A 72,089-nucleotide genomic window follows, 5' to 3' on the forward strand; every position below is an offset into this window, starting at 1 on the left:
GAAAAAGAAAAAGGTAGGAGGACTCAAACTTCTGAATTTCAAAATAAACTACAAAACTACAGTAATCAAAACAGTGTGGTAGTAGCATAAAAAATAAGGATAGAATATTAAATCAGTGGAATAGAACTGAGAATCCAAAAATTAGCCCATTCATTTATTTATGGCCAATTTGTTTTTGACAAGGGTGCAAAGTACATTCAATTGAGAAAGTATAGTCTTTTCAATAAATGCTACTGGGACAATTGGATCTCCACATGTATAAGTATGAAGTTGGACCTATACTTTACACCATATGTGAAAATTGATTCAAAATAGATCAAAGACATAAATGTAAGCATGAAAATTATAAAACTCTAAGAAAAATACATAGAAGTAAGTCTTGTGACATGCTTTAGACAATGATTTCTTAGTTAAACTACCAAAAACACAAGCAACAAAAGAAAAAATAAATTGGGTTGTATCAAAATTCAAAACTTTTGTGGCTCAAAGGATGCTATTCTAAAGTGAAAAGCAACCCACAGAATGCAACATAACATTTTCAAATTATATATCTGATAAAGGTTAATATCTACAATATATAAAGAACTCCTACAACCACAATAATAATAATAAAAAAAAAAGTGTAACCCAATTTTTAAAAGGGAGAAAAGATTTGAATGACATTTCACTAAAGAACATACACAATGGCCAATAAACACATGAAAGGTCCACAACATCCTTAATTATCAGGTAAATGCAAATCAAAATCATGAGATACCGCTTCATACCCACTGTTGTTATTGTTAGGTACCGATGAGTTGAATTCAACTCAGAGTGACCCCATGTGACAGAGTAGAACTGCCCTATAGGGTTTTCTAGGCTGTTTTTTTTTTTAATCTTTACCAGAGCAAATTGTCAGGTCTTTCACCCATGGAGCCGCTGGTTGAGTTCGAACCGCCAACCTTTTGGCTAGCAGCCGAGCATTTAACTGTTGCACCACCAGGACTCCCATTCATACCTACTAAAAAAAACTAAGATGGCTATAATAGAAAGGATAGACAACAACAAGTGTTGGCAAGGATGTGGGGAAATGGAACTATCATATATTCGTGGTTGGAAGGCAAAATGTGCAGCCACTTTGGAAAAATGTCAATTTCTCAAAAAGCTAGATGTAGAGTTACCATATGACCCAGCCATTTCACTCCTAGGCATATACCCAAGATAAATGAAAACATATGTCCTCACAATAACTTGTACATGAACGTTCATAGCAGCACAATTTATAATGGACAAAAATGGAAACGACCCAAAAGTGCATCAACTGGTGAACGATAAACAAAATGTGGTCTATTCATACAATGGAATATTATTGCTGTTATTGTTTTTGTGTGCTGTGGATTCCATTCCAACACATAGTGACCCTATAAGACAGAGTAGAACTGCCCCATAGAGTTTCCTAAGCTGTACTCTTTATGGAATTAGATCTCCCATGAAGCAGCTGGTGGGTTCTAACTGCAGACTTTTTGGTTAGCAGCCTAAAGCTTTAACCACTGCACCACCAGGGCTCTTGGAATATTAGGCCATAAAAATTAATGATGTACTGATATATGCTACAACATGAATGAGCCTTAAAAATACTGTGCTAAGTGAAAGAAGCCAGACACAAAAGGCCACATATTGCATGATTCCATTCATATGAAATGCCCAGAGTAGGTTAACTTGTAGAGATAGAAAGTAGATTAGTGGTTACCAGGGGATGGGGGAGTGGAGCACGGAGAGTGACTGTAAATGCGTACATGATTTGTTTATTCTGTTTGATGAAAATGTTCTGGAATTTGATAGTTGTGCTGGTTATACAACCTTTAGAATATGCTAAAACCCATTAAATTATAAATGGTGTGTGTGTATAATATACACAATATTATATAATTTCCAAGGAAATTCTAATAAAAAATAATGTGTAAAGAATAATAAATACTAAAAAATAAATAAATAAATACTAGTAGATGTAAAATGTATTATAAAACTGCAGTAATTATGAAAGCTTGATATGCAATAGTCAGATCTATAAGGTAAAATAGAGTTCAAACATATTCCTAAACACACACACACACACACACACACACACACACACAGAGTTCTTTTATTTTTATATTTTCTAACATGGAGGCTGTATCAAATCATTGCATTTTATTGGATTTTATTTTAATTAAAGAATAAAAAAGCATTCTATTCTTTAAATGATATATAGACAAAAAGCCATTTTCCCATCAGAGAAGAGATATTAAGATTGTATCTTGACTTCATTCCTTATGCCAAAATATATTTGAGATGAAGTGAAAATTTCAACATAAAACAATAAAGCTATAATTGTTCTAAGAAAGGGGAAAGAGAGAGATCAAGAGAATTTTTCCTGTAATTCAAGTAAGGACTACCTTTGTAAACAGAGTAAGATATACCTGAGCAACAAATGAAGAAGGAAATTGACTATGTAAATTTCTTTAATGACCATGTCAGAATAGTAGTTTATTACTTTTCAGATATATATTAGTTTTAATAAATAAAGAGCTTTTACAGACCGATAAGAAAATAGCCGTGTCCGTATGGGCAAGGGACATGAACATGTAGTTCAAAGAAAAATGAAAAAAGCTTTTAAAAACATATAGTAAGTTGCCTGGACTATATAAATAATTAAAGGAATGTAAGTGTAAACAACAATGTAATATCATTTCTACCTATCAATTTAGTAAAAACAAAAATGTCAATATTTGATATTGATAAGGTTGTGGGGAAACAAGTATTCTACTATTGTTGTTATGGGTGCAAATTGTTACAATCTCTTTATAGTGATTTGGCATTAACCATCCAGAAGGAAAAAAAAAAATATCCTTTGACTCAGGAATACTGTCTATAGAAAGACTTACACATGGAATCAATCTGACTGTCCACCAGGAGGTCTGAAGCCCATAGATGCTGACATGGAAACATTTCCTGGGTAAATTTTGAAGCAAATGAAGAAACATGCAGAACAATATGTATAGTATGATGTATTTGTATTAAAAGTATACGAACATACATATACATTTTTTAGGTGTATTGTGTCTTCATGTTAGAACTGAGTCAGTGTTGTGCCTATAAAAAGTCTCTCATGCTCTTAAATTCAGGACTGATATTTTGAGTTGGAGAGAAAGGTGTGGAGTTATTTATAGTCGTAGTGTGGAGAATTGCTGACAACTCTGGGTGTGCCAGTGGGAGTGTTCCGCATGTGGAAAAGTCACATCTTCACAAGTCAGCAAACATGAGGTCCCAGGTGATCTAAAGGACGTAGGAGTCATCGTAGACTATTTTCTGAAAACAGCTTGATTTGCTTCCGTGATCTTAAAGCCAATAAAATTCTGGGCATGATCAGGAAAGAAAACAGAAAATATAAACTCTCCTTTATCAAACAATGGTGTTTTTGCCCTTAAAATACCAAGTGAGGTTCCGGTTATCAAATCTCCAGAAAGACAAGGTCTTAGAAAGGAATTGTGAGGCTAAAAGTTATGAGCATTTCAGTGACTCTTGGTTATATGTCTGTCTATCAGTCTCTCTGTCTGTAGTCCCTGGGTGGTGCAAACTGTGAAACAGTCAACTATTAGCTGAAAGGTTGGTGGTTCGAATCCACCCAGAGGTGTCTCCAAAGACAGGCCTTTTGATCTGCTTCTGAAAGGTCACAACCTTGAAAACCCTATGGAGCACACATGGGGTGTCCATGAATTGGAATCCACTAGACAGCAACTAACAACAACTGTATTTATCTATCTGAAAGTAGTTTTTTGGGGAAGGGGACAATCTGCATTGTTTTCAGCATTGTATAAGCAGTATCAGTTACACTATTATCTGAGGCATATGATATTGTCACTTTAAAAATAAGCTAATTTACTAGGCATAGAATTATATTTGGGGGCTAATTTCCTTTGGTTATTGTTAAATTTAGATACTTTCCCATGTTTTGGTCCATGTGTTTTATTTATATTTCTCTGTGTGTAGATTGTAAGTTTATATTCTGCCAATGACCATTTGTTAGGGCCTTGGATGTTTTTCTTACAAATTAAAATAATCTCTTTATTACTTAAATTTCAATAATCCTGGAAATTTACAAAGTGAATTGTGGAAGCTACTTTGAGCCACTTATCTCTCTGACTCCATAATGCCATACTTTTAAATTAATACCTATTACATGCTATCTGCTGTGGCTGCTAACCAAAAGGTCAGCAGTTCGGATCTACCAGTTACTCGTTGGAAACTGTATGGGGCAGTTCTACTCTGTCCTATAGGGTTGCTATGAGTCGGCATTGACTCGACGGCAGTGAGTTAACGGGTTGTATTTGGTGTGCGTGAATGGAAAAAAGGGTAGATATTTCTTAATTATTTCTTAATTCCACCCACTAGTGTAGATGAGGAAACTCTGGTGACGTAGTAATTGCTGCGGCTGCTAATCAAAAGGTCAGCAGTTGGAATCCACCAGGCACTCCTTGGAAACTCTGTGGGGCAATTCTACTCTGTCCTATCGGGTCGAGGAATCGACTTGACAGCAATGGGGATTCGGTCTCAGTGTAGATGATTATAAAAATTTCCGCCAGAATCTGGGGTACGCTCAATTGTTAGCACTCGCTATGACTATCACTGAGAAATAGTCTTTTCAGAAAAATTTATGAATATTTAATGGGATTTAGGAGGAAAGTCTGTTTCTCTATGCTGATTTTTTCTGAAATGTGCTCTTTTTTTAGGGCAGGTGCTGGTTTTACCTGCTTAATATTTGTTGTAGTTACTGATTTCTAAACCTAATTCTCTGCTAACTTGGTGAACCTTTGACAAGTCACTTTAACCTCTCGGTTTCCTCAGCCGCAGGATGAAGCATTAGTCCAAGGTGTCTCTAAGCCCCTTGCTAGCTACACCTTTCTAATTCATTTGTATACTGTCTCCTTGCCTCCAGCTACAGTTTTGTCCTATTCAAGTGCATTGGTGATTGGCAATGGTCTACCATGAGCTGGCTTCCCATCCTGCCTCATTCTTTTCCAGCACAAGATAAACAGTACCAAGGATTTAAAAATTGGGGACCCAAAGAACAGAATATGTTTCTAAATTATACTCATTCACTAAAAATATGGACAAAGTTAAAGCTAAATGTCAAAGAACATATTTTTTAATCTTCTGGTCTTTTTGCCTCAATTTCATTCTCCTGTCAGTCCTTAACAAATACAAATGTCACTTATACTAGCGAGAGATCTGTTGCAAGCTCCACATTACAAGAGTTGCAAAAAGTAAGTGTACAAGAGTCACATATGTATTTGGAATTTCTTGCTACTTTCTCATCTAGCATAGTCTGAGATTGAATGTGGTGAAGCCATTTAATTCTAAGTTACGTTTTAAGTATTTTGTAGATACACTGGCTCTGAATAATTAACTCTGCTTACTACTCAGTGATTTAAGTGGAATGACCCTTGACAGTCTGTTTGTAATAACTAACACACTACATTTTAATTAATTATTTTTTTAATTAGGAAAAGACAGAAAAAGCCCCAGAGTTTAAGATTCTTGGAGATAAAATTTTACTTTTAAAATTGGTTGGTTTAGTGACTTTTTCTCTCTCAATAAAGGTGAAAGTGTCTTGCATTTTAAAAATATGGATGAGCTTTTAAAAATGATTAAGTAATTAAGCTCAAGCATAATATTATATAGAGAATTGTATATTTCAGTTTATAAGTAGCAAAAATAAAATCTATCAAAATTTATGACTATCTTTAGTGATTATTAAAGACTAGGGTTAGTAAGCATGGAACTGTTATCTTCCATTTTAAGTGACTGTTTTATCTTATACTTGAACTCTTCCCTCATTTTGTTCTTTTGAATAATACAGTACTAAAGTGAATCTCTGATTAATATTTAAATATACAAGGAGAGAAATGGTAACCTAATCAAAGGAAATAATTAACAAACCACCTCATCCTCCTGTCCTTTAATTCCTACCAGGAAGCTTTATATCTTGATTGCTACAATATCATTCCCTTTGACCTCATTTCTAACTCGAAGCTTAATATATTTCATGTGGAATTGGATCACTAACATTTAGCTATGGTTCCTAAGTGGTTTCTGAGTGTGCTGTTTTTACACTGGTTGTTTCTGACCTCTGTTTTTCTCCTCTCCTACAATACCAAGAATAGCTTGTAAGGATTATTTTCCCCTTCAGTCAATTTTATAGTAAGATGCGAAGACACACCTCTGTGGCCTAGGTGGAACCACTGAAATGCCTTTTTGGGTAAAATCAGTAGGGTTATGCAGTCACTAAAAGATGTGATAGGTGTCTATGTATCAACATAGAATGATATTCGTGTCTTGACTATTGAACACAGTATAATTTTATCTAGGCTGGAAAATTCTATAGGTATATGAAAAGGTTATGTATGTAAAAATGTATGTATATGTATATGCTTGGAAACCCTGGTGGCATAGTGGTTTAGTGCTATGACTGCTAAACAAAAGGTCGGCAGTTCAAATCCACCAGGTGCTCCTTGGAAACTCTGTGGGGCAGTTCTACTCTGTCCTATAGGGTCGCTATGAGTCGGAATTGACTCGACGGCAGTGGGTTTTGTATGTATATGCTTACATGTGTGACTGTTTATTAAATACGTATTATATATATAGATTATATACAGACATTGTAATAGATTTCTATATATAATCAATCTATTTACCTTCCCACCTATTTTATTTCAATCTCTGTCTCTATATCTCTGTCACTGGTGAATGAGGGGTTGGGAAAGAAAAGAAGTGATCTTCAAATTTTAATTAACATTTAAAGTTTCCTATTATTATTTACAACTAATCTTACATGACTTTTATAATTAAAAAAAAAAAAGGGAAAAGGAGATGATGTGCATTTTTATCCTTTTTACAAATAACATGTTTTGTCAAAAATATTTATATTTAGAAAAGTGGCAGAAAAAGTATTGTCTGATTCCATCAAAGTTTAAGTAGTTGTATGTATTAAAAATAAGTGGTATGTGGAAATAACCTGAAGCAGAAATGGGCCAATTGTAAGACAATCATAAACTTATAAAGTTGTTTAAAAGAAGGCATAAAAGCGAATGAAGGAGATTTAAGAGGTTCCTGGATAAGAAAACTAAAATTGTAAAGAATTCACATATTTTTGGATTAATTTATAGCTTGAACAAAACTTGTCAAAAGGATTCTAAAGTGACTTTTAACATGATAAACAGAATAAGGCAGCGGTTTTGATAAAGGAGAAAAGTGAATTGATACTAACCGTATCAGACATTAAACATAATAAGGCTAAACTGATGTTGCTGGGGCAGTATAAGACAGAGAGAATAAAGTAACAAATAGAAAGCCTAGATGGAAGACCTTTCCTATACACAGAACAATCCATCTTTCCAGGATAAGTAGGGAAATTGGGCTGGGAGTTGCTCTCCTCTACTTCCTTCTGTATCACGAGAACTTTAACACACCCTGTTTGAGAAGGGTGGCTAGGCAGAGGAGTTGAACCATTTGCTAATCTTGTAATATTGAAATAAGGTGTGTTTTCACAGGAGTTTACTACATATCAATATAAAAATTAGCGTATGTGGATACAAAAGAATTTATTTTAAAAAATAAAAGGAAGTTAGATCCCATCTTACACCATGACCGTATATAAATTCTCAACACATTAAAGAGTTGAATGAAAAATTATGCCATAATAACTACAACTATTAAACCTCTAGATGAAGAAGAATTTTCTAAGTTTAAATAATCCCTCTATTCACAAATTGTTTATTGAAAACCAATTTTGTCAGATATTAAGTTGATAACTATAAAAAGACAAAAATAGAATTTTCTAAGAGCTTGGAGTACAGTGGACGAGACAAGCAAAGTATTTACAATAACAGAATTTGTTAGGGGGAGGACAGAGTTTGATAGGAAGGGAAAGAAGGAAGCTGTAACCATGTGTGGGCACAAAGGCAAGAGAACATGAGCAGAGGAAGTTCATTAATATTGCCTCTTAGAGGGAAAAATGCAAGAGACAAAGATGAAGCTGAGAAGGAATTTTCAGGGTCTTATGATCCATTTTGAGGAATTTGAGCTCCTTTCTAAGACGAGTGGGAAGCCATTCTCGGGTTTTGAGTGAATGATGTGATGAGAATTGAATTTTAGAAAGCTCAGTTTGGCTACCTCACAAACAGGCTAGAGGAGGCAACATTGGAAGCAAATATGGTTGGAAGCTGAGAGCAGCTAGGAAGTCGTGGTAATAGTTCAAAAGAAAAATAATGATCTTTTTCTTATCGGTGACTGTGTTAGTTTACGTTTTCCATGAAGCAGACACCAAGATGAGATTAAACATGCAAGAGATTTATTGGGATAAACACCTATGAAGAGTAAAGGGGGTGGGAGGGAGGGAGGGAAGGAGCGACTTCAGACAGGAGTGCAGGTCTGACACTTGTGGAAGGAGTGGGAGAAGGAAGGATTGTGTAGGAAGAGCCTCAGACTGCAGCTCAGTTCTGAAAAGCCTTTGGCCAGACCAATGAAATGTTCCTGGGCAGAAGTCACCTGGTAGGGGAATCTGGCATCCTACAGAAATGGGCTGGACCTAGGATACCTGCTGCTCTTAGTCAGTGCTTAGGAGCAGCCTAGGGGAAGCATGACCTCAGTGTGGAACATGATCCAGAGGGGCAGCAACTGTGGCTTGGTACTTTTTTTTTTTTTCCCAATTGATAGATGAAGTAGACAAATCATAAAGCAGTATTTTGCTACTGTTGTTTTTGTCATTTTTAGCAAATCTGTCATATCTGTCTTTTTAATGGCAAATGTCATTTATAATGATTACTAATATAGATCTGTCATTTTATTTTGTGATTTCTTTAGTTATGCTTTTTTCTGAAGTTATTTCCTGCTCCCTCTTTATTTTTTATTAATTGCCTTCCCTTTCACCCTCTTACCAATTTTTAGTCTTTCTTGTCTGTAAATTAAATACTATATATAATTTCACTTATTAAACTTAATGATCTTTAACTTGTTAATTTGGATAGGTAAAGTTTAAAATTCATCTATCACTATACCTGTCAATATAAGCCTTTAAAATGGTTTTAAGATCTCTTTCTTCTCAAGTTAAATGTTATCATTGACCAGTACTTCAGTTATTTATTTCAGTTATGATTATCAATGTCTGCATGTATCCTTTCACCATACTTATTTAATCTGTGGAAAACCTGGTGGCATAGTGGTTAAGTGCTACGGTTGTAACCAAAGGGTCAGCAGTTCAAATCCGCCAGGTGCTCCTTGGAAACTCTATGGGGCAGTTCTCTGTTCTGTAGGGTCGCTATGAGTCAGAATCGACTCTACGGCACTGGGTTTGGTTTTGGTTATTTAATCTGTATGCTGAGCAGATAATCCAAGAAGCTGGACTATATGAAGAAGAACATGGCACCAGGATTGGAGGAAGTCTCATTCACAACCTGCATTATGCGGATGACACAACCTCGCTTGCTGAAAGTGAAGAGGGCTTAAAACACTTACTGATGAAGATCAAAGAACACAATCTTCAGTATGGATTATGCCTCAACATAAAGAAAACGAGAATCCTCACAACTGGACCAATAAGCCATATCATGATAAAGGGAGAAAAGATTGAAGTTGTCAAGGATTTCATTTTGTACTTGGATCCACAATCAACAGCCACGGAAGCAGCAGTCAAGAAATCAAAAAATGCATTGCATTGGGCAAATCTGCTGCAAAAGACCTCTTTGAAGTGTTGAAAAGCAAAGATGTCACCTTGAAGACTAAGGCATATCTGATCCAAGCCATGGTGTTTTCAATCATCTCATATGCATGTGAAAGCTGGACAGTGAATAAGGAAGATCGAAGAAGGATTGACATCTTGAAATTGTGGTGTTGGTGAAGAATATTGAATATACCATGGACTGCCAAGAGAATGAGCAAATCTGTCTTGGAAGAAGTACAACCAGAATGCTCCTTAGAAGCAAGGATGGCAAGACTATGTCTCACATACTTTGGGCATATTATCGGGAGGGATCAGTCCCTGGAGAAGGACATCACTCTTGGTAAAGTAGAGGGTGAGCAAAAAAGAGGAAGCCTCTTAATAAAATGGATTGTCACAGTGGCTGCAACAATGGGCTCAAGCATACCAACAATTGTAAGGATAGCACAGGACCGGGCAGTGTTTTGTTGTGTTGTACATAGGGTTGCTATGAGTCAGAACCAACTCTATGACACCTAACAGCAATATGTTGCTTTGCTCACTGGCCTTTCAGTGTTTCTGTCCTAGTTGTACACTTCAGTCTGGAGCCAAACAGCCTAGATTCTATTCCCAGCTGCACAATATATTAGTTGGTGACTGTATAAATTCTTTATTACTTCCTTCTTTCTATTTACTTTGGGTTTGGTATGATCTTCTCTTTATAGTCTCCTTAGTTTCTTAGTAACCTAAGTGGAAGTTACTGACAATATATAGTCCATTTTTTTTTAATGTAAACATTTAATGCTATAAATTTTCCTGTAAACATTGCTTTAGCTTTATCCCGTATTTTTGATATATTGTATTTTCATTTAGTTCAAGTATGTATTTTTTTATTTTTATTTTTTTAATTTCCTTTGAGGCTTTTTCTTTGACCTATGGCTTATTTAGAGACATCCTGTTTAATTTCCAAATATTTGAAGATGTTTTCCATGTAGTCTCTTATTGGTGTTTCTAGTTTAAATTCTGTTATGTTCCAAGAGCATGCTTTACATGATTTCTTCCTTTTACACTTGCTAACATTTGTTTTATCACTCAGTATATGCTTCATCTTGATAAATGTTCCATGAGCACTTGAAAAGCTTATTGTATTCTGCTGTTGTTGGGTGGGAAGTTCTAGAATTTTCAATTAGGTCAAGTTGTTTAATGGTGTTGTTCAGGTAATCTACATTTTTACTGAGTTTCTGCCTTCTTGTCCTATCAGTTACTTAGGATCGTTGAAGTCTTCAGTTTTCATTGTGCATTTGTATATTTCTACTTTCAGATTTTTCAATTTTTGTCTTATGTGTTTTGAATCTCTGTTGTTAGGTACATATACATTTTGAATTCTTATGACCTCTTGAAGAAGTGACCCTTTTATCATTATATATCCCTGACAATATTCTTTGTTCTGGAGTATACTTTACCTAAAGTCAGTGTAGCTATTTCAGGTTCTTTTTTTATTATTATCATTGTCCCCATTTAATTTTTCCAGGTTCTTTTACTTAATGATTATATAGTATATTTTTCTTCTCTTCACTTTCAATGTATTTGTCTTTATATTTAAAGTGGGTTTCTTATAGATGACATATAGAAACAAAGAGTGTTTATTATCCAATCTAACAATCCCTGTGTTTTAACTAACGTGTTTAGACCATTCACATTTAAAGTGATTATCAATATAGTTGAATTAAAATCTACCATTTTTTCTAGCAGCTTTCTATTTGTTTCTTCTCTTTTATTCTCTTTCTGCCTTCCTGTGTTTATCTGAATATCTTTTAGGATTTTATTTACCTGCTTTGTTGATTTATTTGCTCTCATTCTTTAATCTTTTTTTTTTTTTTGATAAATTCTTAATCTCCCTCTGCTACTGCTTCTTCATTAGTAAAATGAGGATAATAATGGTATCTAGTTTTGTTGTGTAGATTAAATTATAAAGTATATGTAAAGCACTAAGAATATATATAGCCTTACATATTTTTATATATTTTATATATATTTCAAGTACTAAAAACATGTATATATTTTTTCTTTGTAATTTAACTATCTGTATCTATACTTAAAGTCTGGCACGTATTAAAAATGCTACATAAGACATAAGAATTATCTATTGTTAGATGAATAATATGTAAGAATTAGCTACTTTTTTTTTCTGTTATTGGTTTGAAACTTATACCCTTTTAGTTTCATTACCACAATTTTCACAAGCATTTTTGATTAACAATATTTAAGTTTGATTAATATCTTTACCCTTCTTCCAAACTATAATGTGTTAAGAAGCTCAGTTATACATTTAAAAGGATATTAGTTTTTTTACTCAGAGTTTTTCTGGACATTGTGTTTGCAATATTGTTCAAAGAGAAAGGCAGTTCTATTCTTTCCAGGTAATTTCCAAAGCACTATCCTAGTGTCAAGAATGCTTTAGATATTGACCATCCACTGCTTAAAAGTTCCCCTTATTGCCTGCTGATAAAAGACTAAATATTTTTAATGAAGCATAGAAGACTTTTTAGAATCTTATCCAAATCTTACTTGTATATTTACATCTTCTGATTTTCTTTAGGTATCAAGGTGCCAATTAAATGGCATTGAACTTTGATTAATTTCACTCTCCTAGGGTTCCCATTTTCTTTTAATGTGTTTGTCAAAATCTTACCTGTCTTCTAGATAGAACTAAAATACGATATTTTCCATGAATATTTTTAACAGATCTCTTCATTATGTGATATCATCTTTCATTCATCTAAAAGTATACATTTGTCTGTTACACATTCTACTTCATGTCACATTTATTTTGTAATTGTATATCATGAGAGTATCAATTACATACACTTACTCCTCATATAAAGACTATCTCATTATCTTGACATTTCACGTTTACAACAATAGTAAAAAATCTGTTATCCAACCACCAATCATCTGTACAAATGTCATACTACAGTGGCTTGTGCGTTGCTGTGATGCTGAAAGCTATGCCACTGGTATTTCAAATACCAGCAGAGTCACCCATGGTGGACAGGTTTGAGCAAAGCTTCCTGACTACGACAGATTAGGAAGAAGGACCTGGCATTCTGCCTCTAAAAAATTGACTAGTGGAAAGCTTATGAATAGTAGTGGAACATTATCTGATATAGTGCAGCAAGACGAGCCCCTCAGGTTGGAAGATACTCAAAATGTGACTGTGGAAGAGCTGCTCCCTCAAAGTAGAGTTGACCTTAATGATGTGGATGGAGTCAAACTTTCAGGACCTTCATTTGCTGACATGTCATGACTCAGAATGAGAAGAAACTGCCTCAAATGTCCATTAAAAATCGAAATGTGGAATGTACAAAGTATGAATTTGAGTGCTTGAACATAGATATCCTAGGCATTAGTGACCTGAAATGACTGGAATTGGCCATTTTGAATCAGACAATCATATGGTCTGCTATGCTGGAATTGACAAACTGAAGAGGAATGGCATTGAATTCATCTTCAAAACAGAACATTTCAAGACCTATCCTGAAGTACAAGGCTGTCAGTAATAGGAAAACATCCATACAAGGATTTGTAAATTTGTGAATTCCTACAAGGAAGACTAGTTAATACAACTGTTATACAAATTTATGCACAACCACTAATGCCAAAGATGAAGAAATTGAAGATTTTTACCAACTCCTGCAGTCTGAAATTGATCAAATGTGCAGTTAAGATGCATTAGTAATTATTGGTGAATGGAATGCAAAAGTTGGAAGCAAAGAAGTAGGATCACTAGCTGGAAAATATGGCCTTGGTGATGCCACAGATCACTGGATAGAATTTTGCAAGACCAATGAACCATTCACTGGAAATACCTTTTTCCATCAACATAAATGGCAACTGTACCTGTTGGACTTGCTAGATGGAATACATAGGAATCCAGTCGACTATATCTGTGGAAAAAGACAATTTAGAAGCTCAATATCATTAGGCAGAGCAAGGCCACGGGCAGACTGTGGAACAGACCATCAATTCCTCCGATGCAAGTTCAAGCTGAAACTGCAGAAAATTAGAACAAGTCCACGAGTCAAAGTATGAACTTGAGTATATCCCACCTGAATTTCGAGACCATCTCAAGGAAAGATTTGACTCATTGAACACTAATGACCGAAGACCAGATGAGTTGTGGTTGAGGTGCAATTCATACCGAAGGCTATAGTCTTTGATCTTCATTAGTAAGTGCTTCAAGTCCTTCTCGCTTTCAGCAAGCAAGGTTGTGTCATCTGCATGATGCAGGTTGTTAATGAGTCTTCCTCCAATCCTGATGCCCCATTCTTCTTCATATAGTCCAGCTTTTTGGATTATTTGCTTAGCATACAGATTGAATAGGTACAGTGAAAGAATACAACCCTGACGCACACCTTTCCTGACTTTGAACCAATCCGTATCCCCTTGTTCTGTCCGAACAACTGCCTCTTAATCTATATAAAGGTTCCTCATGAACACAATTAAGTGTTCTAGAATTCCCATTCTTCCCAATGTTATCCATAATTTGTTATGATCCACACATTCGAATGCCTTTGCATAGTCAGTAAAACATAGGTAAACATCCTTCTGGTATTCTCTGCTTTACACAGAGTCATTATACCAAAAAGAATTAGTCAATGTTCAACCATTTCAAGAGGTAGCATATGACCAGGAACTGATGGTACTGAAGGAAGAAGTCCAAGCTGCTCTGAAGGCATCGGAGAAACCAAGGTTCCAGGAATTGGTGGAATATCAATAGAGATGTTTCAACAAACAGATGCAGTGCTGGAGGTGCTTGCTCGTCTATGCCAAGAAATATGGAAGACAGCTTCCTGGCCAACTGACTGGAAGCAATCCGTATTTATGCCTATTCCCAAGAAAGGTGATACAACCTAATATGGAAATTATCGAACAATATCATTAATATCACACACAAGCAAAATTTTGCTGAAGATCATTCAAAAATGGCTGCAGCAGTATATCAACAGGGAACTGTCAGAAATTCAGGCCAGTTTCAGAAGAGGATGTGGAACCAGGGATATCACTGCTGATGTCCGATGGATCCTGGCTGAAAGCAGGGAATACCAGAAGGATGTTTACCTGCTCTTGAACTTAGAGGAGCTAAAGTGAATGGAAGAAATGATGAAGTAAAAGATCTCAACAGAAGATTTCAAAGGACAGCTTGGGAAGACAAAGTAAAGTATTATAAAGAAATGTGTAAAGATCTGGAGTTAGAAAACCAAAAGGGAAGAACACACTCAGCATTTCTCAAGCTTAAAAAATTGAAGAAAACTCAAGCCTCGAGTTGCAATATTTGAAGGATTCTTTGGGCAAAAAATTAAACAATGAAGGAAGCATCAAAAGATAGAAGGAACACACAAGCCACTGTACTAAAAGGAGTTGGTCAGTGTTCAAACATTTCGGAGGTGGCATATGATCAAGAACCAATGGCAGTGAAGGAAAGAGTTCAAACTGCACTGAAGGCAATGGCAAAAAACAAGGTTCGAGGAATTGAAGAAACATCAAGTAAGATGTTTCTACAAATGGATGCAATGCTGGAGGTGCTCACTCGGCTATGCCAAGAAATTTGGAAGACAGCTACCTGGCCAACTGACTGGAAGAGGTCCATATTTGTACCCATCCCAAAGAAAGGTGATCCAACAGAATGTGGAAATTATCAAAAAATATTAATATCACACAAGTAAAATTTTGCTGAAGATAATTCAAAAACGGTTGCAGCAGTCAGTACATTAACAGGGAACTGCCAGAAATTGAAGCCAGATTAAGAAGAGAACATGGAACAAGGGATATCATTGCTGATGTCAGATGGATCCTAGATGAAAGTAGAGAATACCAGAATGATGTTTACCTGTATTTTATTGACTATGCAAAGGCATTCCATTCTGTGAATCATAACAAATTACGGATAACTTTGCAAAGAATGGAAATTCCAGAACATTTAATTGTGCTCACACGGAACTTGTACATAGACCAAGAGGCAGTTCAAAAAGAACAAGGGGATATTGCGTCGTTGAAAATCAGGAAAGGTGTGCATCAGATTTGTATCCTTTCACCACACTTATCAGTCTGTATGCTAAGCAAATAATCCTAGAAGCTGGATTTTATGAAGAAGACACGGTGTCAGGATGGGGGAAGACTGATTAACAATCTGTGATATGCAGATGACACAACTTTGCTAGCTGAAAGTATAGAAGACTTGATGAAACTCAAACTTCAAAATAAAGAAAACAAAAATTCTCCTAACTAGACCAATAAACAGCATCACGATAAATGGAGAAAAGATTGAAGTTGTTAAGGATGTCATTTTACCTGGATCCATAATCAGCACCCATGGAAGCTGCAGTTAAGAAATCAAATGATGTCACCCTGACATTACTGGCACCGGTCAAAATAACAGAAAACAAAAAATGTTGGAGAAGTTGTGGGGAGACTGGAACTCTTATATATTGCCAATAGAAATGTAAAGTGGTACGACCATTATGGAAAACAATATGGCTCCTCCTTAAAAAACTAGAAATAGAAATACCATGTGATCCAGCAATCCCACTCCTAGGAATATATCCTAAAGAAAACAGACCATCACACAGATAGATGTATGCACATCCGTGTTCATTGCAGCATTATTCACAATAGCAAAAAGATGGAAACAACCTAAGTGCCCATCAACAGGTGAATTATGGTACATTCCCACAATGGAATACTGCTCAAAGATAAAGAACAATGATGAATCTGTGAGACAACTCACAACATGGATGAATCTGGAGGGCATTATGCTGAGTGAAATCAAGCAATCACAAAAGCACAAATACTCTATGAGACCACTATTTTAAAAATCCAAGAAAAGGTAGAGTAGAAAAGGTTCGCACACAGGAAAAAAAAAATCTTTGATGGCTATAAGGGAGGGGAGGATGGGGTGGAGAAATCACTGAAGAGATAAAACACAAGTGTTAACTTTATTGAGGGAAAGACAATATACAATATAGGGGTAGTTAGCTCAGCTTGACCAAGGAAGGTTATAGAAGCTTCCTAAACACATCTAAACATATTTAGGGACTGTTACTGGGGCTGAGGGCTGGGGACCATGGTCTCGGGATATCTAGGTCAATTGCAATTACATAGTTGATAAAGAAAATGTTCTATATCCTTCTTTGGTGAGTAGCAACTGGGATCTTAAAAGCTTTTGAACAGCTGTCTAAGATTTAGCTATTTGTCTCATCCCATCTGGAGCAAAAGAGAATGAAGAAAAACAAAGACATAAGGAAAATACTATTCCAAAGGACTAATGTACCACATGAACCACAGACTCCACCAGCCTGAGCCCAGAAGAACTAGATGGTGCCCAGCTACCACCACCAACCACTCTGACAGGGATCACAATAAAGGATCCCAGACAAAGTGGGAGAAAAATGTAAAACAAAATTCAAATTTGCAAAAAAAGGCCAGACTTTGCAAAAAAAGGCCAACAGAGACTGGACGAACCCCTGAGACAATGACCCCTGGACACCCTGCGTATTTAAAATTGAAACCACTCTCGAAGTCCACCTTACAGCCAAAGATTAGATAAAACAAAAACAAAACACAAACCCATTGCCGTTGAGTCGATTTCAACTAAAAAAAAACCAATAACACATGTAAGGAACCTGCATTTGTTTAGTTGGACCAAATATACAAGACCAAACAGGCAACACCGGCCCAAAGCAAAGACGAGAAGGCGGGAAAGGATAGGAAAACTGGATGAATGGATGCAGAGAACCCAGGGTGAAAATGGAAAGGAGCAGAGTGTGGACCCATTTCGGGGATTGAAAAGTCCCAAAACAATTGTCATATAAATTTTTGAATGAAAAACAAATTCACACTGTAAACTTTCTCTTAAATCGCAATAAAATTAAACAACAATCAAAAACGAAATGATGTATTGCACTGGGCAAATGCGCTACAGATTTCTTTAAAGTGTTAAAAAGTGGATGTTACTTTGAGGACTAAGGTGCACATGACCCAAGCCATGGTATTTACAATTGCCTCATATGCCTGCAAAACTTGGACAATAAATAAGGAAGACTGAAGAATTGATCCCTTTGAATTATAGTGTTGGTGAAGAATATTGAATGTACCATGGACTGCAGGAAAAATGATCAAATCTGTCTTGGAAGAAGTACACCCAGAATGCCCCTTAGAAGCAAAGATGGTGAGGCTTCATCTGAGGTACTTTGGACATGTTATCAGGAGGGGCCAGATCCTGGACAAGGACATCATGCTTGGTAAGATAGAGGCTCAGTGATAAAGAAGAAGACCCTCAATGAAATGGATTGACACAGTGGCTGCAACAAGGGGCTCAAACATAGAAATGATTGTTGGGGTGGGGCAAGACCGGGCAGCCTTTAGTCCTGTTGGTCTCCACTAATAGTATTTTCAGAATCGACTCCATGGCACTGGGTTAATAGTATTTTGGTAAAATTTTATTGTTTGATATGTAGATTTGTATGTGACTTAGAAGCATTTCAGAGGAAAAAGGATTAATCAACATTGAGGATAAAAAAAATTACATTTTACAGTTAAGTGATCACTGGAAACAAAATTGGGAAATAATCTTTCTAAATAGTGATGATAATTGTAAATGCATGAGATTGCAAAGGAAAGAGAATAATGGCAGCTTGGTAACTGAACCTTGGAGAACACCCATATTTAGGAAGTGGGTGAGGCAAAGGAAAAGAAAATTAATGGTTATACAAGTAGACTAAGAGTCAAGGTAATGTAATATTAAGTAAAAATAATTATTGGATTTGGTAAATTGGAGGTGAAAGTCCCTGAGTTTGTTCCAGTTCCAACCCTTGCTGGGAATTTGCTTTTTTAATAAATTTCCTGGTGATACTTTGCATTTTAATCAAGTTCCCAGGAAGCCATACATAGGAATCATCTGGGGATCTTGTTAAAGTGTGGATTCTGATTCAGTATATTTGGGATGGAAATGCAAGTTCAGCAATGTAAATTCTCAGCAGGCATTCAGACCAGAACTAACTCTTTTGAAGCCCTGATTTCAAGTTAAGCTAATGAAATGCATTTCAGGGCCGGTCATGAGCCTCTTTTGAGGACTGGGAACGGCCCTAAAAATGTGCTTTTAGTAATTCTTTCCTCCTCGGGGGTCCTCAAAACTTAATAAGCTTCAGCATCACAAATGCTAGGTCAGCTACTGTGAACAATGTTGTTCTGCTTGGTATGAATTACTTTTTTTTTTAAGTGATAGTAATGCCATGGCAATTACTGATATGCTCTTAACATTTAAATAAAACATAGTGTTGCAGACATATTGGATTTATTTCTATGCATTCATGGCTTACTTAAACTTTTCCAGAGATCTGTATTTAGTAGGGTCCTTGTTTTATTTTTTTAAACCACAACTGAAGGGAGGAGAGTTAGAAGCACATGATATCTACAATCATAATGGGTATTTATCACTAAAAATTTTAATTGCCCTAATTTATCTGGGTGTAACAGTGCTTAGCTGAGCTAACGTCCCATTTACTGTCATGACCCAATGTTGCAGTGAAATCACGAGCTGCAAATTTTAGTAAAGATTTCGAAGTAGAGTTTTTACTTGTAGGGTCCTGAACAGTTATTGTTTGGCTTCCTGTGTCAAATAAAATGACTTGCAGGCTTTTAGAGGTGGGTTCAACAAAAATGGACTAGCCTGAAAGGGAATGAATTTGTCTATATATATCAAGTTTTTCTTTATATTTAAAATCAAGTATTAATTACAAAAATATATTGACATGGCTTTGTTTTTTAGGTTGTTAGTTTTTCAACAAATTAAAACAAGAATCTAAAAAAAGTGAATATATTTGAAAAATTCAAAGAACTTTGTAATTCTCAGATAGTTGTTTTTTTGGCTCAAAATGTAATTAATATATTACACAGCCCAGTAAATAGCTTTCTTTTCTTTGTATATTTAAAAAGTCAGTGGTAATGCATATATGTATATACGTGTGTCTGTGTAAATGTGTGCGTATCTATTTTGCATTTAAGAAGTTAAGATAGAAAATCGTAATATACTAGTATTCTTTATAGTCTCCAAGAATATAAAATGAAAACATGTTTTGACCATTAAATAAGTTAATTAAATGGCAAATGTGTTTCTTTATACCAATCACAGTCAGAATTCAAATAATTTGGTTGAGTACCTCTGAAACTGGTGTCCCTTTTAGCTGTTTCAGTCCCACAAACTTTTGCCTTGTCAGCAGATAGTAAGGAAGTTTTACAAATGCTGGTTTATACCATCTTTCAGTTACTATAATTGTCTCATATTTATAAAATTTTTCTTTGAGTGATTCTATATTAGGACTTCCTGTGTTTGTAAATTAGGTAACATTCAAGAGCTGCTTCTTGAGCTCCTTGTTATTTGGAGAGAATTCAGTAGCTTAAAGAAATCAGTGAGCTCTTCTACTTCAACACTTTTTGTGAATCTTGAATAAAGTCTGTAAACTTCACATCACCTCCTTTGTCTCTAACTCTGTTCCTGAGAGAGGACATAATCATGCATTTTGTGATTTTCTGGTCTAATCTGTTCCTTTGTATGTCGTTTATTTGCTCATTCCTAAAGCTTAGGGGCCCTGCTGGCACAGTGGTTAAAGTGCTCAGCCGCTAACCAAAAGGTCAGCTGTTCGAACCCTCCAGCAGCTCCATGGGAGAAAGATGTGGCAGTCTGCTTCTGTAAAGATTACAGCCTTGGACCTGTAGGGTCCCTGTGAGTTGCAATGGACTAGACAGTGGTAGGTTTGTTTGGTTTGGTCCTAAAGCTTGGAGAGGGGACAGTGTATGGGTGGTACATGCAGTAAGACAGAAATAAAGAAGAGTCCATGGGTATCTTATCCATATCTTGATAATATTGACATGCCATAGTATGTTCCTAACAAGGCCTCTAGATCATGTTTTCACCTTTAAGGTATTTTGACAGATGCCTGCTTTAGATTCACTTCTAAGGCAGAGGTGAGACTATGGTTTAGGAAATTATGAGTGGTTACACTCAAGTCTGACTATTTGCAAACTTCAACTTCATGTAAAACCTCAATGAAACACATTAAAATTTTTTTTTTTTGAATGAAGGATATGAACACCTGATCTAGCTGTGTCACATAATTACTCTGAATATAAAAAATCGACCCTGTATGACAAAGTAGAACTGCCCTATAGGGTTTCCTAGGCTGTAACCTTTACGGGAACAGACCTCCAGGTCTTCTCTCCCAAGGAGTAGCTGGAGGGTTCAAACTCCCTAACTTTCTGGTGGTAGCCAAGTGCTTAACCATGACACCACTAGGGCGCTTAAATATAATTTACTTTTATCAGAATCAGATATCACATTAAAATATTGTCTTCCCTCTGTTTCACAAAACTCTGTGGAGAAATGTTGAGCAGAATTTTGTGATACATAAGAAGGACAAGATTTTAATGTGATACTTGATTTTGATAAAACTAAATTATATTTGCCACGTCATAGAATGCTAGTTTAGAGTTACCTATTATATATATGTATACATACCTATTACATATATATATGTATACGTATTATGGGTTGTTTTCATACATATATTACATATATATAATATCTATTGCTGCATTTTTAAATGTGGAAACTCTAACCCTTATTTATATATTTATTCATTTATTTATCTATCTCTCAGATGCTAATGTTCCTGGTCATTCTAACGCATTTGTTCAAAGTGTTCAAGTCTAAGTGTGCACATCAGCATAGTAAAACTGTTGCTATTTTTCTTAAACATTATACGTCTTCAGAACGTATTTGAAATAGGTACTGACCCAAAGTGATAACTTTTGCCCCTTCATTTTGCATAATGCAGTAACTTTAGTTCGGATTGCCACCACAATCTTAAATAATCTGACTAGCCTTGCTGAGTTGGCAGTGACAGTGATAATACCCACTGTAAAAAGGAAATGCAGAAATAGTGACTGTCAAGTCCTAACTTGTTCCTTCCACCCACATTCTTTTTTTTTCTTTACCTGTATAACCTATATTCCAGTTAATAATTTAGTACTAATCAGCTTCTTATCTTCTGAAAAGGAGAGTCAGTTTTGAATCACAAGGCAACTGACCTTGAAGAAAGGTGTAATATATGCAGATTTCGTATATTGCCTCCAAGTTCTTACGCAGAGTATTTTCTTGGATACATTTAGGTTTCAGCCGTGCAGTGGTCCTTTTGCCTGTCCTAACAGTACCTGATTTATTTATGTTACCACTTTCATTCTTCTTAGTTTTGGATTTTAGATTTATTTATATAACTAGTTTTAGATAAAGTCTGGTATTTTCATGAGCAAGTGGAATAAATATGGCTTTTTGAGGTAAATTATAGTAATTTTTTTTTTTTATAGTAAAGAATAGTAACATCTTTCAACACTAATTTAACCATTTCAGAAGGTACATGTGTCTCACTGATTTATGCAAATGTACTACAAAATGGTATTTTCTAGTACTGATGTGAATTATTGATTGGAAGAAATATATGGATATAAAACTAAAACAAGGCTTAAAACAACATAAACTGTGAAATGAGCTATGGAATAGGAGCATTCTCTAAGAGGAGTTATAAAAATAAGTAAATAAAATCTATGGAAGTTCATTTTAACTTTAAGAAATGTTTAGCAGTTCTAGGAGAGGAATATGTTTCAAAAATAATAATAAAAATAGACATATGTTTAAATGTTGGGTATGAGTTAATATGGTTCTTCAGACCATTGCTTGATCACCTTCCAGATCAAAGAACAAGGAAAAATGTTTGTATTTATCTAGAAGTGTTCTATACTATAATCTGGGCTTTAAGAAAAGGCTTGTGAAGCTCTTTGAAAATAGATTCCCATCATTAGAGCCAGCTTCAAACTTTGCTTGCATGTAAGTGAAAATGACTTGCCTTGAAGATTGAAGTGCCTATTTTTGTTTATTTTCAGTTTTTAGTTTACTTGTTTTTACTCATTAAAAGTAGAGAAGAAGAAGAATTAATAATTCTCTTTGGAAAAAGGAATGATGGTTAGGACAGTGGCGGCAAGGAAATACAATGATTTCTTTTTTTTTAATTGAGATTTTTTGAGAAATGAGAGATGGCTTTCCTTTGCATAACAAACCATTTTACTGGGTAATAGTGGAGTTCTCCACTTAATATCTTCCTCTTTACACTGAAAAATACACTGGGTTGATTTGGTTTGTCGTTCTTCATCTAGCTTTCAGTGATCGTATCTGTGTTAATCTTCATATTTGTAATAGCTAGAATCTGGAAAGAACAGAGACAACAGACATGTTTTGGGATACTACTTATAGTACTTTGGTAATAAACATTCACAAAGGAATAATTTTAGAGGACAAACGTTGTTAGTTGTACTTTAAAACTTTTTGATGTTGGTATTAGCTTTACAAATTATTTTCATGAGAATTCTTTCATGAAAACAACCTAGATTTTTATTAGCCTGCATTCTATTTTAAATCACGCTATGAAGGAATGATTAAATCAAATATGAAGTATAGAACAAATTAACAGGCTTAATAGTCTCGCAGATAAGATAGAAATGTTTCTGTCATTATCTTGAGTAGTCAGTAGTGAACTGAGTTGTTGTCTTCTTTAAATACTGTGCTTTTTTTCATCTCTTATTATGTTCTCCTAAAAAAGTTAAATGTCGTTATATTTTATATGCCATTTTAGATTATCATTGCTCTGAGAGAAATATTTTTCAAGATCATTAATTGTGCTATTTAAAACTGACCTTTTGTCTCCAAATAATGTTGTCTGTCTCTCTGGGGTATTCGATGTCACTAGGACTGAGGTGGAGCCCTGGTGGCACAATAAGAGGTCAGGCTGCTAATCAAAAGGTTGGCAGTTTGAATCCACCCGCCACTACTTGGAATCCTTAGGGGGCAGTTCTGTTCTGTCCTATAGGGTCGCTATGAGTCTGAATGGACTCAACAGCAATGGGTTTTATGTGGTTTTGAGTTCATTGTAAGAGGTCAGCCTTCACAGATGAAAAATACAATAATTTCTAATCTAAGATACAATATACTTGGGATTTATGGTAATAGGAAATTGAATTAAAAAAATACTATTATGCTGTAATCTTTAACAAATATGGAAAATCAAATTATGAATTTATAATGTAAATAGAGCTGGAATTCTTTCTTGGAAGATAAAATCAATGAACATATTATCAGGTATAAAATATACTCATTGGAGACTATATTCTGTGGATTACCAAATATTCTAAACATTACCAAAATATAAGCATATATGTGTTCCTTGTCACATATAGACATAAAAGTTGTAGTGTGCTATGTAGATGTTCAGTATCAGGAGGCTAATGATGAGGCTGTTTAAATCCGCGTATGTGAGGGATAATTTTACTTTGTTTGATTCCTACAATGTAATAGGCATCAGGATTTAAGGGAAATGAAACCTTATTCCTGTAACAATTATTTATTAAAATGCCTGCAATATGCAAGAAGTTGTACTGATTCTGCCCTTGGGAAGTTTATAAACATGCCAGGGAAACATACTCTTAGGTTGACAGTTAAAGAGACTAAGTTAAAGGCAGCAGCGTTAGGGTTATGCCCAGGGTGTTAGTGGAAGATAGCAGAAATCCCTGTCATTCCAAATCATGAGTTTGTTTTACCCATATGTAAACAATGTTACCTTTACCATACATATGAGAAAACTTGAAATTGCTTATATTAAGTGTTGAAATATTAAATGTTAACTGACAGTCTCGACTTCCCCAGTTTATAATAGTAAACTAAGTGCCGTCTTCCAGAACCCAATTTTAGTCCCTTAAATGGGAGAAATCACGCAGTAATGACAGTTTAAAACCTGAGAAAGTTTCTTTTTCTGTTTTTAATCCTTCTCTCAATGACATCATTCATTGTCTACTGGAAATAAATTTAGAAAATCATGTTCATCCACTAAGCACTTCAGATAAGGTGGTTCCTTATCTGAAGATTATCCTAAGGAATTGCTTTCAAAGCCCATAAACGATGAAGAAGTAAGCAGAATAGGGCCCGTGAAGGAGTTTACAGTTTTACAGCTCCTCCCACTGCAGCACATAAGTCACTCAGGTACAGTTAACTTTGGGCTATCACTCACGGATTGGAAGTCATCACACACTCTTCGGGGACTGTGGTGGCACTCGTATGTGTGTTTCTAAATCAATGATGAGGGTATCAGAACCCATACTGGACATGGAAATGGCAAATTACAGTGAAGTTCTGGACCCAACTTATACAACTTTGGAGTTTGAAACAATGCAGATTCTGTATAATTCAAATGGTGAGTTCTCATCTGCTTATAGATATAAAGAAAAGTAAGTAATGGAAGCAGTCGCTCAGTGTTTTATTGCTGGAGAATTCAGGCCTGGCTTTTTAAGGCCACAGATCTGAGCTTTCGCAGCTTGTCACTAAATTTATATGAATAATGCTACAGCTATTTTTAAGTTTGAGATAGAAAAAGCCTAGTTATATGTAATAAAGTGAGCATAGAATTCTGGCGTGAGCCAGTCAGAGAGGTAAAAAGAGTAGTTTCAGCAGTTATTTTATTTGCTGTAGATTGTAGTAATAAGTAATACTGGCAGTTTGGCTATGAGAGTATATTTTCTATGCAATATTTAACATGACGTGTGGAACAAAGTTTCTCTCCGACACTGGGGGATTTTACTGACTGCTCCCCCCTCTCATTATTATAGTTCTCAATTGCTGGCTGATGAGAAACGGCATTTAAATTTACTATCGAGTTTTTCCATTGAACACAAATATGAAGGGAAATAAAGGTTTATATTATAACCACCCTTGACAGGCTAATGTTTAGCCACACAAAGCTCTTGATATTTATCGACTGTAACATTTTAACTTTAAATAAGACATGAATTGTTGAGTACTCATGTCTTTATGTAATAATATAGTTTACTACCAACTTTGAGTTTATAATTTTTGTCTAAGTAAAACATCTTGTCCAAGATAAGTTATAACTGTTAGAACCCCTTACATCTAATAATTATATATAATTTGGAAAATGTGTGTGTGTGTGTATCTGTGTGTTTAGTTCAGGGTTGAGAAAGCATATTGTACTCAGGATATCTTAATATTTAGTGTGCTGTTTGTATGACTGGTGTTCTTATGTTACAATAAATAGAATAGTTTATTAATGGAAAGATTTTTAAAAATTGTTAGAAAATAAATTCTGAAATTTTAACCAAAAATAGAGTTAATATGAAGTTGGAGTGCAACTCTTAGGAAATTTTTTGGTTCCTTATGTTTAGACTTGTTTAGAGATATTTAAGAGTATTTATCTCTCTATAATCATGACTTAAAAAAAAAGACTATAGATTAATAAATGGTAGGAACAGATTTACCATAAGTATTTATTAAAACAACTAACTTGTATGGCTATTTTCAAAATGCTGTCTAATGAATGATACATTGGTTTGTTTGTAACAGTGTCATTAGTAATGTACAAATATGGCATTAAACTTGAAGAAAGGGTTGAATTTGTTCTGAATATTTTCATATAATCTCCCAAATATAATCAATCCTGAACACTCCCTACCACCATATTTCTAACACCTATTTTAATGTTACCAACAGAAAAATCCCTAGCAGTAAATTCTGTGACATGATTTTCCTTAAGCACAAAGTTCTGTTTTTTCTACTTTTATGAAATTATATATGACAATATCTGTCTAAACAGAAGTATTAATAAGCAGAATGAAATTGGCACATCACAACCTTCAATTTTGTCATTTTGTTATATTATAGATAGAATAGTGAATTGCTATTATATTTATATTACTGTACAACTTTGATTAAATAAATTAAATTTATAATATCTTATTCAGTAACTTTTGATTATGTACAGGTTTTTAAGGATGTAGTCAACAGTATTAACTCATTTCAGAAATACTTAGTATAAATACATGCATGTTTTTAAACCCCTTCCTTCCTTTTAAAAATATTGTTTTAAATGCCCACTACATGCTGGGTACTGTTATTAGGGCTGAAAGACAGAACACTGAATATGACAAAATCTCGGACATCAGGAAGTTGAAATTCTAGTGGACGAAGATGGAATATATGTAGCAAACCAATACGTTATATAATTTTAGACAATGAAATTGTTATAGGAGATTAAGCCGTGTTTTAGTTGAAAAGCAAGTGGGGGGTGACTCTTAAATATGTGTTCAGAGACGGTCTCATTGAAAATGTGAGATTTGAGCAGAAACCTAATAGACAGCTTAAACAAAATTTGGGGGAAGAGCTTTCCTTCCGGGCAGAAGAGCTGGCACGTATAAAGGGTCTGAGATGGGACAGACTTCAAGAAAAAAAAAAAAAAATTCCTGGAGAAAGTTAACAGGAGGAAAAGTCATACCTGATGGTGGACTCCTGATCTGAGACAAAATCTGGAGGGTTTTCATCATACAGATGTTATTTAAGGTCGTGGGACGAGATGAACTTCCTTGGGGAAAGAGTGCAATTTGGTGCTAAGCCCTTTAGTCCCTGAAATTTAGAGAAAAACTTGGACGGGAAACTGGCAGGGGCAGCCATTGGTTACAAGGAAAGCAACGGTGTGGGAGGCTGAGAAGCTAAGAAATGGACTGCTTCAAGCCTATGGATAATTTGTAGGCAATACTCAGTAGTAATTAATTCTACTCTTGCTTTTTCTTTAACAGATAGTTCTACCCCAGAAACAACAAGTATGAATACCACAGACAACGGCCTTAACTGCCTGTGTGCTATATGCGGGGACAGAGCAACAGGAAAGCACTACGGAGCATCAAGCTGTGATGGGTGCAAGGGCTTTTTCAGACGCAGTATACGCAAGAGTCACGTTTATTCCTGCAGGTACTCGAAATGCTCCTTTAGCGATGTTTCAGAATGGCTTGCAAGAAATATAAGTATTAAATGCAAAGCTTTCAGATATTTTTAACTCTGAACAAAATCTGCAGCCGCCGGTTTAGACCCATATAGTTGAAGCCTCTGGTGGACACCTCTTCTATCACTTTCTCTTTTCCCAGTTTCCCAGAAGTAACCCTTCTCTGGAGTTTGGTGTTTGTCTATTCTTTGTGTTTCTTCATTGTTTTACTGCATGGGCGTACACCACTGAACATTTTTAAATCTGTATTTAAATGGTATCACAATAGGTGTGTTTTTCTTCAACTTGACTTTCTTTTTTGCGTCACCACATTCTGGTAAAATTACAGAAGTGCAGTGATTTTTGGTAGCTTGTTGATGTTAACGAATGAATATTAATTTTCATTCCTAAAATTTGAAAGGTATTTCTGATGCCATGATTTTTGCCACTGAATTTAAATGCCTAAAACTGACTTAACTATATTTTATATATCACACATTCCTAGTAGGCTTTTCTTTTTTTAAAAAAAAAATACTGTCTAGTGAACATCATACCACAGTTTAGGTTTAGATAGCACACCTTGATTGTTCAGTCTGACAGCTCTTGAAAGCAGATTACATCCAGGTTAAATAGGGGCTATTAAAAAAAAAAATGACTGATTTGTATAAAAAAAAAATCCTGTGTTTGCCCAATCTATGAAAAGCATGTAGAAGATTATCATTCTGTTGAACAAGAACAAGTTGGACATTTGAGAAGAAGTTAACTCTTTTACGACATGGTTGTACAAATTGATTGCTAGAGGTGTGAAAAAGGTTAATATACAACTCCCCAAATATCTAACTAGTGTTCTTTAGTAATTTTTCCAGGAGAGCTTGAAGCAGGTTTAAAAAAAAAAAATGTAGATCATCCACTTGAAAACCTTCTTGATTAAAAAAAAAAAAAAGGCATATAGATAGATCTTTCTCTTATATACATCAAAAGTCTAAAGGTAAAAAACAGATCAGTTGCCCTCATGAAAAGCAATTTCTCTCTGATTACATTAAATATTGAGTCATGTGGAAAAAAATTAACAACTAAAATAAGTACAAAATAATATGTAAACAACACTTTTTTGAGTCATGTGTTTAAGAGTGAAAATACATGAAACCTGTTGACTCAAATAACTAAATCCACAGCAGCTTGTAAGAATCAGAGAATGGTAGCACAAAGACTTTTAGTGTTTCCTTCCTTCCTATGCGGGAAGAGTGGGAAAGCGTGTTCCCACGGGAACTCTTGGAAATTAAAAAAAAATATATTCCAACAACGTATATATTTATTTCCCCGCACCTTCCCATCATGGATACTCCTGCCAACCTAGCCTTCTTTACATATTTTGGTACTAAGCAAACTTTATGATATTCCATTTGGGATTTTAAGTTATTGTATTTGATGCAACCTTTAAGGGCATAAATGTTTTTTAAGCTCAAATGTTGCCGGTCACAAATTCACTCATTCCTGAGATTTACAAAATTCATTTCCAATATCTCTTCACTAGCTCTAGCATACTGAAAGGGCAGTTTAAGTTACTGGTTTTAGTGCTTCTCACATTTTGCTTTTTCTTATCGCTTTTGTAAGCTTGTATGTGCACTCCATTAGTAGTTTCCTTGAATGGAGGAGACAGGTAATGCTTATCTCTTTAATCCCTACACCAGGATCAAATACACAACTCATTGTCATCGACTTGAATTTCAACTCATAGTGACCCTATAGGACAGAGTAGAACTGCTCCATAGGGTTTCCGAGGAGCAGCTGGTGAATTTGAACTGCTGACCTTTTGGTTAGCAGCCAAGCTCTTAACCACTTCGCCACCGGGGCTCCAATATGTTTATTCAGCTATTTTATTGATTTAATTTTTATTGGATGTGTTCCCCTTTCGATTTTATTGGTAAACTGATCTCTTGAGACATGTATTCCCAAATGAACAATGTTTTTGTTTTTTTCCTTACCATGATAGCATAACACTCTTCTAGCTTAATTGATTCAGAGTAGGCTTCAGATTAATTGACTTTTAAGTGGCCACCCATATTTTTTAGAATAAATATCTTCTTTTAAAAAACCCATTGCCGTCAAGTCGATTCCAACTCATAGCGACCCTATAGGACAGTGTAGAACTGCCTCATAGAGTTTCCAAGGAGAGCTTGATGGATTTGAACTGCTGACCTTTGGGTTAGCAGCTGTAGCACTTAACTACTACACGACCAGGGTTTCCTATCTTCTTTTATAAGTAATAAAATATATTCCTTTATTCTCACCATTAACAATCAACTACAAATAATTAGGTATATATCAATACTTACAGAGCCTTGGTGGTGCAATGGTTAAGCACTGGGCTGCTAACCAGAAAGGTTGGCAGTTGGAACCCACCAGTCGCTCAGTGGGAGAAAAGATCTGTAGATCTGTTCCCATAAAGGTTACAGGAAATCCTATGGGGCAGTTGTACTGTGTTATATAGGGTTGCGTTTTTTTTTTTTTTTTTATGAGTCAGAGCCGACTCAACCACCCACGACAACAGTATCCATACTTAGGGGTAATCTTATGTCAGAATTTTGAAGAGATGTTGTTTACTACATGATTAAAATTTGCCCCAAACTCTTTAAAGTTAAAAATACATTCGCACAACAGCCTTTTAAGGCGAATTCTCCTTTGTCCCTATTTTACAATTGTAAATTAACTTTTATTAAATAATGTGCCTAAGTTGGATTAATAGTAAAGGGTATACTTGGAAGCCAAGATTTGGTTTAAATCCAGACACTGTACTCTTTTTTTTTAATGTACAATTTAGCTTTTTAGTATACTTACAGAGCTTTACAACCATCTCTACAATCAATTTAGAAGTTTTCGTAACCCTATAAAGAAACCCTGTACCCTTCACAGTCACTCTTCATTTTTACCCAACTATGTCCCCCACCCTTGTTTGAGGCAACTGCTAATCTATTTTCTGTTTCCATAAATTTGCCTACTCTGGACATTTCATATAAATGAAATCATGCAATATGTGGCCTTTTGTGTCTGGCTTCTTTCATTTAGCATAGGGTTTTCAGGGTTCATCCATGTTGTAGCATGTGTCAGTATTTCCTTCCTATTACCAGATAATAATATTCCATTGTATGGATATACCACGTTTTGTTTAATGGCCATTTGGATTGTTTCCACTTCTTGGCCATTATGAATAATGCCACTATGAACCTTCATGTACAAGTTTTTGTGTGGACATACGTTTTCATTTTTCTTGGGCATATACCTGAGAGCGGAATTACTGGATCATGTGGTAACTCTATGCCTAAACTTTGGAAACCACCAAACCTTGCTTTTTTCCAAAGCAGCTGCTCTATTTTACATTTCAACTAGCAATTTACGAGGAGTCCAATTTTTCCACATCCTCACCAACACTTTGCTTTTTTTTTTTTAATTATTATATCCATGCTGGTGGGTGCAATAGTCTATACTCTCAACGCTGTTCTCGACTGTCTTTTGATATGTTGCTGAGTATTTAAACTTTATTTCAATGTGAGGTATACTTAATAGGAGAATTTTTTTTTATTGTACTTTAAATGAAGGTTTACAGAACAAACTAGCTTCTCATTAAACAGTTAGTACACATATTGTTTTATGACATTGGTCACCAATCCCATGACATGTTAACCCTCTCCCTTCTTCACCTTGGGTTCCCTTTACCAGCTTTCCTGTCCCCTCCTGCCTTCTAGTTCTTGCCCCTGGGCTGGTGTGCCCCTTTAGTCTTGATTTGTTTTATGGGCCTGTCTAATCTTTGGATGAAGGATGAACCTCAGGAATGACTTCATTACTGTGCTAAAACGGTGTCTGGGGGCCATACTCTCGGGGTTTCTGCAGTCTTTGGCAGGTCAGCTCTGTCTGGGACCCTCTATTGTGATCCCTGTCAGAGCAGTCAGTGGCAGTAGCCGGACACCATCTAGCTGTGCTGGACTCAGTCTGGTGGAGGCTGAGTTGTGGTAGTTGTGGTCCATTAGTCCTTTGGACTAATCTTCCCCTGTGTCTTCAGTTTTCTTCATTCTGCCTTGCTCCTGGTGGGGTAAGACCAGTGGGGAATCTTAGGTGGTAACAGAATTTTTACAAAGAGGAAACCATAAAAGTACAGGGATATGATGTTCTGACATAGTCTCCATCAAACCAAAATCATTTAACAATGAACAATCAGTATTTTCATAGCAAAGTTTATAAAACGACGTTCAGTTTTATTTTATTTTGAAGACTGCATGAGAGGCGGGACTTGTGTTTCTGCATATATGCTGATGATGAGACCCTATGGAAAGGCCATAGGTAATTGTTCTTATGCATTCTTTCTAGTGAGCAAATTTGACCATACTTATTTAAAGTCTATTGTATGTTTCTTTGCTTTTTTGATAAAAAATAATTTTCCACAAACTAATATTTCTTTGTTTGATATTATAGGTTCAGTCGGCAATGTGTTGTTGACAAAGACAAAAGGAATCAATGTAGATATTGTCGATTAAGAAAGTGTTTTAGAGCAGGAATGAAAAAAGAAGGTAATAATAATAAAGTGATAATTAACATTTCTGATGAAAAATGATAACACACATATTCTTCTTTAATCACAATAACCCTTTCACTTGTGTCCTATGATTTTCCTTATTGTGTTGATGAAGAATCTGTAATTCCTCAAGTAAAAATTTAGCCCAAGATCACCCAGCTAGTAAGTACTGGAGCCAGTATAATTTTGGTGAACTGTCTGATTCCAGAGACCATTCTCTCTACCACTATGTTATCCCTAGGGGGAAAAAAAAAAAAAAAATATATATATATATATATATACACACACGCATATATATATCCCTTTCAGAAATAAATGGCAAAATCTATTAATGGGTTGTAAATTATAAATGTATTTTTAAATTCATGTTTCTTTATTGTCAATAACAATTGACTATTTTATTCATTTCATAAAAATTAAGTGAACATCTACTTTTCATTTATTCATCCACTGATGCATATTTATTGAGCATCACTACTTTCAAAATGTTCTAGTAGTGACCAAAACAGATAAAATGATTCCTTTCTTATTCTATTGGGGGACAGAGACAATAAACTAGATACTCTATTTTATTGTGTACTAATTTCATTCTGAACGTATTAAATAATCTGAATTTAATATCCTGCATTCTAAATATGGTTAATTTAGAAGCCAGTATGTTGAACACATTCTGAATATTGGCAGGAAATAGTAGCTACAAATTGACTTCATGGAAATGCTTTTTTTTTTTTTTTTTGGTTTTATCAGCTGCAAGATTTTTATGCTTTTCAGTTTTGCCGCATGCCTAGGCTTGTCATGTGCAAAGGGATGTTTTCAACAGACTATTTCACAAACTTAAAAAAAAATCAAGTCCATTCTCTAAGTCAATTCTTTATACTACGGAAGTTCAAAGTTTATCAAAGAAACCCGTCTTGAACATAGCTTTTTTTTTCCCCTTTATCACTCAAGAGATTAAAAATTTTGTTCAGATGATTAGCTCCCCCCCCCCAAAAAAAAGAAGGGAAAATGAATGTCATAAAATTAAGGAAGAATTTTCTCACTTCAAAACAACTTATTTCTAATATCATAAAAGCTCAATTTGGTAGTTTTGGGGATTAAGCCTATTCTTTGTCAATCATTGTCATCCATTCCTCCTTGAACCCCATATTGACGTCTACAAAGGCACAAATCACAATCCTATATTTCTTATGTGAATTTTAAAATTTGTGAAACAAAATTATTTTCAAAATTAGGAAAATTATATTTTCTACTGTTGTAGAAGAAATAATGAATTTTTTTTTCTAAATAGATTAGACAGTAACTTTTTCATTTCAAAGTAGATATAGTTCTCTTATTTACTATAATAGAATAATATCAAGATTAATTAGATGGGAATATACATATATACATGGTTTTATGTCAAAAATGATAGCAGTGAAGAGATTACAAATGCTCATAATATATTTTTTTTTGAAAGATTGATCATGTAAATGGAATTCATAAAAGCATAGCTAATATCTTAATCTTTTATCTCCAAGTATGCATTTTTACATGAGTCAGTTTAGGCTGAAAATCAATAGCAATTTCTGTAAAAAAAAAAAAAAAAGTGTAAGCTTTCAGTAAATATGATATTACAAGAAAATGATGATTCACTTAACTTTCTTAAAGACAAAAAGTCCAGTATTTTCTTTTTCAACTTAATGAAGTTGAGAGTTAGTAGCAAGTTTTCAGTTTATATTACTTGGAAATTCTGCGGGGCAGTTCTACTCTGTCCTATAGGGTCGCTATGAGTCGTAATCGACTCGACAGCGCTAGGGTTTTAGGTTATTACTATGTTTTGACATAGAAAACTGGTGGATTTCTATAATTAAAGAGTAATTGCAGAAAAAAATTTTCTGAGAGTCTAGTGCCTTACCTTTCCAGCAGAACAGGGTAAAAAGCATTTACCTAGATAGCTTAGGGGCTACAGGTCTTGTTTACTTTTTTTTTTTTTAGGTGAAGAAATATAATTTTCCCACTTAAGTTTTGAAATCTAAGTCTGATATCTGATTTAGTTTATTCTTATATAACAGATATACAAGTTAATGACCCCTCTCACATTCTTCCTTATTTTTAAAAGTGAGGTTTTTAGTAAGCAATTTTAGAAAATACATTATGCAATCTTTCCCTTCAGAAATAAGGAAGTAGACCTAGCTCCCTCGGAAGCCTTTTATATGATATTATAATTTCTTAGCCTTTCCAGAATGCTGGTATTCCAACCTCTGTCATCTAAGGGTAGAGCCATAAATGCTGCAACTTTTGCTTTATTCATGTTTGTAAACTGCCCAAAGGACAGTATTTCATAGGCGATCATAAGATTGCAATCTTCAAATCACCTTAAATAAGATCACGTTACTTTCCATTTTCGCTAGTGTTTTATATGAAAAAGAAAATGGAAGTTTCAAATTTCTATGACTCACATCTTCTGACAGTGAATATACTCTTATCTTTGACCTGGTCAAACTCATAGGCAATACTCTTTTCTCTGGTTATCTTAATGGTTTTATTAACTTTGAGAGAAGAAAGAACCATCCTATTTTAAAAATACAGCATGACTGAACTGGCTGATCCAACAGTTTCTAACATGAATGCCATCACGAAGCTCTAAATGGTGATAGTTTATGAACTCCAGTAAGAAGCCTGGTTCTTCCTCCTTTTTAAAGTGGTACAGAATGAAAAAAATACCTTCAGCCATACTTTCCCCCAACCAGGGGACTTTAGAAGGGCCCCTTCTCACATTCCTATTTGAGTTTACTTAAAACTGTATGTCTCAACATATGTTGAAGAGATCTGATCAATAAATACTGTGATTTTCTCCCCTAGCTGTCCAAAATGAACGGGACAGAATAAGCACCAGAAGAAACACGTTTGATGGCAGCAACATCCCCTCCATTAACACGCTGGCACAAGCTGAAGTTCTGTCTCGGCAGGTACCCGGTGCCCACCAGCATCCATGCCTGTTTAATATGTTTATTTAGGTGTAATGTTAAAATAGTCTTAGTTTGCCCAAATGTACTCATTGCTAACATCAGTTACATTTACACCGATTCAAGAGCTTTGGTTTGAAAGTACTAGTGGAATTGCTGACTTTCGTTTTGACTTTTCCTGGATAAGACACTATTTTTTGAGTGGATAAATGAAATGCATTTAAGTCTAAGATTGTTTTAAAAAAGTTTGTTTTCAAGGTTGGTTAAAAATACTTAATATATGAGACAGTGTTCTGGGGGAAGTGTCTTATTTTATTGCTTAAATCTGTAAAACCAGTTACCACAACTTTTGTGGAGTTTAGTTGAGAGTTGTCATCGGCACTTTCTTCCTTGAAAATGACTTTTGGACTCAAGAAGTCACCTTGGCCTCCTGATTTAGAAACAGATATATAAGGAAAGAAGTAGAATTCAGAAAGCACAAGAGGGTGCTTCATTAATTTGAATTTCTAGAAAGAGAATGTCAGTTCGAAACAACAACAAAAAATAGACTATTGATTATATACATAAAAATAAATCATTGAAGAATCAGGAAAACAAAGAAAATAGTCTATGTTAGCATTCTCCCAATTAGAAATGCTAATGATATTTTTCTATTATAAAGCCAATTATGAAATAGCTAAGTAGTTCATCAACTCCTATGAGTAAGTACAACTACTTTCATTTTTGATAACACAAGGGTAATGTGATAAGGCTAACATCCCCCTTATCACCATCATTACTTGATAGTCCTATAAAGTGTTTATAGGATGACTTAAGGGAGCTATGATTGAATATACATGCATACATAAAGATACACATACACACACACGTTCAATAATTAAGTTTATAAGAATTTTCGAGGATGCTTTTCTCAGCAAAAAGGCATTTTAACACCACTTATATTTTTATATAGCTCCAAATTATATGCGATTTTAAATATTTATTGTTATATGTTAAGCTCTTCAATATTACTGAGCCAGTAGTCAATTTCTTAATTTTATTTTGATGGGCTTCCATTTAATGCAGTGTCTTAGTTATCTAGTGCTGCAGTAACAGAAATACCACAAGTGGATGACTTCAACGAACAGAAATTTATTCTCTCATGGTTTAGGAAGCTAGAAGTCTGAATTCAGGGTGTCAGCTCTAGGGGAAGGCTTTCTTTCTCTGTCGGCCCTGGGCAAAGGCCCTTGTCATCAATCTTCCCCAGTTGAGGAACTTAGCACAGACACCCCCGCTCCCAGCTCTTCTTTCTTGATGGTAGGAAGTCCCTCTGCTAACTTCTCTTTTATCTCTTGTAGGACAGTGAAGGGTGGTGACCCAAGATACATTCTACCCTAATCCTACTTCATTAACATAACAAACATAACCTAATCCTGTTTCACTAACATAACAGTTCACTCCCAAATGTGACCATAACCATAGTCATAGAGGCCAGGATTTATAACACATCACAAAATGGAGGATAATCAGGTCGCAGAATAGAGGACAACCACACAATACTGGGAATCATGGCTGTCTTGGTCATGTAGTGCTGCTATAACAGAAATGCCACAGGTGGATGGCTTTAACAAAGAGAAGTTTATTCTCTCACAGTCCAGTAGGCTGGAAGTCTGAATTCAGGGAGCTGGCTCCAGGTGAAGGTTTTTCTTTCTGTCAGCTCTGGAATAAGGTCCCTGTCGTCAATCTTCCCTTGGCCTAGGAGCTTCTCCGTGAGGGAAACTCGGGTCCAAAGGACACGCCCTGCTCCCGGCACTGCTTTTTTGGTGGTATGAAGTCCCCATATCTCTCTGCTTGCTTCTTTCTTTTATATCTCAAAAGAGATTGGCTTACGACACTTTAATCTTGTAGATCTCATCAATATAACTGCCGCTAATCTATCTCATTACATTCTAATGATAAGATTTACAACACATAGGGAAATCACATCAGATGACAAAGTGGTAGACAATCATACAATACTAGGAATCATGACCTAGCCAACTTGGCAGATATTTTGGGGGGACACAATTCAATCCATGGCATGCAGCAACATCAGTAGCTTTGGCTTTCTGTCTAAATCTTTTCTTACCAATTTGGTAAACTTTATCCAATTAAAGCATTTTTTTCATAAGCTTCAACAGATTAAATATGGATTTCCTTCATGGAGATACCATTTTTTTCAGTTAAAAATAAAATCATAGAACATATTTCATTTGATTACTTGATATCTCTTTTTGTAGCCATTTTGAATGAACAAAACTCTGCCAAAAGTTGTAGTAACTTAATATACAGATTTAACTGTTACGATAAGGTACTGCTCCCAAAGCATTATGCTAGGCATTAAGTATTTTTGGTTTAATTTATAAACTGACAGATATTTTATCAATTATAAAATGTTTAGTATATTTCAAGATACTGTAACAACGATACTGCCTACTTCAACGGGATTTACTTATTGCAATAATGGAAGAAAGAGGAATACCAGGCATGTATTATTTTAAAAGATGAATCGATATGATGTTCTTCTTAATGTTAGATCTCTGGCTCAAGTCCTGGGGCAAGTACTGACATAAATGTTAAGAAAATTGCAAGTATTGGTGATGTCTGTGAATCTATGAAACAGCAACTCTTAGTCCTGGTGGAGTGGGCTAAATATATTCCTGCCTTCTGCGAATTACCATTGGATGATCAGGTATAAGTTAAAGAAATTAAGAATGATTTTTTTTTAAAATTTGGCTAAGTTTTGTGTTCTTTTAACTATACTTGTGGTAGATTTAGTATATTTGACAAAGATTAAATTATCTCTTGAGAAGAAGATTGGCTTTTCCCATCCATTCACCTTCTGGTTCTATCAAGAGGTACAACTTAACTTCTATTTAAATGATCTAGCAAACTTGTTGATTTAGAGAAAAGTTGAACAAGGCCTACACTGTTTTGCCCTTTTGGAGTTTAGAAAGTTTATGTGAGGGAGAAAGACAGATCACATAATTGGCATTATGAGACAAAGCATTGGAAGGTAAACGTGTGGAAGGGCAAGGTTGCACCATTGTGTCTTGGTGTTTATTAAAAGTGCCATATAAAATGTCTTAGAAACACCAGGTCACTCTTAGAAACTACACAGGATCTATTGGTATCTTTGTGGGGATTTTATGAAATATGTAGCTATTTTACCTTTCATGTTGTCTATTTTATTCTAGGATTTACTGTATGAAAATTACATATCTGGCAACTCAGCCTGTAGTATCATACTTGGAAATCTATAGAGAAAAAGAGAGAATTCAGATTGATTTTTTTTTTTAATTTTTCTTCCTAATACGAATATTTTCATACTTTGTCATCTGTGCATTAAAACATTTTGGGCAATAGTTAAACAAACAAACAAAAAGCCCAAGGCAGTCGAGTCCATTCCAACTCATATTGACCCTATGGAACAGAGTACAGCTGCCCCATAGGGTTTCCAAGGAGCAGCTGGTGGATCAGAACTGCCAATCTTTTGGTTATCAGCCAAATGTTTAACCACTATGCCACCAGGGCCCCAATTAATAGTTAGAAATTTTAATTTCTTAATTAGTCTTTGAAGATTAGATTATTAGTTTCAGATTCATTTAGGACTCCTCTTAATGAGAAGTGTATAACTTTTATGTAGATAAAAATAATTTGAAAACTTCCAGTTCCCCCACATTGAATAAACCATGACATTTGTTATACCAATGTATCTTTTTATGCTCTCTAATCAGTGCTCTTTATCATTTATACAAAGAACAAAAACACAATCAAATGGAAAAGGGGACAATTCTTTAAAAAACAAAGGGCAAGATATTTACATAATTGGAAAAAAAGGAATATAGGAAGTTAGCAGTTACATTTATAGAGGGCATTTCACCTGGTTGTAGGGGGTGGGAAAAACAACTCTGAAATCTGAAATCATTCTTAAAATGTTTTGTAACTGCTTTCCTGGTATGAGTCACTGTTATTGACATATCATAAAGATAGCTTGGCTCAGGAGATTATGCCAGAGTTGTTGTTGTTAGGTCCCGTTGAGTCGGTTCCAACTCATAGCCACCCTGTGTACAACAGAACCAAACACTGCCTGGTCCTGCACCATCCTCACAGTCATTGATAAGTTTAAACCCATTGTTGCAGTCACAGTGTCAATCCATCTCACTGAGGGTCTTCCTTTTTTTTTTTTTTGCTGACCCTATACTTTACCAAGCATGCTGTCCCTCTTTAGGGATTGGTCCTTCCTGATAACATGTCCAAAGTACGTGAGACAAGTCTCGCCTTCCTCACTTCTAAGAAGCATTCTGGCTGTATTTCCAGACAGATTTGTTCATTCTTTTTGCAGTCCATGGTATATTCAGTATTCTTTGTCAACACCATAACTCAAGCATCAATTCTTCTGTGGTTTTCCTTATTAATTGTACCATTTTCACATGGATATGTGGCAATTGAAAATACCATGGCTTGGGTCAGGCACACCTTAGTCCTTAAAGTGACATCTTTACTTATTAACACTTTGAAGAAGTCATTTTCAGCAGATTTACCTGATACATCATTTGATTTACTGACTGCTGCTTCCATGGGCATTGGTTGTAGATTCAAGGAAAATGAAATTTTTGAAAACTTGAATATTTTCTCCATTTATCATGATGTTTGGGAGCCTTGGTGGCACAGTGGTTAAGAGCTTGACTGCTAACCAAAAGATCGGCAGTCTAAATTCACCAGCCGCTTCTTGGAAACTCTATGGGGCAGTTCTACTCTGACCTATAGGGTTGCTATGAGTCAGAACTGACTTGATGGCAACAGGTTTTTGGTTTTTGGTATCATAATGTTGCTTATTGGTCCAGTTGTGAGAATTTCTGTTTTTCTTTAAGTTGAGGTGTAACCCGTAATGAAGGTGTAATCCATACCAGAGTGTAACTGTAAGTGCCATCGAGTCGGTTCTGACTCATAGCAACCCTATAGGACAGAGTAGAACTGCCCCATAGAGTTTCCAAGGAGTGCCTGGCAGATTCAAAAATACCAGAGTAAATAATGCTAAATTGCTAAAATCTACTAATCTCACCCTAAAGCAATATAAGTAGAGTTTTGTTATTTATCACTTTCATATTTTTATCATCACCCTTCTTTAGGAGTTGCTCACTTACGTATGAGAGCAAGAATTTAAAAATTGGTAAATTGAAACCCAGTAACCAGTCAAAATTAATTTTTATGTGCTAACACTTTAATATTAACCATTTAACATTAATAGCAATGGATTAGCAAATGCCTGTTATGCATAAGGTATTGGGCAAGTAGCTTTGGTTCCATTATAAATTACATGATCTTATTTAATATTCTTAGGAGCTTTGTTTCATAGGTATCATCACCTCATTTTACACTTTAAAAAAAAAAACTCAACCCTAAAAAACAAAATTAAATTTACTCAGCAAATTCATCAAATAAGTATTTACTACTACTGCTGCCACAAAAGGCCCCTACTAGTATGATTTAAATACTATATAGGTATTCACTAAAAATGCAGATTGCTTTACTAGTCTCATAAGTTAGCATTTTATTTGGGAACGACGGACAATAAACAAATTTACAAATCATGAGTAAGTTAATTCTAGGTGGGGATAAGTTCTATAAACTGCTATAAAAGCTCAATGAGATGAGTTGTCCAAGAGTGACTGGGGTAAGAGCTACTTTAAATTGAGGATCAGAGAAGATTTTCACTGATACCTAAATGACAAGGGCAAAGCACCCCAAGATCTGAGAAGAAAGCTTTGGAGGTACAGACAGTATGTTCAAAGTCTCTGAGGCAGGAAAAATGGGCCTGGAGAAACATGGGCAAGAGGATGTGACAAAATGAGGTCAGAGCAACACAATCCCCCCAGCCCCTCCCTGGAGGCCATCATTAAGAGATAGTTTGGATTTTATTCTAAGAACCATAAGAAACCACTAAAGAATTTTCAGCGCAGCGGTGGTATTAGCTGAACACTGTTATACAGATATTACCCTGAAAGCTCTGTCAAGAAAGATTTAGGGCGGAAGAATCAGAAGTAAAGCATGGAGCCCTATTAGCTATTAGGAGTGTACTGCAATAACCCAGGAAAAGAATGATGAGGGCTTGGGTTGGCATGGTAGCAATGAAGGTAGATAGAAGTGGATCAGTTGGCATATATTTTGGAGAAGTAACCATTAGGGTTTTCTGTGGAATTGGCTGAGAGAGATGAAGAAAACAGAGGAATCACAATAGACGCTTGGTTTTAGTGAGAACTAACACTTTGGATGGTGGTATCGTTTACTAAGATAATGAAGATGTTGGCAAAACAGTACTTTGGAATGTGTTAAAATGAGAATGCTTACTATACTTCCTAGGGATGATGTCCAGTAGGTAATTGAGTAGATAATGAGGCTGAATTCAAAGTTTGGTGCAACGGGTTAGAGGTCCAATCTAGAAAGTGGCAGAACTCAGATCTCCATGAGAAAGCAAGCTCGTTCTCTTTCAGCTGCATCACAGGTCCTGTCTGTGCTCATGTTTATTCAGTGTGTTATGTGTAGGAGGTTGTGTTTTACATACATTTCTCATTTAATCCTCATGACTACACTTGGAGATTTTTATCACTACCTCTATGTTATAGATAAAAATTAATGCGTCCCAGACATACTAGTTAACTTACCCAAGGCCAAAGAGCTAAGTAAGTGGCCAAGCTAATGTTTGGACTCTGGTCTGTTTGAGTCTGTTTCACTACAAAACACTGGTCTGTTCTGCGTTTTGCTTACCATTATATTGACCTTTTAGATAGTTTTGAAATTAGAAAGGCAAAAGTCTATTGGCATGGTAAGATAGAAAACTAGAAGCTTAACGATAGCAAGATCTATGAGCATTATAATTTGTTAAAACAAACAAAAAAATTGACCAAGGCTTACAGATGACTGTGAATTAGTGAGATTAATATTATACCATGATTAATCATTATGTTGTATAATTAATTGTTAAACTTGGAATTTTTCATTAAGGTGGCACTATTGAGAGCTCACGCAGGAGAACACTTACTGCTTGGAGCTACAAAGAGGTCCATGGTTTATAAAGATATTTTGCTTTTGGGTAAGTTTTTTTTTTTAAGAAGAAATTATGCATATTTTTACTTACAGTAATAAACAAGACCTAGTCTGTATATACCACGCATTCACAAACACTATGAAATGGTGCACTCATACACAGGTTGGATTTCATTGATTGTGTCCTCACTGGGGCTATATTTTTCCTTGCCTTGACAACAGAGGAGTTCAGATAGTTCAGAGAGCAGTGAGATGATCAGGGTGCTCTAAGACTAAAAATATATATATATATGTTTCTCAATAAACAATTTTGAAGTATTGTTAAATTAGATCAGAATAAAGAATTGATGATTTGCAAGATCCTGTTATGATTAATGGAGCTCTGATGTTTTTTGGAAACCCTGGTGGCGTAGTGGTTAAGTACTATGGCTGCTAACCAAACGGTCGGCAGTTCGAATCTGTCAGGCGCTCCTTGAAAACTCCATGGGGCAGTTCTACTCTGTCCTGTAGGGTCGCTATAAGTCGGAATTGACTCGACAGCACTGGTTTTTTTTTTTTTTTGGTTTTTGATTTTTTTTACTCCTTCAGTGTCTGCTTAATTATTCTAAAATATATTGTTTTATATACTTTTAAGGGATAGACTTATTTGCTGTGATCTCATTCCAAACCAGTTGCTGTCCTGATGGCTCTGACTCATGGCGACCTCATGTGTGTCAGAGTGGAACTGTGCATTAGAGGATTTTCAGTGGCTGATTTTTCAGAAGGAGACAGAGCATCAGCACTTTCTTCTGAGGAGCGGCTGGGTGAACTCAAACCTCCAGCCTTTTGGCAGGTTAACCATTTGCACTAGCCAGGTATTGCTCAGCTGCTAACTAAAAGGTTGGAGATTCACATCCGCCCAGAGGCACCTTGGAAGAAAGGCCTAGTGATCTACTTTAAAAAAAAATCAGCCATTTAAAATCCTGTGGAGCGCAATTCTGCCCTGACACATATGCTGTCACCATGAGTCAGAACTGACTCAACAGCAACTGGACTGCTGTGCTCTAACTGCCCGTGATATGTCGTGCAATTCCAAGTTAAAAAAAAAAAAAAAGAGAAAGTCAATGGCTAAAAAAAATCCTGATAGTTAAATAGCAGTGAAATTAGAAGCAAGAGTAGAATGGCAGGTGCAATGGGGTACAAAACACATAGGACAAGTTTGTGTCTTCATTAAATAAGTAGTCCAATTTCTCCACTTTACTTGACTCCTAAAATTAGGCTTCCTGTTGAGAGAGTTGAAGATCCCTCCAATGCTTATTAGCTGCACTCTGGCTTGTGTGAACTGATGACTATATCATTTGTTCTATTGTTGTGATAGATGTTTTGTCCCCAAATAGAAACAAATTTAAAATAATTTAACAATAGCTAGTATTTATTGAAACCCTGGTGGCATAGTGGTTAACAGCTACGGCTGCTGACCAAAAAATTGGCAGTTTGAATCCACCAGGCCCTCCTTGGAAACTCTATGGGAAAGCTCTACTCTGTCCTGTAGGGCTGCTATGAGTCGAAATCAACTCGATGGCAGTGGGTCTTTTTTTTTTTGGCTAATATTTATTGAGGTCTTCCTAGGTAAGATACATCACTCTATGTGTTTTACATTTTTTTACACACTATCTCACTTAATCCTCACAATAACCCTAAGGGATAGATACTATTACTTTCAGCTTATTTTTCAAATGAAGAAATAGAATGAGAGAGAGTTTTCCTAAGCTCTTAAAGCTAGTAAGGGATGGAGCCAGGATTCTAAACCACATGATATTGCTGGGAAGACTAGGCTCTTAAATTCTATTTTATACTTCTCCTTCAAGTCTGAAGTTCTAGTAAACACCTGCCACACTGTTCTCATTATAGATCTGAATACAGTAGACCAAGAAAATAAAATGTTTCACTATGTAGTTTAATTGTTTTACTCTGAATATTTCAGGAAAGTACTTCATAAGAAAGAAAATATTTTATGAATACTTTTGTGCATGCTGTTACCCTGAAGATCTTTGCCTGCAGTGAAAAAAAATGCAGAATATTATGCTTTTTATAAAACTAGAAGAGAACAATTTAGCTGCTACTTTAGAAGCTGTAATAAGTAGTCACCACAGTATAACCATATGTTTAAGTTAGAAAGATCTCTAGGGGTTGAGTGGTCCAGCTCTCTGTTCTATTTCTGATTTCTCTTGAACCTAGCACCCTAACATGGTCATCTCACCTCTACTTAAAGAAATACCCCCCCCCAAAAAAAACCCATTGCCATGGATTCGATTCCAACTCATAGTGACCCTACAGGACAGAGTAGAACTGTCCCATAGGGTTTCCAAGGAGCGCCTGGTGGATTCAAACTGCTGAGCTTTTGGTTAGCCGCCATCGCTCTTAACCACTATGTCACCAGGGTTTCCAAAGAAACACAGGAAGGTGGAATTTACTGTTTAGGTGAGGCAACTCATGAATAAATGTGCTAATTTTTAAAAATCAGCCTTATTTAGTTAGGCTTTTTAAAATTGTGTCTTAATAGTATTTATACCTACATTCACCTAGAGTACAGAAAGAATATTTTTAATCTTTTGTAGCAAGAAGGATTCTTTAGGTTTTGTATTATATTCATTAATGAGTAAGACACTACTAGATGACTGACATAATGGGAAGCTAATCATTATATTTTGTTTCTCCCTTGTCAATTATTAGCTTGTTATTAGTCTGTACTTTTGTGTTATCATTAGTGACTGAGGTTGTTAAAATGCATGTGATCACATTATCAAAGTTACTGATTCTTAAATGCTCTTAAAATCCTCACAACCAATAAGCAACATCATGATAAATGGAGAAAATATTGAAGTTGTCAAGGATTTCATTTTCCTTGGATCCAGAATCAATGACCATGGAAGCATCAGTCAGAAAATCATATGATATACCACTTTGGGCATATCTGCTGTAAAAGACTTCTTTAAGGTGTTAAAAAGCAAAGATGTCACTTTGAGGACTAAGCTGTGCATGACCCATGCCATGATATTTTCAATTGCCACGTATGCTTGTGAAATCTGGACAACAAATAAGGCTGAAGAAGAATTGACACATTTGAATTATGTTGTTGGAGAAGAATATTGACTATACCATGGAGTGCCAGAAGAGTAAACAAATCTGTCTTGGAAGAAGTGCAGCCAGAATTCTTCTTAGAAGCGAGGAAAGCGAGACTTCGTCTTACATGCTTTGGACATGTTATCAGGAGGGACCATTTCCTAGAAAAGGACACCATGCTTGGTAAAGTAGAGGGTCAGCGAAAAAGAGGAAGACCCTCAATGAGATGGTTTGACACAGTGGCTACAACAGTGGGCTCAAGCGTAACAATGATTGTGAGGCTGGCGCAGGTCTGGGCAGTGTTTCGTCTTGTTGTACATAGTGTTTCGTTCTGTTGTACATGGGATCACTATGAGTTGGAACCAACTAGATGGCACCGAACAAGTGTTCTTAAGTTTTTCTAACATAACTGCTCCCTACTGAGAGAAAGTGCTATTAATATAACATAAGGGAAGACCATTTTAAACATTGGTTTGTGAAAATTAAAACAATGCCTGCCAATAATTCATGGGGAATGGCTATTTATTTCTTCCTAGGTAACAACTATGTTATTCACCGTAACAGCTGTGAAGTGGAGATAAGCCGCGTAGCCAATCGGATCCTAGATGAGCTAGTCCGACCATTTCAAGAAATTCAGATTGATGACAATGAATATGCTTGCTTGAAGGCAATTGTATTTTTTGACCCAGGTTTGTTTTCAAAATTCCCTAAAAAAAATACATATAGTGAAAATTGAGCTACTATTTAGAAGTTTGTTCTCACACTCTGGTTAGATTAAATCTTTGGGTTACCCATGTTATTCCTTTATTAGATGCAAAAGGGCTAAGTGACCCAGTAAAAATTAAGAACATGCGGTTCCAAGTTCAGATCAGCTTGGAGGACTACATCAATGACCGGCAGTACGACTCCCGAGGGCGGTTTGGGGAGCTGCTGCTGCTGCTGCCCACGCTCCAGAGCATCACGTGGCAAATGATTGAGCAAATACAGTTTGTGAAACTTTTTGGGATGGTTAAAATTGACAACCTACTGCAGGAAATGTTACTGGGTGGTGAGTATCTTTAAGAATTTCCATTTTATTTATTAGTATCACATGAAGTACTTTGGAACAAGTTAAACCTACTTATTTTTTGTCCATATTTATTTCACCTTTTGAAGTTGCTGCGTGTTCTGGCTTTTTTTTTTTTTTTCCTTTCTTCTGCCAGTTACATCCAACTCAGTTTTTTATATTTCAAAAGTCTGTAAGACGTATTGGGTGGAGACAAAAATACTTGAATCATATTCAAAACCCCATTCTTATTAGTTCCCACCGTCTTTGCTCCACACAGTCCCTCCTACCTCAATTTTCAGGTCCTTCCAAATATAGAAATAGAAACTCATTAGCTAGTTTTAGGGCACCTTGAAACATATATATCTATATATGCCTATATAGATATGCCTAGACTCCTTTAAAATCTTAAGGACTCTGGAATTGCAACATAACCTAAAAATACATGTAGTAAAGTCTTAAAAATGAACACTTTGTTCCTGAAATAATTAATTGACACAAAAGAGTGAGAGAGGGGGAATGAGATTTCATTGCTGCACTAAATGTCAGGAATAGTTAAGAAGTCATTTATTTTCTGTTCTAATCTAAATTAGATTTCCTTGTAAAATCACTTTATTTATTTTTAGTTTTCTGGTGCTTAATGTGTTTCTAATGATATCTTTCTGAAATAAAACTTGTCCATGCTCTTAGGGTGATCCCAAATACTCTAAAAGTGAGGTAAGTGATTCTTGGAATTGCCTTAACATAGGCAACAAACCTAAGTGTTCCAGGAAACAGCACGCAAGGTCCGTTATTAATATACAACATAATATAATACAACATTAATCTAGACAATGTATGGTGAAAGCTGACATTGTCCTTAAAATGGCAGTGGTTCTATTAATTTATTTCTGAATTCCAAAAAGACTTTGCAAAAATAACAGTTTTCAGGCTGTCAATCAAAGCATTTATTCCAAGGTAAATGTGCTCTTCCTGATTAAATATCACTAACGCAAGCATCTCTGTGTCATTTACAGGTGCTTCCAATGATGCTAGTCATCTCCATCATCCTATGCACCCACATTTGTCTCAAGATCCATTAACTGGGCAAACTATACTTATAAGTTCCATGTCAACATTGGTTCATCCAGACCAAATCTGTAAGTATTTGGGCTACTTTTCAACAACAGTATTTCTTAAACTTATTTACTTGAGAAAAAGTCGAATTTGGGGAAAGAATATATTAGTACCCAGAAACTGCAAAAATTGAATACAACTTGCCCTTCAGAACTCAACTATGGGAGATCGAGTGATATTCAGAAAGCCACTTACTCTCCCTAAGCCTGAGTTTGCTTCTAAAAATGGAGCTATGAGTAACTAAATCTTACTACTTCATAGGTCTTGGCATCACAGAAGAATGTACAGGCAGTCCTTGCCTTGCATGGCAGTGTAGGACCATAAAAATAACTGAGCAAGGTGAAACCGTGCAAAGCAATCTTAATAATCAATGTCAAAATTATGATTGCTGGTGACCTTTAGCCATGTTTGTCAAACATTAAAAACTCTTTTAACTATAGGTTATAAATGTTTGTCATTGTTGTGTGGCGTTGAGTGGATTCTGACTCATAGCGACCCTGTATGACGGAGTAAAACTGCCCCACTGGGTTTCCTAAGCTGTAATCTTTACAGGAGCAGATCACCAGGTCTTTTCTTCTGTGGAACCATTGTGAGTTCAAACTGCCAACCTTTCAGTTAGCAGTGAGTGCTTTAATCGTTAGTACATCATAATTTAAAACAGTAGATACGCTGAGAATTTAAACGGTCTATTTCTCTGTAAAAAAAAAAATATGAAGAGTAATTTGAACAGTACTTGCCTTCTGATCATATAACTTATGATACAAAGTGAGCATCTTTTCTATGCATTGGTGAATTTTACTCCTTTTAAAGTTTGGATCGACTTCCAACATTTTATAATTTGAATATTTAGTGTCATGAAATATCTGTGAGAATTTATTTAGTGTGAAGTTTTTTGCTGGTCTTGCTTCCTCTGGGATATCTTTGTCTTTTTGCCACAACTGGATTCCTTATTTATGTCCACTAGTTTGCCTTCACTAAGTTCCTAGGGCTGCGTGTTCAGAGACTCAAATGGCAGCAGTGCCTACATTTGCATGGTCAATTATTTTTTCCATATTTCCATTTACCTTGGATTGGAATTTCATTTCCAGTGTAATCACCTTTTATTTGCTACTCTCTCATCTTTGTTGGTCAATTTTTCAAGTATCCATTTTGGTAAAATGTCATATGGATTTATTACTGTGAGACAATGAGGCAACACAGCTACACATTTGTGGTCAGTGCTTGCTGTCAGTGCTTGACCTAAAAAACGGATACACAGATTTTGAAAGAAGTGATCTGACTGGTCACTGATTATAACATGCATCTGTTATTTATACAGTGAATCGTAGACTGAAGAGCTAGCAATAAAGTTTGTGCTTCATGCAATTACCAGTTGCCAGAAAGTCGATTCTGACTTGTGGTGAACCCAAGTGTTTCAGAGCAGAACTACATTTCACAGGGTCTTCAATGACTATGATCTTTTGGAAGTTACTGTGATCTTTTGAAAGTAGATTTCCAGGCCTTTCTTCTGAGGAGTCTCTGGGCAGCTGCAAATCCTGAACCTTTTGGTTAATAGCCAAGCACTTAACCGTTTGAACCACCCAGGAACCCCATTTTATGCACTTACTCATACTTAATATACCATAGTAACTGAAATTGAACAGTCTTGTTGGGAGGCTGGTGTTACTTAACTAAGTTGTGGTAACTGAAATTTATGCAGATAAGAACTATGGAAAGTGAAGACTTCCTATAATGTGAAAACTTTTTGGAACTGAAATCATGAGCTTACCACAGCAAACTATATTGGCTTTAGTGCAAATTGTATTTTTCTAAGCTACCGCAGGGATAAAAATCTTTAATTATTTGACAAAATATCTAGAATTAATTGCTTCTGAATTTATACTGATTAATCTCAGGTTTACTTTTGACCTCTTGCCTCTGAGATGACTTGAGTTGTTGTGATGTAATTATTATGCATGCCTGTATTACCTACTGAACCTATAATAGCCCTTAATAGGTAATTCTAAAAGAAGCCCTGGTGACGAAATGGTTAAGAGCTTGGTTGCTAACGGAAAGACTGACAGTTCAAACCCACCCAGCTGCTCCATGGGAGAAAGACCTGGCAGTTCGATCTCGTAAAGATTGCAGCCTAGGAAACCCTATGGGGCAGTTCTGCTCTGTCACTATTAGTCGCAATCCACTTGACAGCACTTAACAACAGCTAATTCTAATGCGGTCTTACCCCAGTGTTCAATGGAATGCAACAAAAATTTAGTGAGTACACCTGAGTGCTGCATAGCACTAGGGAAAGTGGAAGCCAGAAAAATGCATGTTATCTACTCTGTCCTTTAGTTGCTGAGAGCCCTGATAGATCTTTGTGTAAATTGTGTCTGAAACATAAAGTTCTTTGGGTCTATGAGAAAGGCAGAAATGAAATTGTTAGAAAGAATAGAAATTATGGAAATAGTATGGGAATATTTAACTTGTGTATCCCAATATACTTGAAACACATTAATTTGGGACCATCCTTGCAAAGTAGATGTCACCTTCTCCATGTAATGGATATAAGAGCAGAATATGAGGTCATTAAAAAGACAGGAAAGAAAGAAAAGATGAAAGTGGATGTCAGAAGTGACTCTGAAACTTGGTTTTGAACATAGAGCAGCTAAAATGAATGGAAAAAGTAAGGAAATAAAAGAACTGAAGAGAAGATTTCAAAGGGTGGCTTGAGAAGGCAGAGTATTTTAATGAAATGTGTAAACATCTGGAGTTAGAAAACCAAAAGGGAAGAACTCTTGGCATTTTTTAAGCTGAAAGAACTGAAGAAAAAAACTCAAGCCTTGAGTTGCAATTTGAAGAATTCTATGGGCAAAATGGAAACCCTGGTGGCATAGTGTTTAAGAGCTACGGTTGCTAACCAAAAGGTCAGCAGTTCGAATCCACCAGTTGCTCCTTGGAAACCATATGGGGCAGTTCTGTTCTGTCCTATAGGGTTGCTATGACTCAGAATAGACTCAATGACAACAGACTTTTTTTGGTAACGGGCAAAATAATGAATGATGCAGGAAGCATCAAAGAAGGTGGAAAGAATATACTAGTAAAAAAAAAATAGCTGTGCCAAAAAGAATTGGCCTACATTCAACCATTTCAGGAGGTAGCATAGGATCAAGAACCAATGATATTGAAGGAAGAAGCCCAAGATGCACTGAGGGCACTGGCAAAAAACAAGGCTCCAGGAATTAACGGAATACCAATTGAGATGCTTCAACAAATGTACGCAGCACTAGAGGTGCTCACTGATTTATGCCAAGAAATTTGGAGAACAGCTACCTGGCCAACAGACTGGAAGAGATCCATATTTGTGTGCCCATTCCAAAGAAAGGCAATCCAATGGAATGTGAAAATTATCAAATAATATTAATATCACATGCAAGTAAAATTTTGCTAAAGATAATTCAAAAATGATTGCAGCAGTGCATCAACAGCAAACTGCTAGAAATTCTAGCTGGATTCAGAAGAGGTTATGAAATGAGGGATATCATTACTGATGTTAGATGGATCTTGGCTGAAAGCAGAGAATACTAGAAAATTGTTTACCTATGTTTCATTGACTATGCAAAGACACTGGAGTGTGTGGATCACAACGAACTGTGGATAACATTGCAAAGAATGGAAATTTCAGAACATTTAATTGTGCTCACGTGGAACTTGTACATAGACTGAGAGACAGTCTTTTGAACAGAACAAGGGGATATTGTATGGTTTAAAATCAGGCAAGGTGTGCATCAGGGTTGTATCCTTTCACCATACTTATTCAGAGCTAGACTATATAAAGAAGAATATGGCATCAGGATTGGTGGAAGACTCATTAACAGCCTGCAATATGCAGATGACACAGTCTTGCCTCCTGAAAGTGAAGAGGACTTGAAGCACTTACTGATGAAGGTCAAAGACAACACAGTCTTCAGTATGGATTATACCTCAACATAAAACAGAAATCCTCACAACTGGACCAAAAAGTGACATCATGATAAATGGAGAAAAGATTGCAGTTTTCAAAGATGTCATTTTATTTGGATCCACAATCAATACTCGTGGAAGCAACAGTCAAAAAATCAAAAGATGCATTGCATTGGACAAACCTGCTACAAAAGACCTTTTCAAAGTGTTCAAAAGCAAAGGTGTCACCTTGAGGACTAAGGTGCACCTGACCCAAGCCATGATATTTTCAATCTCATCATATACATGTAAAAGCTGGACAATGAATAAGGAAGACCAAAGAAGAATTGATTCTTTTGAATTATGGTGTTTGTGAAGAATATTGAATATACCATGGACTGCTAGAATAAGGAACAAGTCTGTCTTGGAAGAAATACATAGAGTGCCCCTTGAAAGCGAGGATGGAGAGACTTTCCTCACATACATTGGACATGTTATCAAGAGGGAGCAGTCCCTGGAGAAGGACATCATGCTTGGTAAAGTGGAGGGTCCCTGAAAAAGAGGAAGACCCTCAATGAGTTGGATTGACCCAGTGGCTGCAACAAAGGGCTCAAACATAGCAACGATTGTGAGGATGGTGCAGGACCTGGCAGTGTTTCATTTTGTTGTGCATAGGATTGCTGTGAGTCAGAAACCACTTGATGGCACCTAGCAACAAGAGCAGAGAGAAAGTCAGCTCAGTACCACACCAGCTAGTCCCAGGCGTTGGATCTCTTAGAGATCAGTTATTCACAAACTCAGAAAATAAAACACATTAACAGCACATTAAGCAATAGGGCATCAACTTGCAAGACAGTGTAACAATTCTGCTGGTGGTTGAGTCCTTTACTTTTTAAAAAGTAGTTTTTGATATTTTAAAAACATATTTGCTAACCATAGTCTTTTTAAGAATCATCATTCTTTTCATTTTTATTTTTCTTCTTTCAAAACAATCTTTATGAGAATCATTTGTAAGGGAAAACTTTGCTTGTTTAATTTGGAATAGTTTGTATTTTATACAAGTTTGTATTTTATACAAGACATACACAAAAATATTTAGTTGTATATATGGTTATTAAGTTCAAGCATATTTTCTTGGTCTTCTGGAGCATGCCGTCATAGTTTTAGATCCATTCTAAATACTCAGAAATAATTTTATAAAGCAAATTTGGCTATTCTCTTGGAAACCTTGGTGGTGTAGTGGCTAAGAGTCTGGCTGCTAAAAAAAAAAAAAGGTCTGCAGTTTGAATTCAGCAGATGCTCCTTGGAAACCATACGGGGCATTTCTACTCTGTCCTATAGCATCACTGTGAGTCTTAATCAACTCAATGACAGTGGGCTTTTTTTTCTGGTTCATATTTTTGATTAAATTACAGCTAAAATGTTTCTAAGTCATTGCTAATTCATACTTACTACTAATAAAAAATGAATGTATAAAGAAAACCAAGCAAAAGGGGACTGTTCTTGTTTTTGTATAAAACTTTTAGAAAACTATTTGAGAATAAAAAACTATAAAGTTTGCAATGCTTTGGTCTAATCAAATATTTTCTGTTTATTAATTCTGTTAGATATATGGCATAAGAATGTATGAGTATGAAAATATTCTGAATTTATTCATAGCACAGAATAGTTCTTAGATGATTTTATGATGTGGCAATATTTTGCAACAGGAAGAAATAGTATCCCAAGCAACGAAGTATTCGAACTATGTATATATTGTTTCCCAAATACTCAGACTGGCTCTTTGCATTGATGGAGAAGGAACAGGCAAGCTCAATTACAGTAGAATAACTTTAAAGTGAGGAAACCATTATTTTTCAGATGCTCTGGACTACAATGTAGATTTCAAAACACTTGAAAAGGATCTTAACCTTAATTTATGCTGTCTGTTATGTCTGAATTTGTGGAGTCCAAACCAAATGTGTTTTAAGTGTAGTTTGCAATTGCAAAAATTATAAAGCTTGTTTTCCAAAAGTTGGAGAAATTATCATTCTGCTAATTAATTTGACTAACTTCTTGCTGCTGGGTTTGTGAGAGAATCAAATGCATATAAATTCTATTAAGAAAGACAGAATACACTTTCAAGTGTATATTAAAATTTTTAAGCATGATCTATTCCAGTTTAATGCTATTTGGGGAAAAAGTGTGGGAGTGCATCTCCAATGGAATGTTGATGCAAAGATAATGCATTTTACAAATCACTACTTTAAATATGAAACATTTACAAAATATGATAATGCATCTTGGGTTGTGTATGGCTTAATAGGGTGGGTTGGGTTGACTGCCATCATCACAAACAATTGTCTGATTCTTTTTCAGCCACTCCTGAAACCCCACTCCCTTCCCCACCACAAGGCTCTGGACAAGAACAGTACAAAATAACTGCAAACCAAGCTTCAGTCATTTCACACCAGTCTCTCCCCAAACAAAAGCAATTGTGAAACTATGTTTACTTCCCAACAGCACTGCATAAATGTGAAAAATTGCTGGTCTTCAAATATCTCAGGATAGTGCTTTTGGCAAACTCTTGGCCAAGCCTTCTCCATGGTGCTGTTATAAGAGGGTATCCTACTTTCTGGTTTATGTGCTCATTTTTGTTGTTCTTTTTGTTGCTGTCATTTAAAACCTACTGATAAAACCAATGTATATCTGAATTTGGATATGTTTATATACTGTGTTTTCCTCGCTGCCTTTGCACTGTGTTTGAACCAGTTGAATCTTATGTACTACTTTTATTTGTTAATGTTAATTTAAATCTGTAAATACTTGCTTTATCATGGTGTGATGCAGAACTAAGTGTCCTTTTTTGACGGAGAATAGTAAATGAGAAATTCCAGGTTAGTATAAAATGAACCAAGTTCTTACAAATTATAAACTTGCAGATTAGAAAAATAAAGTAGTTGCTGTAGAATAGGGCGTATTTCTTTGCAAATGAATCAGTTCTATGAGCGTTCTGTGACCAAGATGCATCTCTTGGTTGCAGTTAAATATACCTATCTTATGTTTAGAAAACTATACAGAGCCATTCCAAGGATGACTGAGTATTTCTTGAGATCTGACTGTATTTGAGGAACAATGCTAGAATCTTAATATGTTTTATCAGTTAGGATACAGGATAAACTACAGTAACAAAGAAGCCCCTAAAACGGTGGCTTCAACAAGAGAGGTATTTATTTTACTCTCTTGAAACAACATAGACACCCCACTCACTTGAATTTAGCACAAGCCCACATCTGGCTCCCAGGGAAGCTGGGAGAGCACTCTTTAGTTGGAAAACCTGTGCCAGCTAAGATTGTACAACTCTGGGAGAACCAGTATTGAGAAACAATTAGTCATCTACCACACTTATTGCCTCATTTAATCTTCACAACAACCTTGTAAGAGAGATAGTATTATCACTCTTTTTTAAATAAACAGACCTTTAGCTTAAGTCCATAAACCTGAAGAGTGGAGAGCTACATTCAAACTGAGGTCTAGTTGACTTAAATGAGAGTAAATTGTTAGTGCAGAATGAAAAAAATGTGGACTTTTTACTGTGGTTTTTAAATATTTGTAACTGAGTGATGATTGAATACTATTTATCATGTTACCTATAACATATATTTATACTTAAGTGATAAGGGTAAAATTGTTTCAGCATGAATAAGAAACCAGTTTTCGAAAGTCTCATCCTAAAAAAGCTTTTAAGAAAATAAAAATTAAAAAAAAAGAGGATATACTGCTTAAGAGATGATAAAAACAATTTCAAATTAGTGACTTACCATATTTAAAGAAAAAAAAAATCCAGCAGCCCAGCAATACACTAAATGTATAATTCCAGACTGAGGAGTTCAGTTCATTGGAGACCTGAACTATTTGACACCATCTAAGGCTGGAGCTTATTTTAAAACGGTTAACGATGGGCTGTCTCATGGCAGAGTGGCCTCTCTCACTCTCTCACAATTCTTGCTGAACCAGGAGAAAACAGGTTCAGTAATTATCAGTTGAATATAAAAAAAGAGTATCACGAAGCTGTAATTTTAGATACTGAATTAAATATTTTTTTCAAGACAGTTCAAAATTTCTCAGATTAAGATTTTATAATCCCCAGTTACCCTACAAAAAAAGGGGGGACTCTGTTAATGTTAACTAACTCATTGGCTCTTAAAGTGAAATTGAACTCTTAAAGTAGAAAAGTTATTACCTAGAAGTGATCATTGATTTAATAGTATCAGTAAAATTTCCTCAAGAGCTAGTATCCTTGTGAAATGTAAATTTTGTCTCAGAGAGAGGAGTCTTTTTTTTTTTTTTTAACTCAAATTGTTTGAAAATTCACTGTACTTCATGAATAAGGTTGTTTTCGATTATTATAAAGACAGATATCTTTTGTAGACTTCTGTTTACCTTTTTGGGTTGTTTTCTTACGACATGAAAATATACCTTTAAAGTTTAAAACATAAAATTCATTTGTAGTGCATTCTGTAATTTACCCACATGTATTTACTAAACAGCTATGTTTTAGAAATTATTACTAATGATTTTGTTTTAATAACTATGGCCAGGGAATTTATAATATATTTATATACTGAACTGCCAAAAATGCTGGACAAAGAGGAATTGATGTTTTCAACATATTTTCAATATATCTATAAGGGAAGTTATTGCTTTTATATAGTACAAACCATTTTTCAGGTAATAAAAATGAATAATTTATTGTGAAATAATGATTCATTTTATAAATGTAAAATTATTTTTATAAATTTCATTGTCAAAAATCAAAAATGACTAGATTTTACATGTTAAATTATAGTGAGATTAAAATATGTCTAAACTGTGATACCATGTTGTTCCATTGAACTTTCTAAATAAAAAATGAGAAAAAAATAACTGCAGTGGGATGCGTCCGTCATTAGTGTTCAAAAATGATTTCACAACTTCAGAAATACAGATATCTTTTATATGCTCATATAATTAAATTTATACAGTGTTCTCTAGTACTGGTCTTTAGAGACCAGACCAAAACTAATTAGCAGTTCCCAAAGTAACCACAGAATTGGACAATTATTGAAGAGAGAATCCTCACATTTGCCCTTTAATTATGTTGTTTTGCTTGCTCTTTAGTCTTGTCAGACTAATTAAAAAAATAATGACCTCAGCTGGCTTAGTCATTGCATACATATGCTTTGGCACATAAACTTTTAACCTAAATGTTTTAATTGCTGATACCCTCTGTTCATTTTTAAATCTTCTTTGTAAAATTTCTTGAATTATGAAGAGCAGTATCTTATTTTTATAGAATTGTACTTATAAGTGGAGCCCTGGCGGCACAGTGCTTAAGAACCCAGCTGCTAACCAAAAAGTCAGCAGTTCGAATCTACCGGCTGCTCCTTGGAAATCCCATGGGACAGTTCTACTTTGTCCTGTAAGATTGCTGTGGTTTGGAATCAACTCGACAGCGACAGGTTACCGGTACTTACAAGTTTTATTTTATTTTATTTTTATCAAGGTTGATATGTGTGCATCATTTAAAAAGACAGATTACACTTTAAGGTTTATACTGAAAACCAGCAGTCCAGCCACCACTCCCATCTTCCCCAAGTTCTGTTCTACAGTAAGAACACTCAAATACTGCAGCTCTTTTATTTGGCATTTTTTCTCCATACTTATATCACTCTTTTAAAATGTATTATTTGTCTATTAATAAAAAAAATAGATCTTATCTGTTGACTTCCAATTTTTGAAAGAGATTGTTCCAGGACAACCTGCCCGGACAGCTTTTGAGCCAGGGAGGACCGTTTGTGATGAAACTTTTCCTGTTGTACACTGTTGTTTGTGAGTAGTTAAAATGGCTTTCTATATTGCCAGCACTATGTATGTGTCTTATGTGTGTGACTTGGTCAAGATAAATTGATACAACACCCATAGAGTGGTTGGTACCCCGGGGTGGAATTCTCATCCCAGTATTCTAACAGGTACCCAGAATCTGGAGGCAGCCTTTAAGGCAACCTGTGTGTGCAATGAACACACATGTGTCCCCAACGCACACACCAATTTCTTAATAAATCAATAGTTTATATTTGTATTAGTAATGACTATTTAAATAATTAAAAACATCTTTTGAAATATGAAATAGGTAATTTTTATATCTCTGTGGAGAGTAGAAGAGATAGACTCCTAATTTTATAAAGAGAGTGAGAAGAGAAAGAATAGTTCTTGCCCCAGGTTACAGGAGGAATTCAACTTCAAAAAGAAAAAACATACCCATTTCAATTTGGCTCTTGAGTTGATATTTTTTACTTCCCTTCCTTCCCCTCCCCCCAAATCCCAATAAAATTCCCAGAGAAAAACTTTTTGAAAATAAGAAAAATCTATACAAATACTGGAACTTAATTTTTTGGTTTTTCTCTGGAAAATATGGGACAGAGGGCATCAGATTGAGGGAAATACAGACTAGTTCGTGATGAAGCACAGGCATAGAGGCCTGGCCCTTCTTTCCCAACTCAGGTCAATTCTGAAGACAATCAATTCCAGTTACAGAGCTCGCTGTGGGATTGGCTGATGCGTCTGTTGAGCCAACATGGCAGCCAAACTTCTTCCTCTACTAAAGTTTGCCTCCTTCTTTCCCTTTGGGTGGATTTATTTTTTCCTCAGGGTCTTAATCCTATGGAACTCTACCTGTGAAAACAACATTCATGTGTATATATATATATATATTTTTTACACCTTTATTTTGTCTTCTAGAGAAGCCCTTTGAAATCTTCAGTTCTTTTACTTCATCAATTGTGAGGATGGCTCAGGACCCGGCAGTGTTTCGTTCTGTTGTGCATAAGGTTGCATGAGTTGGAACGGACTCCACGGCACCTAACAACAACAACAACATATTTACATACTGTCGACAGGCAGTTATAAAATGAAATTTGTCAAAAATTTTGTCCTCACAGATATTTTTAAAGATTGATTTTGTCAGCTTATTTTCCATTTGCAAAATACAAACTTTGATAAGAGAATAATTTTCTGGCACAAAATTTATTTTTATATGGCAAAGACAGCATCAAAATCCAAAAGATTTTTTTCCTATAATGTGTTAGGCTTTTTGTGTTCATTTAACCTGAATTGTCATTCACACAAGTCATTCTCCTGTACTTATTCGACATTACGGTCACAGCTTCAAACCAAACCAAACCCACTGCCGTCGAGTCGACTCCGACTCATAGCGACCCTATAGGACAGAGTAGAACTGCCCTGTAGAGTTTCCAAGGAGCGCCTGGCGGATTCTAACTGCAGACCTTTTGGTTGCAGTTAAGCCATAGAACTTAACCACTACACCACCAGGGTTTCCACAGACAGCTTGGTAGATACTAATAATCCTTTTTTTTTTTTTTTAAAGCTATGGATTAACATGAATTTAATACACTGATAATTCAGAAAAAATGTAAAGCCCATTCACCCTAAGATAAGGGCAGTAAAAGAAATGAAATTAGGTTATATTATTGATTCTTTTATTTATAAATCAATGGCCTTGCACTGTATAATAATTCAATTTAAATATAAATGTAAAGATATAATGAACAGTTAGCTGACAGATAAATAAGATCAGAAGCACAAATCAATACAGGTAGTGGAATTTGTTTGGTAAAAACATTGATGTAAGTCTAGAGTTGGACTGCTTCGTCTAAAGAAGGAAATTCTGAAACGACTTCTAAAGGCATCACAAAACGTGCAACTCGAGGATATTCAACAGCATAGTAAAAATATTATGCTACAGAATTGCCATAGAATCACCTCTACATTTCTCTAGCTAGCTAGCTAGCTATGTATATATTCTTAAGAATATGCCCTGATCATCCTAGAATAAAATGAAACTAAGAATTTAAAAATAAGCTTCCTTGATATTATGCTTTTTTTTTTTTTTGTACATACTAGGTTCAAGGAAAGCAGTAAATGGGACGTGATTAGGAACACAGAAGAATGACATATTTTTGTTCTCAAGAGATTTGAAATCTAGTAAGGAAGATTGACAAGTTATTAATATTTATAACAGAAAGCACAATGTAATAAGTGTTATGATGTAGTATAACATTGAGATTAAGAGTTTAGATTTAAATCTAGGTTCTAGTGCGTATAGCTGTAAAATTATTTGCAAGTTCCCTCTGAGTCTCAGTTCCCTTTTCTATAAATTAATTAAATAAAAGAAAAGAAGGATAATTATAGGGCAAACATCAATTAAGTTAGTGTAAAGATGAACTGAGAGAAGTTTATAAAAAGTGCTTATCATAAAACCTGGGGCTTAATAAGCATCCCCAAAGGAAAAAAGTCAACAAATATTATTAAAGGTACACACAATAAGGACTGAGAACACAGGTAAAAGATCAATTACTTCTGATTATGAGTGTTGGGGACATTTAATAGAAGGCCATATATATGAGATATGTTTGTGAGCAGGATTTGGAATATACACCCACTCGTTTATTGACATGGTTAGGTTCCAAAGACCAGGTCATTATGCAAAGATCTGTGTTATGCAAAAACGAAGGATGACCACATCAGATCAGGAAACAGAGGATGAACACATCATTACATAACTATGAAATTACATCATTACCTGTCAAATTTCATCATTACGTAACTGCCAAACCACTGAGAATCATGGCCCAGACAAGTTCACACATTACCTTAACCATCACAACCAGTTTTACTCTCACCTTGCACCTCGGCATTCGTTACTACCAGACATACATCATTAAAGTGCAAAATAGTTGGATAAAAAAAAAAACCCGTTGCCGCCGTGTTCATTCCAACTCATCGCAACCCTATAGGACGGGGAGAATTGCCCCACAGAGTTTCCAAGGAGCGCCTCATGCATAGAATTGCTGACCTTTTTGGTTAGCAGACGTAGCTCTTAACCATTTTTACTAATGTTGTAAACGCGAAATATCAGAGAATAGGTAGTCAATGAGTGAGGAGTAGGTGTAGGTAGTTTGGTGGAAGGGTTGTGAGGTGCAGTTCTGGCTGAGGGAGCTTAATCTCAAGGACATGGAGGGTATGGAATTTGAGAACAATTCTGAACAGATCATTGAGGTTAAATCACGGGGAGGGATATAGTTGAAAATAAAGGTTAAACTAAGAGTCAATTTCCAAACCATGAAAAGCAACTAGAATAGGTAGGAATACATATCACCAGTGGAAAGATGGCTTATATTAAAAAAAAAAAAAAACGAGGGAGGTCCTAAAATTGGTTTTTAACTGTAAAGCTCTGGTGTAAGAATAAGAATATACAATGTAGGAAAAATATTTTAAATTATTTTTAATATTTCATGGGCACCATTATCTTCATGACTGCATTTGATTAAAGTATGGCTTCAAAATCATGATCTAAGGTAGATATTAGATGTTGGTTTTAAAGATACTGTAACTTCTGCATCTCTTTTCCCTTAGTTCCTTAGAATGAATTTAAAGGAATTTCTCTGTAAAATGTTTTGAAAAATAATCAGATTCTTTGTCAGGCTATTTATGATAAATTATACTAATAATGCTTTCAGGTGAATTTTAAGGGCTTAGATGAATAAAGCCATATTTTAAATCAGTAAATACATTGGCAAACTATATTCCTCCTTCAAAAACTGATCCACAATATCTGATATTGATTATAACTTGAATATATAAAAGGGATTCTTAAACATATTGTGTGTGTGTGTATATATATATATACACATATATTTGTGGTATTCTAATATGGCTAATGCTATTGTTATATTCTGGTAACACAATGCAATAGGAAGTTACCCCAAGGTCTATTGACCAACAATTTATAAACATGACTAGAAATGCTATAATTATTGAACTATCAAATTAAAACATATTGGTATATTGTGTACCATAAAGCCTTCTGAATTTGTGAATAACAAGTCAAAAGGATTATACAATATCTGCTTGCACATATTTTTTGATTACGTAAGAAATGCTTGTTTGGAAAGGGAATGGTAGTGATGCAAGGAAGTGGTTAACCCTCTCATTGATGTTGATGGCACATCTGAAACAGGTAAGTAGAATAACCCCAAGGACACAGCCCAGGGGTACAAGGTGTATGTGGCAATACTTATGATTCAGACTGTCTGTATGACATAGTCTGATTTTGCTAGTCTAAGTGCCGTAAATAATTACACAGGTGCAATTATAGGAGTGTTGTAAATGAGAATCACTTTAAGTTAATCCCTGTAGGTTGAAAATTTTCTGTAGTTACTGAAAGCTCAAAGTGCTAGTCTGACATGGATTTTGAGTTCTGGCCAAGTATTCACAGCAATTTACTCTGGGGCCAAGGTTATCTCTTGACTTCCAGGTGGATTCAGATACGATCTAATACAGAGAATAACCTTCCCTATCAGACCATTTGAAAAACTGCTAACAATTTCTTCCACTGGTACATTTTAACAGCTAAAAAATCATGTCTGCTATATAAAATAAATGATATTTTGTCATTTTCCCTTCAATCACCCTGAGATAGTATACGATGTATTTGGAATTGCCTTTATACCCTAAAACATATTCTGGATTATGTTCTTAATGGCAGGAAATATTTGCTTTCTGTAGGAGTTTAAGTAATTCCCACATTGCAAAGAATGGGAATTCCAGAACACTTAACTGTGCTCATGCGGAAGCTGTACATAGACCAAAAGGCAGTGGTTCAACAGAACAAGGAGGTACTGCGTGGTTTAAAATCAGGATAAGTGTGTGTTAAGGCTGTATCCTTTCACCATATTTACTGTATTTTTACACAAATAATGCACACCTTCTACATTTGTTTGCCAACTGCACCCTCCCTGCCATGAGGTATTTTTTAGCACCACTATGCCAATTTTTTTTATGTGTTGCTGTAAAAATAAATTAGCATGGTGTGCTTACGAAAACACCTGAGAAGCTGGCATCAGGATTGGAGGAAGACTAGTTATACAGATGACACAACCTTGCTTGCTGAAAGTGAAGAGGATTTGAAGCACTGCCTGATGAGATCAAAAACTACAGCCTTCAGTATGAATTGCACCTCAGCATAAAGAAAACAAAAATTCTCACAACTGGACCAATAAGCACCATAAGATAAACAGAGAAAAGATTGAGGTTGTCATGGATTTCATTTTAATTGGATCCACAATCAGTGCCCAAGGAAGCCACAGTCAAGAAATCAAAAGACTTACAGCATTGGGTAAATCTTCTGCAAAAGACCTTTTTAAAGTGTTAAAAAGCAAAGATGTCAGTTTGAGGACTAATGTGTGTCTGACCTAAACCATGGTAGTTTCAATTGCCTTGTTTGCTTGTGTAAGCTGGACAATGAATAAAGAAGACGGAAGAATTGATGCCTTTGAATTATGGTGTTGGTGAAGAATATTGAATATACCATGGACCGCTAGAAGAACAAACAATTTTGTATTGAAAGAAGTACAACCAGAATGCTCCTTAGAAGCAAGGATGGCGAGACTTTGTCTTACATACTTTGGACATGTTACAGGAGGGACCAGTCTGGAAAGGGACATCATGCTTGGTAAAGTAGAGGGTCAGCGAAAAAAGGGGAAGACCTTCAATGAGATTGACACAGTGGCAACAACAATGGTCCCAAACATAGCAAAAATTTTTATGGCCAGAACTGGGCAGTGTTTTGTTTTGTTGTATGTTGGATCACTGTGAATCAGAACTGACTCAATAGCACCTAATAACAACAAAAAATTTCCAAATGGCTACACATGTGGTAAATAAATGGGCTGTCAAGATGTACGATACCATTTTTGCTAAATGTATTATATAAATTTTAGCTATTTTTATCCTAGGGAAATAACTCAAAAGAAGAAAGGAATAGATTTCTATTTTAGGTTAGGCTTGAGTAGATTGTATTAGATTAATCGTTTTGCAAATAACAATTATCAACCCTGGGGTAACATATAGAAAACGATTATTTGAAAACACTGGAGAGCAACTAAGAGCAGGCAGAAATTGAAAATAATACAACCTTTGAAAGAAGGAAATCTCATTAGGTAAGATCCATATTTAAAGAATTTTCCTCTGGTGGTACTCCCCAGTATACGTGCCATATTTGAGACAGAGCTCTAGGAGAAAGTGGCAATGATACTGAGTTTAAGCCTGCCAGAGCAACTGGAAATAGAGGGAGGCTTTTTTTTTTTTTATTATTCCAGAAAGAAGAGAATCATAGCTTGGAAGCCTCAAAATCTCTTCAGATCTTTGTCTGACCTCTAAATTTTGCATACATAATAAAAAATTCCAAGGCACACAGAGGAAAGCAACAGGTGCAAGGCTAAAACTTGAGAAGACATTTTACAACTATAGAATTAAAGCTTTGAGTTTTTAAAGCTTTGATAAATAGCTAAAGTTGTCTATTGAAATAGGAGAAGGGCCACATGTTAGGAATGAAGACCAAATCCAAGACTAAGAGCTATTCTATATAGTATTAATCTCTAATATTTATACTAGGTAATCTTTAGTACCAAGATAGAACTTAAATAGTCTCACTGCAGCAAAAACCTAAAACCAAGTTTTAACAAGATCAAGGCGATCTGACAATAATTTAACTGCCTGGAATGCTATACTATACTCTTTAGTGGAAAAAAAACGCAATCCAGAATATCTGCAATGCATCATCTGCGATGCCCAGTATATAATAAAAACTACTAAATATGTGAAGAAGCAGAAAAAGGTGACTAATAACCAAGAAGATAAAACAGCCAATAAAAGCAGTCTTACAAAAGACAAAGATACTGGGGTTGTTAGGCAAAAAAGCAAAATAACTTAAAAATGTGGGAAAGAGTCTACAGAAAAAAAGTTGGAATTAAAAAAGATCTAATTCAGTGACCTTAAAAACAGACTGGACACTGTAGAGGAAAGGATAAGTAAACACAAAGAGAGGTCAGTGGAAATGGCTTGAACTGAAGTTAAAAAAAAAAGTAAAACACAAACAGAGCTTCCTTGGTAAGTGGGACAATATTGCATAGACTAACATTGTGTAAATGGAGTCTCAGAAAGAGGAATGAAACAAATGGAACCAAAAATATGTTTGAATAAATATTGGCTGAAAAATTTTCCAAAGTTAATAAAACATTACCAACTATAGATTTAAAAAATGCAGCCTACTTTAAGCAGGACACCATACATACACACACACACACAAACCCCTATACCTAGGCACATCATAGTCAAACTGCTAAACATAAAAGTTAAAGAAAAAAAATCTTAAAAGAAATCGATGAAAAAAGACACGTGTAAAAAGTGAAACAGTGACAAGAATGATGGCAAACTTATCATTAGGAAAAACATAAGACAGGAAAGAATGACATAACTCTTTAAAGTGTTAAAAAAAAAAAAAAGTTCAATTTGGAATTTTTATCCAGCGGACATACCCTACAAAAATGAAGGCAAAAAGTGTCTTTGAATAAATGAAAGAAGATAGTGTTTATTTCTTGCAGACCCTCAAAACGAGAAATTCCAAAGTCATGCTTCAGCCTATGGTGAATAACATCAGATCGAAATTTGGATCTAAAGGAAGGAAAAAGAAACAATGGAAATTGTAAATATATAACTAACTATGAAATAATATATATAAAAACAACTGACAATCTAGCACAAAAATAATAATTCATTGTGTTGTTTTCAACATACATAAAAGTAAAATATATATCACAATGATAGTGCAAATGATGGTGGGAGGTAAATGGAACTATATTGCTATCAGGTTCTTACAGTATAAGTGAGGTGATAAAATAATAATTCAAAGTAGGCAATGATAAGTTGAAATTATGTATTGTTAGTCCTAGAACAACCACCAAAAGTATTACAAAGAGCTATAGATAAAATGATGGTAGAGATAAAACGGAATACTTAAAAATAATAAATTAACCCATATGAAAGTACAAAATGAAAAATAGAAAGAATGGTACAAATAGAAAACAAATACCAAAGAAAGTAAATTTAAACTCAAATCTATCAATAATAACATTATAGATAAATGCAATTCATTTAAAAACAGAGCTATTCATTCTAGATATACAAGAACCAATTATATCTTCTATTTATATTTTAAATATAAAAACACAAAGAGACAAAATAAAAAGGGTAGAAATATACGCCACAGCTAGTGGGTGTGGCAGTATTATTATAAGCAATATTTCAAAATATCAGAGTGTAATTCATCAAGAACACATGGTGATTGTAAATGTGTATGCATTTAATGTCAGAGCTAGAAATATATTGAAAACTAATGGGAGAATCCAACAAATCCACAATTATAGCTAGAGATTTTTTTATAATAACCTCTTAGTAATTGACAGAGACAAAAATTTGTTAAGATATAACATAGCTAAAAATTGGTAAGCATATAGAAGATTAAACAAAATCATTATGCAACTTTATGTAATTGACACCTAATAGCTGCAAAATAGATACTCTTTTTAAAGACATGTGGATCATCCACAAAGATAAACAAAATGTTAGATCATAAATATATCTCAATAATTTTCAAAGTTCTAAAATTATAGCGTATGATTTTTACTACAGCAGAATTAAATTAGAGATCAATAAAACTAAACTATCTAGAAAGTCAGATATATTTGAAATTAAGCATTTCTATAACCATTGGATCAAAGAAGACATTACAAGGAAAATAAGAAAGTAGTTTGTGTGAAAGCTAATGAAAGTATAACATTGCAAAATTTGTTTGATGAAGGTAAAGCGGTGTGAAGAGGAAAACAAAAATTTGTAGTGTTTTGTGACCTAGATTACTTAATGTAATGCTTAATGGAAAATATATAGATTTCAATATTTGTTTCAGAAAAAAAAAGTTTTGAAAAAAAAGTTTAAAAATCAACGACATAAGCTTACACCTAAAGAAGATAGAAAATAAGCAAATTAAGCCCAAAGTAAGCATACGCCAAACCAAAACCACTGCCCTTGAGTCAATCAAATACTAGAAGGAAATCGATGAAATATAATGAGACAAACAATAGAGAAAAGTAACATATCCTGACCCCCCAAAATTAAATTGTGAGATAAAATTATTGCTGTTTTATACACTAAGTGTTTTTTGGTAGTTTATAATGCAGCTATGTATAACTAAAGTGGATAAACCAAAAGAACTCTAAATTGTTGTCTTTTTTCTTCTTTACAGTTTTCCCACACAACCAGGCCCAATGTAACCAGAAATAAATGTTGATAATTATAAATGTAAAAATGGCATGGAAGCAGTGTCTGACCTCCTCTAACTTGCCAAGGAGGAAGAGAATCAAGATCAACAGCCCAAGGCTGATTTCTATGAGGCAGACGTCAAACATGCCTCCTCTCTCTGCCATCTTTACTAACTGTGATAACAACCATCCCTTCCATGCATTCTCCACTTCTCTGCTGGGTTTGATAACCCATTGCAATGGCCACACGGAACTAAAAGAACATATGCACGATTATGTGGTTTGTTAGGGAAGTAAGAGGGTACAATACAGGTTCAGGAACACTCAAGGATACAGTTCTTCCACCAGGACAGCCTCTTCCTAGCCGTGCCAACAGATGTGCCTCTCCCTGGCCCTAGGCCTCTGCTTTTTGTCTCTGTGCGCCAGGAAGCTCACCGCGCAGTCTCCTGCTGCCAGAATTCTCCAGCTGGGTCTTTCTTGCTGCGTCTCTCCTGCCACTGCTTCACACAGTCTTCAGGGTTACAGCTTACTCTCTCTCTGTCTCCTCGTCCCAGGAGTCTCCCAGTGTGGGGATCCTGGGTCCAAAGGATGCTCTAGCTCCTAGCTGTTCTTCCCTGGTGGTGGTACCTTCTCTTTCTCCCATTTCTAGGATGGCTCACTTCAAGCCCCGTGGGATCGCAAAACTAATTCCTTTGGGAGGCCACAATTACCCTATCAAACAGTTCCACCTAATCACTTGGGAGGGAGTTACAAGATCATAGCTAGAAAGGCCACACAAAAGCAATCTAGGGACAGGGAGCCAAGATGGTGGAAGAGGCAAACACTTCCGGCAAGCACTCTTTACAATAAAGATCAAAAAAAACAAGTGAAAGGAGTATATTTATGACTAGCTACCTGAGCATCAAAGGCAAGCTTAGGAAACGAACTGAGGGGCAGGAGAAGGAAGAGACAGTTCAGAAGCGGAGAGGAGTTACCAGACCTGCATTGCAGGGAGCCCTCAGGCACCATTTCCGGGAGTGGCAGGAGGCTGGTACTAGCATTTGGCTGCAGTTTCCTCAGGGAGAAGCAACCAGCCACACAGCCTACTAACACCTCTGGAACCACAGAAGAAAGGCAATCTCGGCAAAAGCTAAGTACTTGCATATATTTTACCTGCCCCCCCTCCCCCCCCGCCAAGCTGACTTCAGTGGCTGACTTCCCTGTGACTGAGATAGGCCCTGTTGAGCACATAGAGCCATTGTCCTGGCCTTGGAGAAGGAATAAATTTGCAATAGGGGGAAAAGATAATATGCCAGCTCAACTAACTGGGGGAGCTCAGGAAAGAAGCAGCTCCTGTCCAGGCATAAACGGTCCATGGACTCTGAGTACCTTTCCCCTGTGCATGGACCTGTGTGGGCCTATTTCGGGAGAATAGGTCCTTGTTGGCAGACTCCAAATGCTTCAGCTGTATAGCGGAGAGGTGGGTGTTTCATGTTTGACACTGCTTTGCTTATTAAACAAGGTCCTTACCTACCCACATCAGGGGCTTAAGGACTAGTGGCTCCACTCAGTTCACCCAGCCACCTGTGACAGGGATCCAAGGACAACTGGTACCTCCCAGTCCTTACGACCAAAAACATTGGGTGCCCATGGTCCATCTTCAGAACCAACCCACCTGTACAATCTAGGGAACAGGGATAGGCTTTCTTCAGAGACACATGAGGGAATATTCTCAGCCCCCTGCCTTGTTCAGAGCATGACCCCCCTGCTGCAACCAGATACTGGTACCTACACCAATCACCTCTGCCCCTCTAAGACTGTAGTACAGAGCCTGGACCACACATTTGATATCAGCTACCTGGACACTTGAGCTGAATTCATACAAGAAAAATGAATGGACCCCTAGACTGATATACCTGATAATAGCTCTAGCCATCTGGGGACAGGACGTCAGAGCTCCAAAGGTGAAAATAATCAAGCTAGCTAACTCAAGCAACCCATTCGGGCACATCAAAACAAAACAAAGCAAGAAGCTATGACACAGTAACCAAACATAAAATAAACCAATACAATAACTTATAGATGGCTCAGAGACAACAGTCAATATCAAGTCACATAAAGAAACAGACCACGAGCACCTAAACAAGCTCTCAAAACAAAGAATCAAGGGATCTTCTAGATGAAAGTGCATTCCTGGAATTACCAGAGGCAGAATACAAAAGATGAATATACAGCACCCTTTAAGACATCAGAAAGGAAATGAGGCAATACGCAAAACAAGCCAAAGAACACACGGATAAAGCAATTGAAGAAATTAAAAAGATTATTCAGGAATATAATGAAAAATTTAGTAAGCTGGAAAAATCCAAAGACAGACAGCAATTAGAAATCCAGAATATTAACAATAAAATTACAGAAGTAGACAACTCAATAGAAAGTCAGAGAAGCAGAATTGTGCAAGTGGAAAGCAGAATTTCTGAACTTGAAGATAAATCACTTGGCACTAATATATTTGAAGTAAAATCAGATAAAAGAATTAAAAAAAAATGAAGAAACCTTAAGCATCATGTGGGACTGTATCAAGAGAAATAACCTACGAGTGATTTTGGTGGCACAGTGGTTAAGTGCTATGGCTGCTAACCAAAAGGTCAACAGTTTGAATCCATCAGGTACTCCTTGGGAACCCTATGGGGCAGTTCTACTTTGTCCTATAGGGTTGCTATGAGTCAGAATTGACTTGATTGCAATGGGTTTTTGATTGGAGTACCAGAACAGGGAGGGATAACAGAAAATACAGAGAGAATTGTCAAAGATTTGTTGGCAGAAAACTTCCCTGATATCGTGAAAGATGAGAAGATAGCTATCCAAGATGCTCATCGAACTCCACATAAGGTAGATGTTAAAAGAAAGTCACCAGACATATTATAATCAAACTTGCCAAAACCAAAGATAAAAAGAGAATTTTAAGAGCAGCTAGGGATAAATTTTAAGGATAAATGAAAAGTCACCTACTAAGGAGAGTCAATCAGAATAAGCTTGCACTATTCGGCAGAAACCATGCAGGCAAGAAGGCAATGGGATGACTTATATAAGTTTTGAAGGAAAAAAACTGCTAGTCAAAAATTGTATATCCAGCAAAACTGTCTCTCAAATATGAAGGTGAAATTAGGACATTTCCAGATAAACAGAAAGTTGGATATTCCTAAAACCAAACCAAAACTACAAGAAATACTAAAGGGACTTCTTTGGTTAGAAAATCAGTAATATCGGGTATCAATCCAAGATTAGAACACTGGGCAGAGCAATCAGAAGTCAACCCAGAGAGGGAAATAAAAAAAAAAAAATCAAGATAAAAAAAAAAAAAAACAGTCAAGACAGGGTAACGGCGATGTTATTATGTAAACGAAGACAACATTAAAACAATAAAGTGGGACTAAGGAATGTAGTCATAGATCTTCCATATGGAGAGGAAGATAAGGCAACAGAAAGAAATAAAAGTTAGGTTTAAATATAGAAGTATAGGGTAAATAATAAACTAACCACAAATGAGACAAACTATCTTACACATCAAAATAAAATACGAGAAAAAAATAGAGACTCAGCAGAAACAAAATTAACAACAATGAATATGAGGAAAGGACAATATATAAAGATAATCTACTCAGCACATAAAATTAAGTGGGATAAAGAAACTGTCAACACCACACAAAAAAGGTCATCAAAATGATATCACTAAATTCATACCTATCCATAATTACGCTGAATGTAAATGGACTAAATGCACTAATAAAGAGACAGAGAGTGGCAGAATGGATTAAAAAACACGATCCATCTATATGTTGCTACACCTTAGACTTAGAGACACAAACAAACTAAAACTCAAAGGATGGAAAAAAAATATATCAAGCAAACAAAAATCAAAAAAGAGCAGGAGTGGCAAGATTAATTTCTGACAAAATAGACTTAAAAGTTAAATCTGTCATAAAGGATAAGGAAGGATACTATATAATGACTAAAGGGACAATACACCAAGAAGATAGAACCATATGAAATATTTATGCACCCAATGACAGAGCTGTAAGATACATAAAACAAACTCTATCAGCATTGAAAACTGAGATAGACAGCTCCACAATAATAGCAGGAGATTCAACACGCCACTTTCGGTGAAGGACAGGACATCCAGAAAGAAGCTTGATAAAGACACTGAAGATCTAATGCCACACTCGATCAACTTGACCTCATAGACATATACAGAACACTCCACCCAACAGTTGCCAAGTATACTTTCTTTTTTAGAGCACATGCAACATTCTCTAGATAGACCACATATTAGGTCATAAAGCAAGCCTTAGCAAAATCCAAAACATTGAAATATTACAAAGCATCTTTTCTGACCATAAGGCCGTAAAAGTGGAAATCAATAACAGAAAAAGCAGGGAAAAGAAATCAAACACTTGGAAACTGAGTAATACCCTGCTCAAAAAAGGCAGGATTATAGAAGACATTAAGGGTGGAATAAAGAACTTCATAGAATCCAATGAGAATGAATACACATCCTATCAGGACCTTTGGGACACAGTGAAAGCAGTGCTCAGAGGTCAAGTTATATCAACAAACGCACACATACAAAACGAAGAAAGGGCCAAAATCAAAGAATTTTCCCTACAACTTGAACAAATAGAAAGAGAGCAACAAAAGAAACCCTTAGGCATCAGAAGAAAACAAATGATAAAAATTAGAGCAGAGTTAAATGAAATAGAAAACAGAAAAACGATTGAAAGAATTAACAAGACCAAAAGCTTGTTCTTTGAAAAAATCAACAAAAGTGATAAACCATTGCCTAAACTGACAAAAGAAAAACAGGAGAGGAAGCAAATAACCTGAATAAGAAATGAGATGGGAGATATTACAACAGACCCAGCTGAAATGAAAAGAATCATATGAGATTACTATGAAAAATTGTACTCTAACAAATTTGAAAACCTAGAAGAAATGGATGAGTTCCTAGAAACACACTACCTACCTAAACTAACAGGAACAGAGGTAGAAGAACTAAATAGACCCATAACAAAAGAAGAGATTGAAAGATAATCAAAAAACTCCCAACAACAACAAGAAAAAAGCCCTGGCCTGGACAGCTTCACTGCAGAGTTCTACCAAACTTTCGGAGAAGAGTTAACACCACTACTACTAAAGGTATTTCAGAGCATAGAAATGATGGAATACTCCCATACTCATTCTATGAAGCTACTATATCCCTGATACCTGAACCAGGTAAAAAAGAAAAAAGTTTTTTTTTTTTTCTTTTTTTAAGACACCACAAAAAAAAAAAATTACAGACCTATATACCTCATGAATTTAGATGCAAAAATCCTCAACAAAATCTAGCCAATAGAATTCAAAAACATATCAAAAAAATAATTCACCATGATCAAGTGGGATTCATAGCAGATATGCAAGAATGGCTTAACATTAAAAACACAATTGATGTAATCCATCATATAATCACATGGTTTTAT

General features: G+C 35.5%; 1 protein-coding gene across 1 annotated transcript; it reads left to right on the forward strand.

Moving 5' to 3' along the window:
• Nucleotides 1-27,461: 27,461 nt before the first annotated feature.
• HNF4G (hepatocyte nuclear factor 4 gamma) lies at nt 27,462-54,006 on the forward strand. The gene is made up of 9 exons (XM_003408356.4): nt 27,462-27,626; nt 32,104-32,198; nt 35,045-35,151; nt 37,703-37,858; nt 42,172-42,259; nt 45,852-46,004; nt 46,127-46,363; nt 47,377-47,499; nt 53,753-54,006. The coding sequence occupies exons 1-9, from the start codon at nt 27,481-27,483 to the stop codon at nt 53,872-53,874; spliced, it is 1,227 nt and encodes a 408-aa protein (XP_003408404.3). The 5' UTR covers nt 27,462-27,480; the 3' UTR covers nt 53,875-54,006.
• Nucleotides 54,007-72,089: the final 18,083 nt, after the last annotated feature.

The sequence above is a fragment of the Loxodonta africana genome, chromosome 14, assembly GCF_030014295.1.
Source record: "Loxodonta africana isolate mLoxAfr1 chromosome 14, mLoxAfr1.hap2, whole genome shotgun sequence".
Classification (NCBI taxonomy): domain Eukaryota; kingdom Metazoa; phylum Chordata; class Mammalia; order Proboscidea; family Elephantidae; genus Loxodonta; species Loxodonta africana.

Bases quoted from the DNA above. Each gene is read 5' to 3' on its own strand.
- HNF4G (XM_003408356.4), top strand. From the start codon at position 27,481: ATGAATACCACAGACAACGGCCTTAACTGCCTGTGTGCTATATGCGGG. The intron at 37,859-42,171 runs GTATAAGTTAAA...TTTTTCATTAAG, and splicing joins AATTACCATTGGATGATCAG to GTGGCACTATTGAGAGCTCA. The intron at 46,364-47,376 runs GTGAGTATCTTT...TGTCATTTACAG, and splicing joins GCAGGAAATGTTACTGGGTG to GTGCTTCCAATGATGCTAGT.